The 72089-nt window shown below is 35.7% G+C and overlaps 2 protein-coding genes and 1 pseudogene across 2 annotated transcripts; all 3 read left to right on the forward strand.

Annotated features, from left to right (window-relative positions):
• Nucleotides 1–21356: 21356 nt before the first annotated feature.
• Nucleotides 21357–22282, forward strand: LOC113272557 (annotated as a pseudogene).
• A 26573-nt stretch (nucleotides 22283–48855) lies between these two features.
• On the forward strand, nucleotides 48856–50111 carry LOC113273896 (protein PLANT CADMIUM RESISTANCE 2-like). The gene is made up of 4 exons (XM_026523474.1): nucleotides 48856–49093; nucleotides 49222–49293; nucleotides 49436–49648; nucleotides 49756–50111. The coding sequence occupies exons 1-4, from the start codon at nucleotides 48985–48987 to the stop codon at nucleotides 49833–49835; spliced, it is 474 nt and encodes a 157-aa protein (XP_026379259.1). The 5' UTR covers nucleotides 48856–48984; the 3' UTR covers nucleotides 49836–50111.
• Nucleotides 50112–50629: 518 nt separating this feature from the next.
• LOC113272558 (protein PLANT CADMIUM RESISTANCE 2-like) lies at nucleotides 50630–51808 on the forward strand. The gene is made up of 4 exons (XM_026522376.1): nucleotides 50630–50840; nucleotides 51054–51125; nucleotides 51245–51457; nucleotides 51722–51808. The coding sequence occupies exons 1-4, from the start codon at nucleotides 50630–50632 to the stop codon at nucleotides 51799–51801; spliced, it is 576 nt and encodes a 191-aa protein (XP_026378161.1). The 3' UTR covers nucleotides 51802–51808.
• Nucleotides 51809–72089: the final 20281 nt, after the last annotated feature.

Consider the following 72089-nt stretch of genomic DNA (forward strand, 5'->3'; position numbering starts at 1 on the left):
TCTTCCTCTTCTTCCTCATCTTCATCCTCTTCGTATTCGTCGATGACTTCACTTGTATCATCTTCCTCATAGTCTTCATCATCATCGGAATTATCTTCATCATCCACTAGTGCTTGAGAATAATCCTCCTCTTCTGGATTAACAGTCCCCATGAGAAAGTCATGCCAATTATCTTCTTCTATTTCTTCCTCCAAATCAGCCTGCGCGAGATGCTCTACCTCCTCATCTGGTGAGTATGGTTCAGGTACATGCTGAAAAGGTTCCCAATCTGGTTCATCCTATGATTCACCATCAGAGGCCAGAAAATCTACTCGTGGAGGATATTGCGGCATACATGCTGCAAGTAATGCATGTGCACGACGAAACTGTTCGTCTCGTCATACTCCTCCTGCAAAGAAGCTTCTTCAGTAGCCTTCCTCCGGCTTGACGCTTCTTCCTCTTTAATTTTGAGACCTATATCATTACATGTGACGAAGTCGTTCACACGCTTTTGTAGTTGTTTCAACTGTTCATGGGTCATGAGCTCAATCAGTTTATAATTCTCAGCAAGAAGATCCTTGGAGCCGTCTGTCTCTGATTCATCATCTGAACAACAAACCTTAGGATTTTTTCCTTTCCTGTCTCTCTCCCTCTCATGTGACGAATCAAGAACACGAATCCTCCTTGACGCCATACAAAAGTGTATAAAAAGTATTGCTGAAAAACAATTACTTTGGTGTTAAACATAACCAAATACATTGCAAGGGAGACAACAATTTGCATTTTCATTCAAAAACATATCGAATCCTTGAAACAACAACAGAAAAAATCTGCAACTTCACTGAAAAATAGATCAAACCCTAGAAATAAGAAAAAGTTAACAAAAACCACAAAACTTAAATCAAACACATCTTCATAGTAGAATAATGTAATTCAAACAAAACCCATATCATGATTACACTTAATTCTTAAATCAACCACACACCACCAACATAAGCAAAGTGTTCACACTAGATAGTGTACCACAAAACAGAGCAATTTTTCTTTTAAATAGTACATTAAGTGCTATTACACTTCTATGCATTCTCTTTGCAACAAAGAAAAAAGATCATTAAAAAAAGAATCCAATTTTATGCAATCATGCAAAAGAAGATGAAGAAAAATAGCACTTAAAAGAATGCAAACCCATACCTGTGTAGATGAAGATTGAAGAGTATGGTTTACTCAAAGATTCAGAAGCAACTAAAATTAAAGATGATTTTGTTGTTGTTTTCCAGCTTCTGAGCTATTGAAGAACAACTAATAACTGCTGGTTTTTTGTATCTGAGTAGAAAACATAAACTACTTTCCCAAAGATGATGATTTTGTTGGGAAAGGGAGTGTTTGTTTGGTAGTGATAAAAGGAGATGTTGGGTGGAAACAACATCTTCTAATTTATGGGCGGCTAAAAAGTGGGGCGGAAACAATAAAGTAACTTACAGAGTGATCTGTAAGCAAATATGTGTAAAAATAGAGTTGTAAGCAAATATGTGTAAAAATAAATTGTAGAGTCAAACATGAAGCAAATTTTATGAAACAAATGAAAAAAATAGAGCTCTCGCAGGTCCAAAGACAACTCCATATCTTGCAATTGAAATCTGCATATATATATATATATATATATATATATTCAAGACCAATATTCTGATCAAATACAAAGTATCTTGCAATTGGAATCTGCATACATTCAAGACCAGATCTTGCAATTGGAATCTGTATATGACAAGCAAAAAATATTTCACAATATGACAAGCAAAATATAGTTGTCAAGGAAACTTACTGATCGCACATATATTTTAGATTTTTCATTTCTTTGTTTTAGGGAGATGCTTCTGCTTCAGCAATTTACGTAGATGTGGTTCCTTTGCTAAAATATCTTGAAAACTGTCGCGACCTTGTATCTCTGCTTTGTTCCTCTCAGCGTATGAATAACAACCTACCAATCTGGATGTTTCACGTCTATTGAGTAGAAAACTTGGGAAGCCTCTTCAGCGAAATCACAAGCTCGTCTGAAATATTGGTACGGATTTTCAATCTTGAAAGATTTACCAAAGGAAAATCTGAATCCTGACAGATCTTTATTCCATTCTGTTCGAGCATTGATCGGTCGAACTCATATGCGTTGCTATCTCAAGCATGTTTGTCAATGTTAGTGATCAAAACTGTAAGTCTTGATTTCTAGTCTACTATAGCTAAGGTCTCGGACTAGGATAAAAAGTGTAGTTGAGCTCAAGAACTCCATGGAAATCATCATACAAGACGAAGGACTACTCAAGGAACTGGTGGATCTTCATCGACTAAAAGGTATGTGGATACTTGAACTTATCTATCACTCAAAAGTATATTTATCTCCTATCTTGAGACAAAAGTCGTTTTGCTATATAGACTTAGATTATGCACATTTGGAATTTCGAGCCGAGTTTACCTCGCCTATCTATTTCTCGAAATATGTGTTGGTAAAGCTTTCGCTTTAGCCAAGTTCATTTTTACCTAGTGACGAAAGTGTTTGTTATGTTTCAATCACTTTGAAAATTGCTCTGACGAAAAATGGTTTGTGAATAACAACTATATAACGTCCTCTGAGAATGTTTCAATGATTGAAATGAGAGTTTAGACTATATAACCATTTGGAGGATATAACCATTATTGTGGAAACACATATATGTATAAGTCCTTATTGCTTGAACCGAAGTTTGCGAAATTTATTGATCAAGTGAACCGGAGAAATGCATGAGCTAAGTCCGCGAACTGGCGAAGTTCTCAAACCCGAGAATTTCTGCTGGAGTTTGTGAACTCCATCCAGGAACTTAAGTCCGCGAACCCAGTCCGCGAACTTGAGTAGATTATGTCTAAAAACGATATTTATTGAACTTATCTTTATAAACTAAGGAATGCAATTGCAAACCGTGTATATAGAGTTCATGAACCGATTCATGTGAATCAAATCATTTTTGCTTCAATTGTGTCTTGTGTAGTACATAAGATTTCCTTGCAATTGAACAACTCTCTAACTAGTTCATTTGAGTCATTTGAACTAGTTATGGTGGAGAAGAATATGGTTGATATGAAAGTGATCATATGGCTAACAATTTGGTAACTCTTGTTGAACCAACTAATGTACAAGTTTGGGTATGGTTACACAAGCCCAGGAACGTTCATTTCATTTGTGTATAACAAGCTATGTTTTCGATCTAACGGTTGATAAATATTAGCTTGAATCTAATGAGGTTTTCATCTAAAGGTGAATCTTGAATGCTCTGTTACTAAGCTAACATTGATTGCAAACCCTGATTTGAAAGACTATATAAGGGAGAACTCTAGCAATTGGGAAACCTAATCCCCACACATTCTGTGTGATACTAGTTGTTCTAAGCTAGAGTCGATTCTCCTTTAACCTTTGGTTTCTTCTTCTAAACCAGGTTAACGACTTAAAGACTTTATTGGATTGTGAAGCCAGACCGATACTACTTTTCTTGTAGTTATGTGATCTGATCTTGCTATTTCTATCGTACGACTACAATTATAATAATTGGCTTGAGATTTGTATCTCCGATAGGAAAGATAAAAAGTAATCACAAATATCTTCGTCTCATCATTTGTGATTCCACAATATCTTTTTTCGCTGCGTCGATTAATACTATTGTGAGGTGATTGATAATACTAGGCTGTTCTTCGGGAATATAAGTCCGGATTATCAATTTGTTCATGTTCACCTTGATTTATCAAAAGACGGAACAAAACTCGTAGGTATATTCATGGGAGACGGATTTATCTATTATCATAGACTTTTCTTTGTGATACAGATTTGTTTATTAAAATCTTCGACTTAGGGTCGTAGAAACTCTTAGTTGTGGGTGAGATCAGCTAAGGGAATCAAGTACGTAGCATCCTGATGCGATCAGAGACGTAGGAGCATAACTGTACCTTGGATCAGTGTGAGATTGGTTGGGGTTCAACTACAGTCCAAACCGAAGTTAGTTTGGAGTAGGCTAGTGTCTGTAACGGCTTAATACAGTGTGTATTCAATCTGGACTAGGTCCCGTGGTTTTTATGCATTTGCGGTTTCCTCGTTAACAAAATTCTTGTGTCTGTGTTATTTCTTTTCCGCATTATATTTTGTTATATAATTGAAATATCACAGGTTGTGCGTTGTTCAATCAATTAGAATATCCGACCTTTTGGTTGTTTATTTGAATTGATTGACACTTGGATATTGGTCTTTGGTACCATCCAAGTTTATCTCTCTTGTATTTAAATTGAGACTCGCAGCTTGCTTGATTAAGATTTAAATCGAGAGATAGAGATAAAAACTCTTTGATATACTTTTTTATCTAGATTGATTATGACTGTCTAGTTGATTCTCTAGAAAGTATATTAGACTTTGTCCATACAGATTGCTAAGATAAATATTGGGTGTGGTTGTTAGACCCCCGCTTTTTCACATTCTCTACCTTCACCCAATCACAGTAGAAGATAGTTTCTTTAAATGTACCATAGTTCAACTCTAGGATTTGTCTGATCACTCCATACCACCGGGTTAGGTTAGTAACAGGTCTTTTGTCCCTAGCGAGCTCCTAAAAGTGGTCGATGCAACCACGGTGACACCACTTTCCTGGGTCTTAGCCTTTTCCTGGTTTGATTGGGAACAAAAACTAAATACATTCACACGGTATCTTTTATACTCTTTCAGAGACACCGGACCTCTAACGTAACGCCACAAATTTGTATCCATTTTGTCTTCTAATCTAAGCTATGAAAGCAAAAAGAAAATCAACACATCAGCGTACTGCATCATTATTACGCTAACAAAGAGGAGCGCCAATGCAAACCTTTTCATACAGCCAATTAAGGAACTTGGTTTGCATATCGACTTCTTCCATTGCAACCCCATCAGCTTCACAGTTCTCGCAATAATCCCTACATTGAGCATACATAGTATTAAAATATAAATAGAATAACCCATTGTCCACATACAAACAAAACATGGCCAACCAATACCTATAATAAACATCAATACCTTTTGGATTTTGCTGAAAAATTACCCACCGACTTATCTGCATCCACTGAATAGGGATCACTTGAACCGGATTTTTATCAAGTAAGAGAACCCACATCCCTGAATTCATGTTCATCCTAAGAAAGGCTCTAAATTTTCTTTGTGACCTCCTTGATCAGCATTTTTTATGTGCTCCATGGCAAATCTAACACATTCATCCATTTCAGTCGACTTCGTAATTGACCCTTCAATGTATCTGCTGTTATTTGGGATGTTTTTGACTCCTTCATAGCCCTGATTCAGTATGTACGTGTAAATTTCAGTACAAAAACAACAAAAATAAATAAAAATAAAGGACAAAATGGTAAAATATCAAGTCACCTTTCGAATGGGTACATCCATCGATACCTAACAAGTCAACAAACTAAGGCCTCATCATCCAAATGAACCGTGTTGTGCACTCTTATATCAAAAAATGCAGCCGGGAAATACTTTTTGAGCACACACATGGCCTCTGCAATCATCCACTTAGCCTGGTTCAGATACTCTATGCTAACCACCTTTGAGAACAAAATTCTAAAATACAAACTGACTTGTTGAAGCGCAGTACGAAAGTCTTTCTCTCCTGGAAAGGCATGTTGAAACAGAACAGGTAATAAGTACGCCATAATCACATGGTAGTCATGTGACTCCAAGATGCTCAAATTCAATTGTTTCATATTTAAATTGTTACTTATATTCGACGAAAACCCTGTGGAAACTTTCAGATCTTTAAGAATCTGAAAAAAATCAGTTTTCTCTTGTTTGCTCAAAACAAACAGCGGAACCATCTCTACTCTTTTCTTTGGTTTCTTCTCTTTCCACTCTCTACAGTTTAATTTATTCTCCTTCAATTTGTCACGATGATTCCATAAAACAATAACCTTATTATCCTTATTAAAGATAGTGTAGATAATGTGTTCCATGACGTTCTTTTTTGTGTGCATCACGTCGACACAATGCCGTATAGTCAAGGCACGATACGACTCAAGCTCCCAAAGAATACACTTCTTGAAGAAAGCACCTGTGATAAGCTCAGTATTACTTTCCTCTTTATCAGACTGATATCTCTTTTATTTACTTGTCTTGTGGACCACTAACTTACCAGGTTCGTAATGAACATCGGCCAACTTCTCAAGCGACTGCGTTCCTGTTAGTCTCAGCGGTGCATTCTTATGCTCCTGTGTCTCTAATCCCAAAAGAGTCCCATACCTAAATGGGTGCCTTGACTTAAGTAATATACGATAATTAATGTACACAATCTTGTTGTCGTAACCTAGATGAGTACTTCGGGTTTCGTCTGCGCAACAAACACAAACACAGTAGCCATGAGTGGTACATCCACTTAAAACACCTTGAGCAGGAAAGTCATGAATCCCAAACATCAGAGTTGCTTTCAGAGTAAAATACTCCATTTTCAAAGAATCAAAAGCTTGTACCCCTGGATGCCAAAGTTTTTTTAGCGTGTTGACCAGCGGCGGCAAAAAAACATCAATGTCTTGACCCGGTGACTTACGCCCAGGTATCAACAAAGTCATCATTTGAAATTCATACTTCATACACATAGAAGGCGGAAGATTATAAACCACAAGGATCACAGGCCAACAACTCCACTGGATAGAAAGGAACTCTCCCCGCCAGAAAGCATTATATTTAGGGGTCGCCACCGATTTTCTCCCTGAAAGCAGAAAAGGAAGGCTCTTATGCTCTGCCAGGGCACTGCTATCAAAAACGACTGGCAACAGTTTTTCTGGAGGCGTTGATGGACGACAGAATGGAACCCCCTGATCAAAGCCCATATGACGAGCGTCCCTGTCAATATTATATGGGACCGCTTCCAAATATTCCTTGAAAAAGGATGGTACGTATCCATTTGTGCAGCTTCGCATGAACATGACTTCTCCAACTGTTATATCCACTCCATCAGAATGCAATGTTATTTCTGGGGCGGAAGCAAAAGTGTTTGTCTGAACTATGGATGTGTGGACCGGAGCCCAGGGACGGAAGTTTATTGCATTCACGTTGTCGAGAAAATCGACGAGTTTTGAGTTAGGTCTTGGACACTTCTTCGACCAACGAAGTATCCTAGAGCCGTCATATGTGTCAGGAAATGAAGTTATTGGGTTAGCAGCGTAGTGCTTAAAATGCTCCCACAACCATGCTTGTAGAAAGGCGACATGGACATACGAGTCCACTTTCATGTACCCATTAGAAGCATACATGTCTGCTTATAAGCAATCCATATGGGTGTACAAGGAGCCAAGGAACAAGATGTCTGTGGGAAGGGCCACGCCTTTCGCCAATTTGATAGTAAAGTTGATGAGATTCTTTCTTATTTATTTCCTGCCATAACCATCATCAAAAATATCTCTGGATAACCACAAGTCTAAAAATGCAGCGACATGGAGCGTATCGTCCAGCACCAAAGCCGGCTCTGGCTCCTAGGGGAATCATTCAGACACCCACCAAGTATAAAAGCACTTTTCCTCATTGTCCTTCCGAACATATTCTTCCGACTTCCTAAACAGAGTAGCGTGCATTTTCTCTTCCTATTCGGACAAGACGACATCACGATTCCCAATTATTGGAAGATTCAATAGGACGGCTACGCTCTCCAAAGTAATAGTCATCTCGCCCCACCTACATATGGCAGTATGAGTCTTCGTACACCACCTAAAGATGAAAATGATCAGACCTGCAATGTCTTTCCTAATCTGAAGTGCCGCAAATGCCAAAACATCATTCATGATTTGCGCCTTAACCAGATTAGCCTTGACGTGGTCACGAATTATCAAGAATCTCATCCATCCTTCGTAAGAGCGCAATGGGCTTTGAAAGATTTTAAAGTCGATAGAAGAAGATGGATACTCTTTCCTCTGGAGACAAAACCGTATCACACGCAATGGTGAAATCGACTGAACTTCTCCTTCCTTCTCTGAGCTAGTCAGGAAAGTTGCCACATGACTGGGATGCGTCCTTACAGCTATGCAAGATTCTGTGAAGAATTCATCCTCCATATTCGGCTTGTCCTTGGAATTGTTAGCAATTCTCGGCACGACGATAGAACTGATTCCAGGTGACATCTTAACAAGATTTTCTTACGCTACTTTTCACTTTTGGAATAACTACAATGGAGCAGAAAACAGGAAAAGGGTTACTTATTTGAAGAAAAACCAAGTGTGAGGATGGGGACTGACGCTTACTCAGCACAAGGACATGTCTTGCCGCGGGGAAACATGTCTTTGGCCAAGATTGTGCCTTGCCGCTGGAATGATGCTCACGGCCAAAATAAAAAAACAACCCTAAAGGTAGGTTTTATGGAGGAAGGAGCCAATGGCGGCGACTCTCCCATGCGTGCTCGTTTTGCATAATATTTAGCTTCGTTGTTACTAATGTTGTGGCTGACGCTATTGCATGCCACAATACTACTAGCAAAGAGGAATCACTCATATTGAAGTATTTTTACAAGTTCATGGAAGTCATGCCTATGGTTAGGGTTTACACCAACACAGAAGAATAAACAAAAAAGGAGAAGAAACATTGGAACTTACACCTGAAGTTTGCTCGCCTGCTTTTTCTGCTGCTCCTTCCCCTGAACGGCTCACAATCGATGCACCTTTCTGCCAATGCGAAGACGCACAAACAAAGCCAACGACATAAAAGAAATTGAGCAACACCTCTTATACACATAGTACTTTTTGGAATTCGAGTGAAGGAATGTTTCTTGTTTGGGTTATACACGGAAAGATGTAACTGGGCCCACGCTGACAACGCTCAATAGCGCCAACAGGGCGCGGCCAAACCAGCGCCAACAGTCCGCGCCCAAGCCGGGACCAATGGTTCACGTCCCAGCCAGTGCCACGCCAGGCGCCAACAAGCCATTCCCAGTGCCAATAATCCACGTCCAAGTCCAGCGCCATCTTCTCTACTTCACATCCAGCCAAAGTCCAGCGCCATCTTCTCCACTTCACAGCCATCCAAAGTCCATCGCCATCTTCTCCGCTCCGCAGCCAACCAAACCAGCGCCATCCTTGCCATTCGAAACAGCGTCATGGCTCCAACACTCCTTAGATAAAGCAACACCATCCACCTTTTCGTATCCAGTCAACGCCCGTTCCGCGGACCAAGTTGCAGTGCCACCTCTGCCGATCAGTAGCCAAAAGTTGCAGCATTGACGCCAACACCTATGGCCAAGCTGAATTCATGCAAATCCGCCAATGAAAGGATCACACGTTCTTCATGCCTCTTGACAAAGGTTAGCCAAACTTTCCCGACGATCTCTTCATGACTTTCCGTTTCGATTTTATCCTTATCTATCACCATCTTATGCTTACCCCGCAACAATGCCACTGTTACGAGCTAGGCAGGGGACTTAATGTTGATGGTGGTTTTTAGCTTAGGGTTAGAATTATAAAACTTTACATCTGATGTGACGTCACTCTGTAAGTAAATGGAGCCATAAGTGTCAACCTCTTCACTGGCACATTTATTGAGAAACTCAATACTTTCTTATGAAATTTACCCAGAATGATGCATGTAGCAACAATCCCAGGCATTCTGTAAATTTTGGCACCTTGCCTACACTCAATTAATATAAGTCTCTTTGAATGCTTTATGTGCTATGTTCCCCGGCTGAACCCTTAATGTTGGTATGGCATGAAAATTTATGTTCACTCGCAGCAGAGCAGAAGGCATTTCCAAATATCAAGGATAAAGTCTTTGCACAAGGTATTCAATTCAGAAAGCATGCTGCTCTCTGGAAACGAACTTGAAAGATCTCTGTGTCAACACACAGAATTCAATCAGTTATCCTGACTAATTTGTAAAAGTTAGGGTTTTGCGCCTTGCGCGGTAAATCAGACCTTGTTTATCGAAATTAAGCCTAGGAAAACTAGGTAATTAATCCGCCATGGATTAGTAGATGCAAAATCTTGCCCAGAATCAGAAAACAAGGAGCCGCAGGATAGGAGCAGCAACAAATAGAGGCGTGACCATTCCTTAGGCCAATCGGCGCCATGCACCATTGGCCACGCCCCATCCTAAACCGGCCCTATTTCCCTCGACCAATCATATCCCCTTAAACTCAGCACACACACATAAGTTGTGGTTGAGACCATACTTGCCGACCCTATTTCCCATCGACCAATCAGGTCACACTAAACTTGCCACGCGCACCAAAAGGATGGCCACGCCCATGCTTAGTCGTCTCCCTGTTTTCATTGACCAATCAGGTTCCTCTAAACATGCCACAACTTTAAAAGGGGTGGAAATTGTGTCAGAAGGTTACCCTACCAAGTTGGCTTCCCAAAACCATGCCAACATGCTAACGGCATGTCAAACATGCCAAAAACAAAAATTCCAGGCGCACATGCCAAACGGCATGCCAAACGGCATGCCAAACATGCCAAACGGCATGCCAAACATGCCAAACGCGCATGCCAGGAGCACATGCCAAACGGCATGCCAACAGCATGCCAATCGCACACGCCAAACTATGCCATCTATATCGCAACGCCACTAGCATGCACTAAAGGCGCCATTGTGCCATTGTCGAGATCCAATGGAAGGTAGCCATAATCAACGACTACGCTTCCCCATGAGATGCAATGTCATCCATCCAAGCTTTCCACCAAACTAACAGACCAGTGGCAACTTTTAGGCCACCAGCCGCCTAAATCATGTGGCCATGGCTACGCCAGGAGCAACTTACACCATCATGCCGCTGGCATGCACAAGCCATGCCACATTGCCACTGGCGTACACCAAAACACCACTGCGCTATTATCAGGCGCCAACACAAGGTATCCATAATCAACGGCTACCCTTCCCCATGAGATGCAATCTCAGCCATCCAAGCTTGCCACCAAACTAACAGACCCGTGGCAACTTTTAGGAAACCAGCCGCCTAAATCCTGTGGCCATGTCTACGCCAGGTGCCACTTACATCATCATGCCGCTGGCATGCACAAGACATGCCACATTGCCACTGACGTACATCAAAACGCTACTGCACCTTATCAGGCACCAACACAAGGTAGCCATAATCAATGATCACCCTTCCTCATGAGATGCGATCTCAGCCATCAAACTGACAGACTTGTGGAAAGTTTTGGGTGACCAGCTAAGACGAGCCTAATAGCATCACATGCTATATTTCCGCGGCAAGCCTCTTGATTTTAACTTGTCGCATATAACAACCTGCTACACGTTTTCCACGAAAACACTCGAGACATCAAACCTGTCACAAACTGGGGGATACTCATCAGGGTATTGGTCTGGCGGTTTACAGTGTGCGACGTGCAATACGCCCGTATAAGAAAGTGTCATGAAGCGGGACAATTAGTGGCGGCAAGAAGTAACGGGTGTAAACGGATCCACTTCCTTCATCATCGAAGCATGGGTTTCTGACGGTTATATGTTACTCTATTCTTCCACCACTCAATCGTTTACACTTCCTACGAGACCGGGGTACGTTTCAATATGACTTGTATAAATAGGCTTCACCTATTTCCACCGAAAAACAAGTTTTTTGGTCGTCAACAACATGGTATCCAGAAATCACCAAGAACTGATAGCTTTTCACTCTGCAAGCCAGTTCCACTTTCTGATACAAGTCATAAAACAAGCCACATCTTCAGAATTAACCATTCTGGTCTCAACACTCTCTTCGCTTCCCTCCCTAAGACCAACCCTTCTCCTTCACTTTGTGACCGAAGCAAGCCTGGAACGGCCATTTCTTGGTTTAGGCCAGGATTATACAGATTGATATCTATAATCAAAAGTACTCTCGTGCAGTGCATTGTTTAGGGTTTAGATTCGTTTATCATCCACACACCCAAAATTACCAAAACTAGCCGTTTTCACCCTCAAACAAGATTGTATTGAGAAATTGAGATATAACTCTTGGATGTTTTTCCTTGATTGAGTCTGACTGTCTAGTTGATTCTCTTGAAATTATATTAGAGTTAGTCCATACAGATTGCTAAACGAAATATTGGGTGTGGTTGTTAGACCCCCGCTTTTTCAATAAGAACCATCTGATTCCTCAAAAGCTGCATCAACATAAAAAACATTGTCGGAATTCAAGTAACTCAGAATAAGATGATTTTTTGTTTGTGTCCAGCTATTGTTGTAACCATCGGCTTCCTAGTCGTATTTAGGTACCAACCTTGTATACAAAAATCTACTCTCTATATATCGAAGTTCTGGCTTCCTCCACTTAAAAAAAAAAAAAAGCACATTTCCAATCTTTGGAAAATTAAGTGATAAAGACAGTGAACTCACATTGCAAATGATTTGAATGTAATTAAGTTTGTGTATATATTTTTTTTTTATCGGGGCAAAAAAACATAATTGGTTTCGGGAGTAAAAATTTATCAAGAACAACTCTGACCTTAGCTATGGTAAAGTTATGTACAAAGTCTTTAGCAGGCTATGCTTTTAAGAATCATGTCACTGAGTGGTTGGTGGTGGTTAACCTCTCTATCCATAGCATATTCCACTTGACCTAATATTGCATGTTACTTCGACTCAAATCATTCACAATATGGTGGCTACGGTTGTTTCTCGTTGACCTAGCTAATCGCACATAATCTTTTGCCAGCTTTCCGAGATCCAAAACCAGCTTTCAGGAATTCGAGCGCAAATACTTAAATAGTTAAATGCATAACTTTCATATTTTTTGGCCCACTCCAATTTATATAACAAAAAACTTGTGGAAGTTACTTGGGCGGTGACCTAGTGGGAGACACACCACCAGGCTGGTGGCACCATGACTTCGCAGGAAAAATAAGTCATAATCGACTTGAACTATGATTTTAGGCATACCAAAAACTTTTAAGGCATACAAAATAGTTTTTCCATCCTAGGTGATCTTATAAGGGATGTCTATTGGGTAGTTCAATTACCTATATATCCTTGAACCTAAAATCAAAAAATAAACTATCCTAAACATCTCTTCTTCTTCCTCCGGCTAAACCACCTTCCTTTTCTCTCAGATTTTTTTTTCATCACTGTAATTAATTATCGATTCGTGAAAATTCGATCATCGGTTAAATTGAACTATATAATGGATCGTATAAAGAAAAAAGAAAACGTCAGGTGTTCTAAATCCTCTTCCAATCCATGAATTAAAGAAGAAGAACCAATTGGAGATGAAGGTGTAAAAACTATAATTGAACCGGAAATTGAATCGGAAATTCAACCATTTGAAGCTCCAAATACTGAAATGAGGATAAGAAGGTATTCCCTACAAATCCAATCTTATATTTGTTGTTTTTCATGGATTGAATTGGTTAAATTGCTAAAAACTTAGGGTTTTTGACGGTTACAGTAGCGGGTTCGGCTGATAATTGAGTTGAGTTTTGAGCCGAACTGTTCTTGAAATTTCACCCTGAAAGTGTCTATGAACAGTTCGGCTAAAACGTAAATGTCAATTTTTAGCCGAATCCCAAAATGTATATTGAATACGTCCCAGAACAGTGTCAGGTTCGGCTAATACCTTGAAAACCTTCCCGGCCGAACCTGAGAAGTGAAAATTACCCCAGGTGGTTGTCAGGTTCGGCTGACTCGACTAGATCACTTTCAAACCGAACCTTTCTCTGTAAACACTTCGAAAATATTGATTTGCAGGCTCTAGTTTCGGCTAGCTCGTGTTGTTGAGTTATCAGCCGAATCTTCTCTTTGCACACTTAAGTTTTTCGATCTTGTTTTGGCCATAACGTTTTCGTCCGATGTCGGAATGACCTCATTCTTTTTGCGTTGTGTTTGTCTTTTCATTCTCTTGAATTTGAAGATAAGATATAATTGATTTTAATGAGTTTAATATGTACCTTGGTATTCTCCATCATTAGACTTCACTTTCTTAACACTTTTAGTAATTTTCACTTTTTTTGTTTGGTTCATCCTGTGAAAAGGCTGCACAATAAAAAACATATGTAATAAAAAGCCTAACCCCTAAATGTGTATGAATTTAAGTATTTCATGGAAAATCAGTATCATGTTCGGCTGATGTGATTTTTTGAATATGAGCCGAACATGGAAAAATATATAGTTCGGCTGATACGATATTTAGAGTGAGAACCGAACCTAACTCTCAGGAATAAGTTCGGCTTGTTATTAGACTTTAATATAAGCCGAACTAGGATCAACAAATAGGTTGGAAGTTGGAAAATGAAGGTTCGGCATATAACGTTAACAAATTCAGCTAGCCGAACTGTTCATCAATTTAGTGAGTTCGGCTTATATTTTTAAGCCGAACATAGTCCTGGTTCGCCGAACCATGATGAAAAATACAATTTTTTGATGATTTCAAGCTACAAAAGTGAGATTAAACATAAAATAGAAGTGTACATGTGTGTTAGAAGCATTGGGTTCCTCATCTATGTATTCATCATATGGATTTGGCTCATAAAAATCATCATCTTGAGTTTGAGTTTGTGTAAAATCATTCTCACAATCTAAGAAATCAGCCATTTCTGGATCATTGTTGTAGTTGATATGTATTTTCCTAGGTTTTTTAGATGAAGAATTACCCTCCTCATCCTCCATTGAATCAAGAAGAAAAATTTTCTCACTTTCTCCTTCTCTCCTTCTCAATAAAAACTTTGATTTTTTTTCTCCCCAAATTTTTTCATCTAAACAAACATTTAAAATTCTGAAAATTATCTTAATCACTAAACAAAAGTTTTAATCACCAATCCAGATTACTAACATTAATACGTAAAGGGTAGATTTGCCATTAAAAAAATTTAGTTAAGGGGATTTCTGATTTTGTTATTTCATATCCTTTTTTGTCTTTATTCAGTATGCCTAATAAGATTTCAGTATGCCCAAAATCATAGTTCATCGATTTTACGAGCACAATCAAATAGATTGGACTAGAAATGAGCACAATTCAGTAGATGGCTGTCCATTAAAACTATGGTCTTTTATTTAAGCTTTATTTTAGTGTCACGAGTGAATAAGCGAACAAAATAACAAAAATAGATAACCCTTCATCCATCACCGCAATTTTGAGGCTTGAGTTTCGTATATAACTTCGTTTATCCTATTATAATAGTCGAGGAAGGAAACTGCCAAACATCATAGAATTCCATATCAGCTTAGATATACAAAACGGACAATTGGTCATTTGTCCAAATATTTTTAAAACATGGTTCTAATGGACGAGTAAAAATTAGTATGGTGAAATGGACTGAAAAAAAATAACAAGAATGAAACTGGATTCATCCTGTCTTAAACTTAAAAAAGAGCGAGAATGAAACTGGATGCATCCGCATGTAAATTAAAAATAAGAAAAATTATTTGAAAATGGGTAGGTTGAAACTGTTTACATCCTTGCTATTTTTACATTCTCGTCCGTTTAAACAGTATCAAATTCTACATGTTTTTTCACCCAGGAATTATTGATTTTGGTCTTTTTAACGACGTTCAAAGTTTCCTAACACAGAATCTAATTCAAATTTCCATTATAGGCGTGTCACAAATTATAACTTACAAGTCCTACTGCTAATTTAAACCATTTAGGTAGTTAAATGGAAATTAAGTACCAGTCATTCTCGCAGTTGCAGAACGTCCACCAAGGAAATATCCCGGCAATACCAGTCGGTTGTCTAATTTAAACCGTTTAGGTAGTTAAATGGAAATTAAGTACCAGTCATTCAATGCAAAATGATTGCAAACAAGCAGCCCTCTTATGGGACATGCATGTTTAGAGCAGCCTGCCAGCATTCCACCAAAAACAAAAATGGGGGTTTTATTTTATGGGAATGCTAGCCTTACTGATTTCTGGTCCTAACAAAAATCCGGCCTCTCACACACATGGGCTCCATTTTTCCCCACTAATAATCCCAATATAGAAAGTGACCAGGAACCGTCGGATCTCCTATTGGGATATCTTGCGGGAGGGTGGTGTGGTAGGTATAGTACTCCCCTTTATTTGACATATACAAACTCTATATTAAAGACACTTGGGCCAATCGGGTATTTTGTTTTATTTGTTGGTCAACAAGTTCTTATTTAAACATGAATTATTGGTAGTGTTTTAACAGGTGGACGAAATTGAAAGTCAAGTCCATTTAGGCATTTACCGAACAGTTCATCATCAAAATTTTATACTAATCCCATTTTATTATATTATATACACCTTGATTATTAGATGTTACCAATTTGCTACTCTGTCTTCGACTAATCAAGTGCATTTGAACTTTGAAGGAATCAACAATTCATTTCATATAATCATTTTTTAAGCTTCTTTGATTAGTGGACTTGAAGTTCTTCGTTTTATTTCCCTATATAAGCCCAAACAGAAACCAAAAACCTGAAAACATATTACCTCTTCAAGCAATTTATATCAAAAATCACAAAGTGTGTACAACAGAATGTCGTCGTAGAAACGAGAACAGAATGTCGACATATGTCGTCATAGTAATCTGATTATTCTAATACCCCCCTCAAGTTGGAGCGGTAGAGCCCGAATGAACGCCTAACTTGGTAACCAATCGTCCAAACTGTGGAGCACCTAAAGGCTTTGTAAAAATATCTGCAAGTTGATCGGAGGACGAAAGATACTTCGGCAAAATCAATCCACTAATCAACTTCTCACGAACGAAATAACAATCAATTTCAATATGTTTAGTACGTTCGTGAAATACAGGATTCTGAGCAATATGAATTGCTGTTTGACTATCACAGGAGATGGTGATAGGAAGAGGACATGAAATGCGCATGTCATTAAAAAGATATCGCAACCATTGTAGCTCAGCTGTTAAGCTGGCCAATGCACGATATTCAGCTTCAGCCGAAGAGCGAGAAACCGTTGGTTGCTTCTTTGATTTCAAGGAAATAGGACTGAAACCTATTGTAACTAAATATCCTGTGGTAGAACGCCTAGTTATAGGACATCCTTCCCACTCTGAATGAGAGTATCCATGTAAAGAAAGATTACCGGACGAAGAAAGAAAAATACCATGTCCAATGGTACCTTTAAGATATTGTAAGACACGATGGCAGCATCAAGATGAGCGGTATGCGGATGCTGCATGAATTGACTCAAATAATTTAAGACATACGTAATATCTGGACGAGTGACAGTAAGATACAAAAGTCTTCCAATAAGACGACGATAAGAGCTGGAATCAGGTAAAGCCTTACCATCAGTAGGTAATAACTTAAGATGTGTATCCATCGGAAATGATGAAACACGAGCTCCTGTAAGTCCAGAATCCTTAAGAATGTCAAGAATATACTTTCATTGACATAGAAAAATACCTTTAGAGGATCGTGAAACTTCAATGCCTAAGAAATATTGAAGACGAACAAGATCTTTAATTGAAAAATGAGAGGCAAGACGTGATTTAAGTGAAATAATGAAATTATTATCTGTGCCAGTAATGATGATATCATCTACATAGACAAGGACAAAAATAGATGTTGTGCCTTGATGATATGTGAAAAGAGAATTATCACATAAAGATTTCTTAAATCCTTCCTGTAATAAAACGGAGGAAAGTTTGGCAAACCATTGACGAGAGGCTTGTTTAAGACCATAAATGGATTTCTTAAGTTTAAAAATTTTGGACTCACCTTTTCTAGCTAGTCCGGGAGGGATTTTCATGTATATTTCTTCATCTAGATCTCCCTGAAGAAACGTATTATTGACATCGAGTTGATGAAGATACCAATTTTTAATTTCCGCAATAGACAGTAGGACGCGAACAGTCACCAGTTTGGCAACAGGTGCAAAGGTGTCATAGTAGTCGATTCCTTCTTGCTGAGTGTATCCCTTTGCCACGAGACGAGCCTTGTATCGTTCCACGATACCATCAGATTTAAATTTGATTTTAAACACCCATTTTCATCCAATGGCTATTTTCCCTGGTGGCAAATCAACAATAATCCAAGTGTCATTTGCTTCGAGATCCATTATCTCTTTTGTCATTGCTGCACGTCATTTAGGGCATGGAGTGGCTTGAGAAAAGGATTTGGGTTCTACGGACAAAATAACCTTAGTAAGGAAAGCTTTATTAGAATATGTAAACTTGTCGAATGACAAATAATTAGTCATAGGATGAACTGAAGTTGAAGTACATTCAGTAGAAAAGCAGTGATAGTCTTTTAAATAGGCTGGTGGATTCCTAGCACGAGAAAATCAAGAATCTGTAGGAGCTGCAGGTATTTGATGCAGATTTGAGGAGTCCACAGAAGGGACTGCAGGGGCCGATGAAGGAGCATGTGTAGGTCCTGGATCATCTGCAGGGATAGAGGTAGAAGGAACTGCAGTTACAGGCGGAAAATCTGTGCGTGTAACAACAGATGCGTCTGGCAAAGAGAGAACTGGCGTGTTCGGCGAACTAGAACCGGGAGATTTGCTGCTTGGCAAGGATTGTGAGCGAACAGGAAGAGCAGGAGGTGCACTGGGAAAAGGATCAGTGGCTGCAGAATCCAAGTTACTCGGCAGAGAATCAGTAACAATGGAGTTTCCTGTATGGCTGTCAGGAACGTGCATGGAAGGATCATGCAGTGAAGACTGTGACAAATGCACAGGAGTAGAAGATTGTGAATTAAAAATAGAATCGTAATGAATATATTCTGAAGATTGCACAGGTGGGGATGCCTGTAAGTGAGTATTGATATCATGAAATGGGAAACAATCCTCATGAAAAACGACATCCGGAGAAACATATATATGTTTTGATTCGAGATCAAAAAATTTGTACCCTTTCTGACCATGGGGGTAACCAATGAAAATGCCTGGTTTAGCACGCTGACCAAACTTATGAGAGATTCTCGTGTTTCTGCCAAAACACAAACAACCAAAGACACGCAAAGACATATAGTCCGGAGATTTATGTAACAACAGTTCATGCGGAGTTTTGTGAGCCAGAACTGGTGTGGGCGTTAAGTTTATTAAGTACGCAGCGGTGAGAATACACTCGCCCCAAAAACGAAGAGGCAAGTTGGATTGAAACCGTAATGAACGTGCAACATTGAGAAGATGTCGACGTTTTCTTTCGACAACACCATTCTGTTGTGGTGTATAAACACAACTGGTTTGGTGTAAAACACCGTTTTGATGGAACCACTTTTGTAATTCAGTGGATTTGAACTCAGACCCATTATCAGAACGAAAAGTCTGTAATTGAGGAATGAGAAATTTATTGATACCAGAGGAGATGATGGTAATAGAATGACCAAACTGAGTGATCACAAAAGCAAAAAAATATTTGAGAAACTTTAAAGTTTCGGATTTAGTTTTCATGAGATAAACCCAAGTACACCTAGTATAATCATCCACAATGGTAAGGAAATATTTCGCACCAGTGAATGATTCAGTAGCAAAGGGACCCCATATATCAGCATGAATTAATTGAAAAGGTCGTGAAGACAAAGAATGACTTTTATTAAACTTCAATCGTGTTTGTTTTGCCATAGGGCATACATCACATGAATGATTAAACCGAGAGCTAACATGCTTATTTGCAGAAAATGATAAAGCAAATGGACGAAACATGAAATGATAAAGACCAGCGATGCGTTTACTCCATCCAATCTCCGTGTTCATGGACAGGTCCTGAAAGATACAATAATCTTTTGAGAATTTGAGACAACAATTCGTTGAAATAGCCAATTGACTAACCGAGATTAAATTGAATTTGAAACTAGGAATATAAAAAACTTCCAATAGTTTGAGAGTCGGAGACAAATCAATATTGCCAATATGTGTCACGGAGGTAAGAGATCCATCCGGAAGTTGCACACTAATTGGTTTGGTAACCAAAGTATAAGTAGTAAAGAAAGAAAGAGATGAACATATGTGATGAGTAGCACCACTATCTACTATCCAAACATGATTCGAACAAGATAAAATAGTACCTGCAAAGTTTGCAGAGGGGCTAATATTGATACCTTCATTGGCTGGATCCAACAACGAGAGAAGCCTGGCATATTGTGCTGCGGAGATTGTCGGTGCAGCAACGGTCGGCATAAGCACAGACGCTGGTATGTTGGCAGCAGCGACAGGATGATAATCAGAGTCTCTAGGCTTTGGTAAGTCCTTTGGATATCCATTCAGTTTCCAGCAGGTGGCCCTGGTATGACCGTGCTTGTTGCAATGGTCACAAAAGGGGAGTTGCCGTTTGTTATTGCCCGAGCTATGGTTGTTGTTTCCTCCAGGTTGTGCAGAGAACCTTTGGGTTCGATAATCACCACGAGAAGCATATAAAGTTGCTGATTCAATCGTAGGAAAAGAGGAATAATTGATACCTTGTTGCTCTTCCTCCTGCCTAACATGGTTGTAGATCTTAGCAGAAGATGGCATAGGTTCCATTAAAAGAATGTGGCTTCGCAGAGAGGAAAATCTTTCATGTAAACCCTGCAAAAATTCCATTGATCTATCTTGATTATGATGATCCACATAATTTTTACCTGCTCTGCAGATGCATGGTTCGATCGGCCTGAAGGTATCTAGCTGATCCCAAAGAGTTTTGAGTTGAGTATAATACATCGCCACATTCAGATTCTCTTGCTTTAATGTTGCAATCGACTGCTTGATTGCATAAAGCTTGGATGCATTGTGATGTGAGAATCGGGACTTTATCTCCAGCCATTGTTCACGCGCGGAATGAAAGTTCTGTGTGCTGGATCGAATCCCTGGATCGACCGAGTTGGAAATCCAACTTCCAACGAGATCATCGCAACGCGTCCAGTGAGAGATGTCTGTCGGGTTTGTAGGTTTCACAATAGTTCCATCTATGTATCCTGTTTTTCCTTTCGCACTAAGTGCTTTCATCATTCCTCTTCCCAAGTGCAGTAGTTTTCACTATTAAGAAGAGGAGTATAGATGACTGATGTAGGATTATCAGAAGGATGTACATAATATGGACTTGATGGAGTTAAAACAGTATCTGTTTCAGGATTAACTTTAGGAGGGTTTAGGTTTGATTGATCTTCTGCTAGAGTCATGATGATTAGGATTCTAAAAAAAAAAAAAATTAAGCTAGCTCTTTTATACCATAAAGAAATGGTTGACAAGGTTGTTTGATTTCACAACAATGTGAAGTTTCAATTCATTGATCAGTGTATTTTATATACACGGTTACAATTGTGTTTACAAAAATAAGGAAAGGAAAATAACTAAAGATCCGGAAGACTTAAAACAAGAATAACAACAAAATAGGAAAACAAAGTGTGTACAACAGAATGTCGTCATAGGAACGACAACAGAATGTCGACATACATCGTCATAGTGGTCTGATTATTCTAATAAAATCCCCTCTCTTCTCAATATTTCATCCATTTGGAAATGGCTTCATATGCTCAAGAAAAACCAGTAGCTACGGGTGTTCCCGTAGAGGTTCCCATGGTCCCTTGGTCTACCGGTCTTTGCGGTTGTTTTGATGACTGTAGCAACTGTAATTTCTTAAATCCCTTGCAATTTATACTATTCTCGTTTCGATTTGTTTCAGTTTCACCATCACTAACTGATCCATGTGTATTTATGAATTCTGTTTACAGGTTGCATGACATGTTGATGCCCATGCATTACATTTGGTCAGACATCCGAGATCATTGATAGAGGGTCCTCGTGTTAGTGCCATATTTTACCCCGAGATGCTTTTATCGTTCATTTTCTTACAATACATGCTCCCATTTGTAAAGATCAGAGACACCTCTTTTTCTTTTTATCAGAATTCTTCTGGGCACTTCACACTCATTGTCGTGGTTTTGAAAGCTATATATGTTTTGTTGCAGCTTGTGGAACGAACGGGGCACTTTACGCCCTAATAGGAGTTTTGACAGGTTGTTCTTGGATATACTCATGCACGTATCGTACAAAATTCAGACAACTATACAACCTTGAAGGCAATGGTTGTACTGATTGCCTAACTCATTTTTGCTGCACATCTTGTGCCTTATGCCAAGAATACAGAGAACTCAAGAACAAAGGTTTTGACGTGCCATTAGGTACGTACATATATTAATTCTTTTTTCCATATTATCTAACATTTACTTCATTCACAATCTTATTCGTCAAGAGTTATAACCATAAAGGATGAACAAATTTTCGCGTTCTTAATGATTTATGATGTGTATAGGATGGCAAGGTAACGTGGCAAGAGGCACAGTGGATGTGGTTACTGCTCCACCTCCTGCATATGGAGCTATGAACAGATAAATACGAGGACGGATAAGAAACATAAAAGCTATTTTGAATTAAGCCAAATTGTGAACGAAATAATAAAAAAATCCATGATGGATGGGATTTTTTAGTGTGCGGCGTACTAGTGAGACCAACTGCTTGTTTTAGGTTTTTTGTTGTATGATTAACAGGAAGTACCCAACAAGTTTTTATTTTAGTTTGAATGTAAGCTAGCCTTTCTATTGGAATGGTTGTAATGTTTGGTTCTTTATTTCCTTGGTTGTCTGCTATCAATATCTGGTTCTTTAAGTTTGGTAATTGGTGTGAATTTACAGAAAATAAAAAATGGTTGTATTTTGTTAAGATGTACTCATTTTTGGATTCAGTTAGGCAATACATTTATTTATTACTAAATTCAAATTTTAGTACATTTATTGGAAACTATTTAGATTACTTCCGTTATTCTTTCTTTGCATTTCTAATGTCCCCTAAAACCTAAGATCTTTTCATAAATGCGGCTTAATATAGCCTGATATTATAGATTATCTGATCATGCATTTTCAAATTAGGTGTTAAATAGAATTTCCCATCAAACCTCCCTGTGAGTAAAGAATTAACGTTTTTGCAGCGAGAATGAACTGTCTGTCTAAGATATTTATCCTCAAAGCAAAATGCCTGCAAACAAGAAGCTCTCTGATGGGACATGTCTGGAGCAACCCGCCGTCACCACAATTTCCACCGGAAAAATGAGTTTTATTCTTTATAATTATAAGCACTACACGTAGACACTCATTTAATTGAGTTTTTTTGTTTTATATCTTAATCAACAGGTTCTTATTTAAACTGAATTGCTTGTAGGGTTTTACTTTTATCAGGTGGCGAAAATTGAAAGTGAAGCCCGTTTGTTAATCAGTTCTTAATTAAAATTTTATAACTGGTCCATTTTATTATCAACGTGCAGTTAGGGGATACTTTTATTAATTGGGGATACAAGAAAAAGACAAAAACGGAATTTAAATAATAAATCAAGGTCACCCCCTATCCGGATAATTTATATAATTCCTAATATACCCCTTACTAATTATATTTAGTGGTTAAATATAATTAGTTAAGTTAATAGATTAGTTTGATAATCATTAGAATAAATCATTATCATTGAATTTGTTGATGCAACAAAATCAAATCAAGATATTTATGACCATGAAGGTTTAGGTGAAGAACCAACCCAGGAAAGTAAACAAACATATAAGTGCTCCAACTACTCATATATAGGTTGCGCCTGAAAAACTCAGTGCTGGCATGGTAAAAGTATGAATAATATGCCGGCAGGGACCAAATCGGCATGGTATTCATACTTTCACCATGCTGATACACAATATCCTCCAATTATGAAATTGTAAATACACTGCCGGCATAAAAAAATCATTATCGAGCATGCCGGCACATGATGCAAGATTTTCTTTATGTTTTTTTCCTAAAATCGGTGCGGTACACTTGGAAATCGACCATGCCGGCACAAACAAATTTTGGGACAGACTTTCTGAGCTATCAAGATATCGGCATGATATTCATCTTAAAAAACATGCCGGCACAAGATATCGGCGTTGTATTCATCCTAAAAACCATGCCGGCACAAGATATTGGCATGGTATTCATCCTAAAAGCCATGCCAACACTAGATATCGGCATGGTATTCATCCTAAAAGCCATGCCGGCACTAAATATCGGCATGATATTGATGATGAATATAATGCCGGTATTAACTGAAACTGAAAATTTACAGTTATAATTTTTGATTCTTAACATAAAAGAATTCTTTTAAAACAAATCGATGATTAGGTTTCTTTCAAGGAGGTATATTTATATAACACAGAATTTTTGATACAATGATGAAATCGTGTTGAAATCGATAATGAAGAAAATGAGAATTGAAGAGAGGAGCCGGCAGAGAAGGAGAAGAGAAGAGAAGGAAAAAAGAACGAGAAAAGAAGTTAAAATATTAAAGGATATTTTGGTATTTCCATATCTAAAAATCACCCCTTAGCATGAACTATTGGATGGGAATATTAATTCATATCTCCCAATTAATAAAAATATCTCTCAATTGGGCGTTCTTTATTATTCCTATATTAAGCTACCTTGCCTTGATTAATGGTTAAGAATTCTTCGAAAAAAAAAAAAAATTTCTATACAAAAGAAGGAAAAACTAAAAAACTGTTATAAATAAAAATACATAGTCATTTTGGGTTTCCACCCCACTAACCGCTACACCACGAAACCACCTTTTATCTTGTAACCCCCTATTAGTATATGTTTAATTTTCCACTCAATGCTAGTAATGGTTGCATGCAATTATTTCCACTCCATGCTACCTTAATTTTCCCCTCTTATAGCTAGGTGTCTATCCTTTGCTATCTTTGGGATTTAGAAGAAAGTGAGGATCTCTCTCCTTATCACGATTCCACGATTAAAATTAGGGTTTTGTAGGGCTATAAATAGACCGACGATTGGTCATTCAAAAAAAAAGAACACAGACTAGCTAGAACAACAACAAGTTCTTTGTAATTCTCTCTCTCTTAGAGTCTACACCTCTCTGCAACTGGGAAACTCTAATCTCATCTCTTTTGGCTTCCCTCCCTAGACCAACCCTAATTCCATCTGTAACTGAAGCAGTCTTTGGACGACCATTATCTTGGTTTAGGCAAGGATTGTGTGTCATCAACCTCCCTTTCTCACAATCGAACAAGTCATATTACCCAACTAACCCTCGTATATTTTTTGACATATACAGCCATATCAAAGGTTTTTCTAACTATTAGATGACACTTTTAGCATCTTTTTTCTCAAGATGTGCTAATGGAATAACATGTACACTTAGTTCGTACAGTAGTGAAGAAAAAATCATAGTATCATCTCGTTCATCTACTGAAATCATCAATTACAATGGTAAGATAAGCTAAGCAACACGTAGTAACACTTCATATATCCGGCAGTAGTTGCATGAATGAATTATAGTAATGATATACCTTAAACTAACACCAAGGCCGTTATGGGTTCACTTGTTTGAGTTACGAGATAGAAAAAAGCTTCTTAGTTGAGCGTGCTCTGTACAAAGTAGTCACAAGATGGATGACCTCTAGGAAGCTAGCTACTGCAATATAACCACAGCGGACAAGTGAGAACAATATCGGTGATGGTTCGTATCATCACAACTAGGAAAAGGGTCGTGTGTGCTCGGGCGAGAGAGTAAGATGAGAAGTTGGGCTAGATACTGGTCTCACTAGCGTAGTGAATTCTTATATTATATCTAGGCCTTTTCGGTATGATTGATTTCGTAGATGAAAATAACCTTGATATGAAGCATGATTGGTAGTAATTTAAAGATGAGTGACCTTCTTGGTATTTGCTACTAGATAGGTGCAACGCTATAAAAAAAATCGCGTTGCTGGATGCAGTGGCTAAGTAGGAACAATATCATTGGAGAACCTGCTCATTGAACACCTAGTGAACATTTGACTAAATTTCAACATAATTCAGGTTTATATTGGTTAGGATCGACATTACAATTTGTAAGATATTGTTATCCTTTTTCCTGTAAAATCAAGTCTTATAGTGGAAGAATTCCATCTTCCTAGTTCATGCCACCTCATCAGTTGGAATAGATCATGGAAATGCAAGTCTAATTGTGGAAACTTCCAATGCATTAACATAAATAACGGTGAACATCATTTGAAATGATGTTCCTCGAGTTTGGTGTTGGTTGTTAATCGGAATGACTTTGATTATCGACTAGATTGTCGTTTTATCTCAAGACGTTGGATTTATAACACATCGACGACTTTGTGGTAGGCTTCAATCAGATTGACGTTGAGTATCAATTGGTAGCTTTTCTAACAAATCTTAGTTATTTCAATTGATGTTGACATGAATTGGATTACCTTTCACTTGGATTTCAAGCTCTCTTTACAGGAACCTTTGAACATGGGGTTGGAAAAATTGTAGAATATCCCTAAAAAATTTTATCTCAGAAAAATCTTCAAACGATATATTGATTTGATTGAATCTTATAACTGCGAGAATCATTTGGTGTTACAAGATTGATGTAATTCTTAATATATATGTAGTGCAAAATGGATTATAATCCTTCATTTGTTCAGATATTTTGGATAGCATTCCTATTATAAAAAGTGGTTGTGTTTGCTGCCTTAATAATATTGAATCCATAGGTTAAAATGGAAGCAAAAACTTTCAAGTTAGTACAAATTTATGGTTCTTTTTCAAAGTCTTCACTAATACTATATTTATTTTCCCTTGCTTTTACATATCTTCCCATCAGCAGCTGGAGAGTATTGCTTGAATCACTTTGAAAGATTACATTATGACTACTCCATTCAAGTGACCATTAGAAGGATGCTTCAACACCTTTTTCTTCTAATTTTTCTCTTGTGGCACAATCTGCATGAAACCTCCTTGCTTCAACAGTTCTACCTAAATAATCAATCATAGTTATCCCTGTTAGAGCACTGCTTGGTCGAACTCGCAAGTTTTTTGCTATCTCAAGCTTGTTGTCAAATTTAGTTTTACAAAATTATATCATGATTTCTACTCTACTAAAGTCAAGTTTCGGACTAGGATTAAAAGTGTGTAGTTGAGTATCAGACACCATTGAATACCCTCTAAGATTGTATATCAAAAGAAGACATCAACAAGGACCTCATCAAAAAAGGTATGTGGTGACTGATTTCATTTGGAACGCTTGTTCAATTCTGCCTTTCTAATATCTATTGAAACAAGTGCTCACACTATGAAATAAATTCGATGATGGTAAATATACGTTTATCCATGACTCGAGGATATTTGAGCCCATGAATTTAGTGATAATGTCCTTTGTTCATGGAAATGTATTCATGTTGTAGTGAATGAGCATATCATTTTAACGAGTCAAGAATCACTCAATTCCGAGTAATAACAAAGAAACTATGAGTGATTTAGTGAAGCGACACTTATAAGTGTTCTATTTGGCGTTGCAATTCGTGAATAGGAAACTGTCCATGAAATGTTTGTCACGGTTCACACACCAAACTGAAAAAATATGACTAGTTGTCTTTTTTATTCAAGTTTTTGATGTTTCATCTTCTAGGAAAGATGGTTATTTTTCCACACACAATTAATTGTCATATTTAAGTATGTGCGATGTTTTAAACTCCTTCCTAGGTTAAATTGTAATACATTTAATGCTAAAGTAGTTTTTTTATGCAAGAGTTATAACTTAGAAAAGAATCTCAAAATAATGAAAATCTTGAAAAAAGAAAAAAGCTCACGAACTTGCTTAGGATTTAAGCTATCTTGTTCGCTACAAATAAAGGGTTCATGTAAGCTGCACAACTTATCCCTTGAAAAAATAATGTAAGCTTCATAAGGTTGTTTTCCACTACTTATGTTCTTCGTGAACAAGAGTGACAAACAAGTCTTTTCTTTGGGGATCACATAGCCGAGTTGGTAATAATTCTTTGATAGTTACGCAACTTGTAATCTAGGTTAATCAATAAAAAAAAATTTATTTCAAGGTCCTTTTCTTCTGATATAAGGTCATTTTAGGATTGTTGATCATAATCCCTAGGTTTGATACATTTCAATATGTCATCGTATACCGACAATAGTTGGTCGAAATCTGGGTTAGAAAGAAAACTTCAATTAATGTGTCTCATAAATTCGTTAAGAAGTTTTAACAAGATATCTCTAAATTTATTCTAGTTGTTCTTGTTGTGAATAATTAAGTAACTCTAAAAGTTGAAGAGTATAAACCCTAATCTACAATTTTGTTTTGATGTCTACTTTTATTTGGTAGTTGTTCGAAACAAACACAAGATTTCCAAAAACTTGGGTAACACCTAAAGGGAAATCAAAACCGATGTTTTGTGAAAGCGAAATATCATAAAGTCTTCATGCATTGACGTTGAAGCAACTCGTAGGCTGTAAAGGGCGTCAGCTAAGGGAATAATGTGCGTAGAATTTTGTGATTTTCAAGAGACGTAGGGAGCATTGATATAACTTAATTTCTTAGAGGGTTAATTCGTTCTTAACTACATTCTAGACCGAAGTTTGGTAGAAGGCCAGTGTTTGTAGTGGCTTAATACAGCTCGGTGTTCAAATCTGGACGAGGTCAAGGGGATTTCTGCAGGTGCAGTTTTCCTCATTAATAAAATTTCTATGTGTCTTGCTTTACTTTTTACTTTTATATTATTTTTTTGTTTGATATAATCAAAGTAAAATCTAGTCCTTCGTGAATTAACGTAGATAGTTTTTAACTAAAACTTTGTAGAACGTACAAAAATTGTTCTTGAGAATTCATATCTTGAAATATAGATTACAAGACTTGTTCTTGTTGGAATTCGATTCATGTACTGCACGGTACTTATTAGGTTGTTCTTGGATATTGATTTTTGAGATCGTTCAAGAATTCTTGTATGCAATCGGGTTCACAAATATTTGATCTGAACTACTGATTGTACAAGAAAGATAAACCGTATATACATATTTTTCAAGGATCATTAAGTTGGTATACTTTCAACTGTATTAGGTTTTGTCTTAAAGGTTTCAACGAATAAGTTGGTGGTGTACCTGGTTCCCCCTCGTTTCAATCGGTATCACCTTTAGACCTAATAAGAGTTTGTGTTTGTAGCGATCTGACCTATAGACATAGTATCAAATATGGAATGCACAAAAGATAATTTTGTTCAAAGTTTTGAATCAACACCTGATGAGACTCTCTCATCAAGATCATTATCTAAAAATATTCCTAAAATCACCTCGGGTGAATCTAATAAACAAGTTCATCTTGTTAATGATGTAGAAACTGGTTATGACTGGGAAACACACCTAGTACAATTCAATGAACTTTCTGATGAAAGTGACTCATATATTAATAGAGATGTAGATGAGGAAATTTTAGGGTATATAGATATCTTTAAACCTTTGGCAAAGAAAAAGTTGATGACTTCTTGTCTCATACCTTTTATAACTCCTTTATGTCGAGAAAACAAGAAATTGAGAAGAATTTACGAAGGTCTTTATATCTAGAATTCCAGTAATAATTCTATCATTAAATATCGTGAGAATTACATAAGTAAAAAGTCACTTGAATGTGATAAGCTTTGTCGAGATTTCTATTAGTTGGAAGAGAAACTTGCATCAACTAAAGCAAGGATTAACTCCCAACAAATAAGTTTTGATGACAGAGAAAGTTCTTGTCTCGCTCGAGAAAACGGCTTGATCTAGCTGCTGCTCTGGATAAAATATAGATATTGGAAGAGGACTTGAAAAAAAATTCAATACCAGCTCGAATAAATTAACCTCAATGCTAGCAGCAACTAAAAATCATCGGGATACACAAGGATTGGGTTATAAGGGAATAAATGCTCCAAGTAAGAGCACATAGGTAAAAAAAAGAATTCAATGCCAGTGATTTTTTCAACCAAAGCATTCCACTGAGGTCAAAAGCAAAATTCCTTCACCGAAAATTAATGATCGAAAGTGAAAAGTTTAACAACCTCCAAAAAGAGCACACACGTATCCAGGTATAAACATTCTTTATGTATGATATTATTGTGGAAATAAAGGTCATCTGCAAAGGGTATGTCGTTTTCGAATAAGGAATGAAAAACTTCATGATGTTAGTTTGGGCATCACAATAAGTAATAAAACCTAAATCTTATGTTAATGCTAATCCCATTGACATTACAGGTTGTAAATGTTCAATCTTTAGGAAAAGATACCAATGATGTGATAAACCTTGCTTTTCCTATAAATGTCATACGAATCCTTTTCACAATCGTAATGACTATCAAAAGGATAACTTTGTAAAGACGAAGATGCTCCTAATCGGAGAAAGACTAAATTTGCAAAATAATAGTCAATCTGATTCTCTTCCGAGAAATGTTGAAGAGAATAACGGGAAGAAGATTTCGGTTGTTCCTAAATGAACTCAGAAGTAGGTACCAAAGAACGTCAATGGTGCATTGAGTGTCAAAAGAAAGGATTACCCAGAAAATTCCATGACTATGGAAAAGGCAGAATCCATGATTTTGAAAGTTCAAAATTTCCTGGGAGTGATGGATACAAATCAAGTCGTGGAGCGATGCACGACCTATTTAATAGCCATCCAAGTCATGGAGCGATGCACGACCTATTTAATATTCATCCAAGTCGTGGCGTCGTGGCGCGAGGCACGTCCGGGCTAGTATCCATTCAAGTTGTGGCGCGAGGCATGGCCTAGCTAGCCAACTGGGTCACGGTCGAGTTGGATAAGTTGTAGGATGCTAGTTGGTTCGTGGCTGTGGCCACGAACTTTGGTGAGACGCAACTGGTGGCTATGTACACTGCCATTAGCTTAGCGAAGAAATTGGTGGCCATGTCTACATCCATTGGCCTAGCGAGAGATTCGTGGCCATGGCCACGACCATTGACTTTGCGGAGAGATTAGTGGCCACAGTCATTGGCTTAGACGAGTGATTAGTGGCTATGGCCACGGACATTGGCATAGCCGAAGAGATTAGTGGTTATTGGCCTAGATATGGATTGCGTCCAGGTTATCCTGGATATGTGGCGCGACTATGTTGGCCTGGCTAAGGAGTGCGGCCATATGTTGGTGCTGACACTCTGTTTGTAGCGTACAAAACATATTCTACGACTCGAAGTGTTGTTCAATGTAATTTTTTACTAATTAGTATGATTCTAATAGTAGCTCATATTTAAGATAATGATAGTTCACCCAAGTGAAGCTCTAAAATGTTGCAGGCATATTTAATGGCCAATAGCCGGATACGTATTCTCAATTTTCTTACGGAATACGATGCAGAAGTACGAATATATAATTATGATACCAGGTCAGAAATTAACACATATTTATAAACACATATAGAATACTGAGAGTACAATTGGGTGAAGCCCTAGTACATATATAATTATAGACATGTCTCTGATAAAGGTTCAGAGGCGATTTTACAAGTTTTTTGCTTGTCAACAAACCACCATCAACAATCTTAAATCTCCTAGATGTTTTTATTTACTATATGATATAATATAAATAAAATTTGATATGTAATATTTTGAAGTCTTGAAGTATCTTTTGGTTGAATTCATTACATCCCATGATTTTTGTACCTTTGATAATGTTTATTGACAAAAATGGGGAGAATTAATTAGTAGTTTCGGTTTACGGATCATAATGTAAGTATTGATTAAGGTTTCACCTATTATGCAAAATATGTAAGTATTGATTAAGGGGGAGAAACATATATGTCATCGTAGTATCACTTCGAAGTGGTGATACAATTGAACTTTGAAGAAGATAATAATATTGTGTTTCTTATAACTACGATTTAGAATATATTTTTTTCAAAGTTATTATTGAAAAAGCGGGGGTCTAACAACCACATCCAATATTTCATTTAGGCAATCTGTATGGACTAACTCCAATATAATTCTGAGAGCACCAACTAATAAAGCGAGCTCAATCAAGAAATATATCCAAGAGTTATATCTTTGTTTATTAATGTAATCATCAAATCAAATAGATAGAAATCCGTGAGCCTCATTAATATAAGAAACAACTTGGACGGTATCAAAAACCAATATCCAAGTGTCAATCAATTCAATCAACAACCAAAGATCGGATTCACAATTGATTGAACTTATGCAAAACCTGTGATATTTCAATTATATAAACAAATACAATGCAGAAAAGAAATATCACATACATCGGAAGTTTTGTTAACGAGGAAACCGCAAATGCAGAAAAACTCCGGGACCTAGTCCAGATTTGAACACCATATTGTATTAAGCCGCTACAGACACTAGCCTACTGTAAGTTAACTTCGGACTAGAATGTAGTTGAGTCCTAACCAATCTCACACTGATCAAGATACAGTCGCATTCCTTACGTCTCTGAATCCCAACAGGACTAGCACTTGATTCCCTTAGCTGAACTCACCCACAACTAAGAGTTGCTACGACCCAAAGTCGAAGACTTGATAAACAAATATGTATCACACATAAAAGTATATTGAATAGATAAATACATCTCCTACAAAAATACCTATGAGTTTTGTTCCTTCTTTTGATAAATCAAGGTGCACAGGAACCAATTGATACACCAGACTTATGTTCCCAAATAACAGCCTAGTAATATCAACCACCTCACAATAATCTTAATAGTATGGTAGCGAAACAAGATATTGTGGAATCACAAACGATGAGACGAAGATGTTTGTGACTACTTTTTATCTTGCATATCAGAGATTAAATATCGAGCAAATATTAGAGAAGATAGTACTCAATACGATATAATAAAGCAAGATCAGAACACGCAACTACAGAGAAAATAGTTGGTTTTGGCTTCACAATCCCAATGAAGTCTTTAAGTCGTTAACATATAATGGTTTTAGTTAAAACCTAGGTTAAAAGAGAATCGACTCTTGTCGCAACTAGTATCACAGAAGAGGTGCGGAGATTAGGTTTCCCAGTTTCTAGAGTTCTCCTTTATATAATCTTCAAATCAGTGTTTTCAATCAATGCTACCTTGGTAACAAAGCATTCAATATTCATCGTTGAATGAAAACCTGATTAGACTCAAGCTAATATCTTTAACCTTTAGATCGAGCTTAGCTTGTTACACACGAATGGAAAGTGACTTCATTTAGATGTGAGTAACCGTACCTAAACGTGTGCACATAATTGGCGCAACAATAGTTAACCGAAGTTAGTCATATGAGTACTTTCATATCAACCTTGTTCATCTTAATCACAATTATTTCAAATGAATGAAATGAAACTATTTTTAGAGTTTTTCAGTTGTTATATTCTCATAGAAGTATACAAGACAGAATTGAAGAAAAATCGATTTTGATTCACTCGAATCAATTCATGAACATTATATCCACGGTTTGCAAAATATTGCATTCTCACGAACAAACCGATTTTAAAACTTAACCCACTCAAGTATGCATACGGGTACACATACCTAAGTAGCCGGACTTGGTCTGGGTTCGCCAGTATGCGAACGGGTACGTATACTATCGTACATGACCAAACTTAGTTGAATTCCCAGAATTGAACTTTTAAGCCGGTACGCATACGGGTATGCATACTAAGTTCCCGGACTTCAACTAACCAACCAGTACGCATACGGGTATGCATACTATGGTTCCCGGACTTGGAATAACTTGCAACAGTTAGCATACAAGTACACATACTGTGCTATATCCAATTAATGATTAATTGTTCTAAACTCCCATTTCAATCACTGAAACATTCTTTGAAAACGGGAATAGCTGTCTCACATAACTATTAGCTTCAAAACAATTTTAAAGTGATCGAATGATCAATACGAAACATTCCGAGTCTACACCAAATGAATGTCTCACACAAATCATATAAGATGTTACCAAGTGATTTTCACATAATCATCTTTTGACTTTCATCAAGAATATAAGATGAACTTGGTTAAAGCGAAAGCTTACCAACACATATTTCGAGAAATATATAAGTGAGATAAACTCAGCTCGAAATATCAAATGTGTATAATTGAAGTCTATATAGCTATATGACTTTTGTCTCAAATAAGAGATAGAGTAGATAGAATTTTGAGTGATAGACGAGTTGAAGTCTCCACATACCTTTTGTTGATGAAGTTCCACAAGCTCCCCTTAGTAGTTCTTCGTTTTCAATCGATGAACGCTGTGAAGTCTAAATCTCAACTACACTTTGTATCCTAATCCAAGACTTAGCTATAAGTAGACTAAAAATCAGGACTTATAGTTTTGGCAACTAAACTTGACAAACAAGCTTGAGATAGCAACGCTTGCGAGTTCGGCCGAGCAGTGCTGCGGATCTTCAACAACAACGATGCTGAGTTGAACACGTTCAGAATCATTGCAATTTGAAGCAACAAAGAATTTAAAGAGTTGAAGAAACCAACTAAATCAAGCATGATGGATTCGAGGAGTTTTTGAAGTTATATTTTTTAATCCATATGTACTGATAGTTTTGTCACTAAAATTTACAAAGGGAGGGATTGTTAGAGCATTGCTCGGTCGAACTCACAAGTGTTGCTATCTCAAGCTTGTTGTCAAATTTAGTTGTCAAAACTATATCTTGATTTCTAGATTATATTTAGTCAGGTCTCGGATTAGGATAGAAGTGTGACTCAAGCTTATAGTTTTAAGTGTTATATGAAAATAATTAAGCTTATGGTTCAATCGGCTAGTCTTGGCTAACCGTCTATGAACAATGTCTTTATATACGGTTCGGTTACGGTTCATCCTAAACAGAGTATATAAATTAGTATGTTAATCTCATTTCAAAAATTCATGTAATAATGGATATTGTTTACTTGGTTCCAAAGCTATCTTAGCTTAAACCTAGACCAACATATACTTTGAAAGTCTATATAAGGGAGAACCTCAAGCAATTGGAATTTTTGAATCGCCGACACTATTCTATGTGTGTCCTAGTTGTAAACTAGAGTTGTCCTCTCCCTCAAACCCTTCCGGGGTTTAGCGACTAAAACAACTTCACCTGGGGATTCGTGAATCCAGGTCTAGTTATCTTTATCTTTATAGTTCAAGTATCCCGATCTTGTTTTGGTCGTTGAGTTGCTCACTCAAACAAGATAGATAGAAATCGCAAAGTTCTCTTTGTCTCAGACTTTGTGATTCCAAAAGTTTAATACTTGTGAGGTGAATAAAAATATAGGCTGCTCTTCGGGAGTCATAAGACCGGATATCGAGGTTAGCTAGACTTTGTCTATTTCTATCAGTTTCCAGTCTCACCTTGATCTACGATCACAAAGGAAATCTCATATAGGCTTATCCGTGGGAGACAGATTGGTTTAAAGTCTTTAATTGAGTTTAAGCAACTCTTAGGCTGTAAAGGATGTCAGCTAAGGGAGCCTTTTGCGCGGAGTCTTTCCGGGATTCAAGAGGCGTAAGGATTGTGACTGTAACTGAATTTTTGTGAGGGTTTAATTCGGTCTAGACTATATTCCAGTTCGAAGTTATTTGTAGTAGGCTAGAGTCTGTAGCGGTTTAATATAGTTTGGTGTTCAAGTCTGGACTAGGTCCCGGGTTTTTTCTGCATTTGCGGTTTCCTCGCTAACAAAATTAATGGTGCATGTGTTGTTTCTTTTTCGTATTATATTGTCTATCTTTATAATTTAAGTATCACAGGTTGTACATAAATCAATTAAAGTAGATATATCCATCTTTGTTTTTAGGATACAACTTGATTGATTCGTGGATATAACTCTGAATATTGTTCCTTGATTGAGATTCATTAAGTTGAACTACCAGAATTGTAATTAGGTTTTTTCAATACAGGTTGCCTAAGAAAGAGTTATGGTATATTTTGGTACCCCCGCATTTTTACTTACAAGTATTGCTCTGAAGACCTGGAGAATGTGAAGAAGTAACGACTGCAACGAAGGCATCATCCTTCCACTTGAGGTTAGTAATACTGACTTGAATTATTTCCATTCCTAACGTATATTCCAAGTCGTTTTTTATTGAAAACATAACATGCGAAGTTATATTTATAACAGTCTAATGATTAGACTTGGTCATAGCATTATGATCAAAGTGTCAAGAAATTATACTGACTTAAGAAGTATAACGCTTATCTTTTGAACTTCCAAAAGAAAAATCGAGTTTCTTATATTCACATATTTCTTTATGTTGCGTGTGAATTTGGAATTAAGGTTTGCTAAGATAGGAAACTTCTAGATGTCGACATTATTTGAACATGTGCATAACTCTTATCATTAATTTTTCAAAGATATTCCTTGATGCTCAAGGTGATCCCAAACAGAAATATTGAAAAACAGTTAATTATGATTTTCAATTTTATATGTTTTAATTACAAGCAACTATAGCATAACCTATGGAAAAGGATTATTACTTGATGTGCTAGACTAATAATAGAAATTTTCTAAGAGAGATTTCGGAATTATTGTATGACATTTATATTGGAAATAGGAAAACATATATTTTCGGTTTTGGAATTTCCTTGTTGTCCAAACAACCTTGGTCTATAAATACTTGAGTTTGCATTTCTTGCAAACTATCCTAAGAGTCATCTTACGACCGCTCGTTTAAAGACTTCCGTGGGATCAAGAATCTCTACGAGTACCGTTGGTAGGAAACTAGATATTGCATTGTTATTCTAGTTTTCGATTATTGATTTGATTGACTAACGGTTGTTGAAACTTTGATTTTACCTAGTTTGATTATTCTTGAGGGCATTCTCTTCCAAAGTAAGGGTCACTCAAACAATATCAAAGTACCGACGGGATCTTTAGAACTATTTATATATCTAAAGACATCTTGTGATAATCCATTGTTAACAAACTCTGTTCTGTGTGTAATTGATCACAAGAGGATTCAAGTTTGTGTTGTGCAGGTTATTAAGAAGGTGATTGAAGATTTGAAGACGAAGAAGATTTTCTTATTAGTTTTTGTATCTTGTGAATTTGTGCACATATGTTGATCGACTGGGATACGACTTTATCTAATCAAAAAGTTGTATAGATTGAAAACTATCATTTGATAGTATTCTTTAATATCCGAATCTGATAGTTGTGAATGTGAATCTAAGTTACTGATTCAGATTGATCAACCCGACAAAGGAGTTTATTAGATTAAACGTAGGAGCATTTTTCGACTACTCAACATATCTTTTATACTAAAGATAATTGAAGTGGTTACAAAACATATTTGTTCCTTTACTGTTTAGAATACGATATAAAGGAGTTGAGTACATAAAGACTTTACTTGGTAAAGCAACTTGAGATAGTGATTTCTGTCTTGAGATTCACGTGCGTGACCAAAAGGTCAAAGATGCAATGATACTGAGGAAACTAAGTAACTAGGGGTAGTTTACTTGATCTCAACTATAGGAAGTTGTATTTGTTCTTTTTATAGCGGCTTAATTCTGAGAGTATTCAAAACTGGACTAGGTCCTGGGGCTTTTTTGCATTTTTGATTTTCTCGTTAACAAAATCTTATGTTGTGTAATTTAATTTACCTCCGCATTATAATTTTTTATTATAATAAAGTAAATTACACTTGTACGTTAATCTGAATTACTTGACATTGATCATATAGTCAATCGGTTTTATTACCATAACTATTGTCAAGTAAATATCTTGTTGTCGTATTGTCTCGTCTTCGTCCATAGACAATCACACAACATATAGGACTTATAGGTTGAAATTAAAATATTATGTTGTATTTGGGTACCCTCGTCTTTTCATCAACACTTTTTATTCTCTTAGCAGAGTTTTCCCTGCCTATTCGACTCCTAAGCAAGAGACGAGAACAAGATCCATGGGAATTTTTGTACAACAAGCTAAGAAGTATATACGCTGGATCATCTATCTAATCATAACGTTGATGTTTAATCTTAGGTTCTGGGTAGAACTCTCAATACATGATAATTATACAGATATAGGTACATCATTCACCATTATCTAAGAGATAATGGATCGAAGGTGAAGTTCTCATGATAGACAAACCAACGCTGATAATGATCCATATACCTTGTGTATCATTCATATTTAGCTAAGTTGATTTGTGTTTAAGATTCTTAAGTGTACATGTTTGAAAAAACAAACAATATCGATGATTTGATGTTTTTGGTGAATTGTGAAGAACAAATTTCGAGTTCAAGATTGTCTTGTTTAAGCTCTCGAAATATGACTCAAGGAATATACTTGACAAACTTAGTTAAGAACAATTCCTTGTCCATGAACTAGTTATTGAGCCAAGTTAATCATTTGAAAATAGTCCGAGAAATAATGTTCATTTTGTATGATATTTTTAAATGTTTCAAATCGATTAAAGAGAGTTTATAGAACTACTAAAATACTGGAACATATATGGACCATACACGTACGCAGTACATATATTGGTGCAACTTCATAATGCCGGATTCAGTGGTACACGTACCCAGTACTAGTACCAGAGTAAGTTCCAGCTCGGAAACGGCTTATGGTACAGTATCCGGTATGCATACAAAAATAGCCTGAGTTTGTAAATTGTCTTAGGGTACATGTATATTGGCAGTCTGTTAGGTCTGGTACACGTACCCTGTCACATACTGACCAAGTCAAACATTTTCATATGCATTCAAACCATTTTCTTAAATAGATTTGGCATTAAAAAAACTCACACAAACACTTCTTGGACAACTTTGACCACTAAATCACGTGTGTTTATGATTCATGGTTTAAGTCTTGAGTGTTATTGAACACGATTATTGCTTTAATGTTTACAACCTTGTTTGTCCATTTGTGTACATATGATGCACGATTGTTAATGACATATATAATTATATATATGTGCATCTTCTTCTTTGAAATATTTTTTATAGGCATTTGGTAGCCATTATTGGTGTAAATCCTTTCGGAAAAGATTTATTCTTCCTTCTAAGAGTAAATCAAATCTTGTATATATGTTCTTTACAAGGTTGTATCTTAGATAAGATGATCGCATACTTGATCCTCGTGATGATTCTTTCATTTTTCTTGACTCCTTTGAGATATAGTTCTTGGTTATCAATTTATATGATTAGAACACCATCTCATGATGATTTTTCCTCAAAAATTACGCTTTTAATCTTACGTTGTAAATAGACTAGGAAAAGTAAACTTTTGATGATGATGGATACAAATTTACTTGTAAACTTGTTAATGTCCATAATATCCTATTTGTAAAGGTCGTTGTGTTGTTCTCCATGGGAATAACATTAAATGGGAAGAGTTCTTTTCAACTTGTGCTTAATTGTCATATCTTTGTGGGGAGAGAGAGGATGTGGAATTTGTAGGAGATACATGTACCTATACATCTCCTTGATGAAGACGTTAAGTCCTTGTTTGGTAAAATTTATGATTACCTATTTATGATTATTATAACATAAATTGATAAATGATTTTGATATAATCATTTTTAACGTAAATTTTTTCAAATGCTTTTTTCAAATAATTGATTATCTTAGGATGATGATCTCAAAAAGGAGAGGAAAGAACAACGATCTAGGATTTTTTTTTATTTTAGTCATATGTTTTTTTTTTGTCTATCTCTTGATAGTTTAGAGAAAATAAGAAGAAAAAATTCAATTTGAGTTTGTTAGAAAAAATAACTGATTATGTGAAATTTTTAAAACAACTTTTTTCAGTTTATGGAAATAATGGATTTTTTCAATTATGATTAAAATAATAAATTATTATAATGGTTACCAAACACATAAAGAATCCAGTATAATCTACATAATGGATTATGGGCTGATAATCCATTAAAATAATGAAACATCCCATAAGTTTACTTAGTGATTTCGTCTGAAGTAAGAGTGGTTATGTGTTTTTTAGTCTTGAATACTCTTTTGTAAAGATTCGTTATGATCCTGATTTTTCACCTTTGCCAATTTTTTGACAAAAAGTTGGCGCATTATTTAAGTAGTATCTTACTACATACATATGGTTTACAGATTATTATGTAGAGGGGAGTGAATTTATATTCATAGGTTTTATCTATTATGCAAAAGATTAAGTATTGACTAAAGGATAAAAAAAATCTCCGTGCTATTACTTCGAAGTTGTGGTATAATTGAACTTTAATAAAGGTAATAATATTATGTTTCTGCATAACATGAATTGTGTTGAGTGATTTTATCATTCAATGAAGGATCGCAAGAGTATCCTCATAAGTTGTTATCACTACGGATCTTCAACAACAACGGTGTTGAGTCAATTACGCACAGAACCATTAGAGAAATTGAAGTAACGAAGTATTCAAGACGATGTTGAAGAACTAAGAAAATCAAGCATGATGGATTTTGAGGTGAAATGTTATTTATTTTTAATCCAGATGTATTGATAGTTTTATCAAATTGACAAAGGGGGAGATTGTTAGAGAATTGGTCGGTCGAACTCGTAAGTTTTGCTATCTCAAGCTTGTTGCCAAATTTAGTTGTACAAAACTATATCTTGATTTCTAGTCTACTAAAGTCAAATCTCGGACTATGATCAAAAGTGTGTAGTTAAATATCAGACGTCGCTGAATAACCCTCCAATATTCAAGATTGAAGATCAAACAAAGACATCAACAAGGACTTCATCAACAAAGGTATGAGGTGACTGCCTTTCTAATATCTATAGAGATAAGTGCTCACTCTATAAATATACATTTATGCATGAATCGAGGATATTTGATCCCATGACTTTAGTGATAGTGACCTTTGTTCCTGGAAAGGTCCTCATGTTTTGGTGAATGAGCATATGAATTTAACAAGTCAAGAATCACTCAATTCCGAGTTAAAACGAAGAAATTATGAGTGATTTAGTGAAGAGAAACTTATAAGTGTTGTCGTTGGTGTTGCAATTCGTGAATAGGAAACTGTCTACGAAATTTTTGTCATGGTTCACGGACTAAACCTCAAAAATGTGACTAGTTTCCATTTTTCTATCAAGTTTTTGATGTTTTATCTTCTAGGCAACACAAATATTTTTCCGCACACAATTGATTGCCGTATTAAAGTCTCTGTGATGTTTTAAAATCCTTCCTAAGCTACTTTGTAATATAATTTATGCTAAAGTAATTATTTATGCAAGAGTAGTAACTTAAGAAAGACTCTCAAAATAAGGAGAGTCTTGAAAAAGAAAAATATCTCACGAACTTTGTTAGGATTCAAGCTATCTTGTTCATTATAAATAAAGAGTTCATGTAAGATGCTACACAATTTATCTCTTGGAGAATTTGTGTAAGCTTTATAAGGTTGTTTTCCACTATTTATGTTCTTCATGAAAAAGAGTGAGACAAAAAGTTTTTTTCCTTGGGGATAGCAAAGCCGAGTCGGTAATAATCTCTTTGATAGTTACGCAACTTGTGCTCTAGGTTAATTAATAATTCTTGTCTATCCTGGGGTTTTTATCTTCTGATATAAGTCCATTCAAGAATTTTTGCTCATAAACCCTAGGTTTGAGATTTCAATCCACAATCGTATACCGACACTAGTTGGTCGAAATCTGGGTTAGAAATAAAACTTCAATTAAGGTGTCTCATAAATTCCTTGAGAAGTTTTAGCAAGATATCTCTAAATTTATTCTAGTTGTTTTTGTTGTAAATAATTAGGTACCTCTACAAGTTTTGAAGAGTATAAACTCTAATATACAAGTTAGTTTTGACATCTATTTTTACCTGGTAGTTGTTTGAAATAAACACAAGATTTCCAAAACATTGGTTAACACCTAAAGGGAAATTAAAATCGGTATTTTTTGAAATTGAAATATCGAAAAGTTTTCACTAGGGGTGAAGCAACTCTTAGGATGTAAAGGAAGTTAACTAATTAAGGGATTCAAGTGCGTAAAATCTTGCATAGTTCAAGAAACATAGGGAACGGGATGTAACCGAATTGCTTGGAGGGTGGATTCGGTCTCTATTACATTCCATCCCGAAATCTGATAGTAAGCTTAGTGTCTGTAGCGCTTAAAACAACTCGGTGTTCAAATTTGAACGAGGTCCCATGGTTTTTGTGCAGGTGCAGTTTTCATCGTTAAAAAAAATTCTCTGTGTCCTGCTTTGCTTTTCACTTCAACATTAAAGTAAAAGCTAGTGATCCGATAATGAATTATGCAGTTTTTAACTGAAACTGTATAGAACCTACAATACTTTCTCTTGAGAATTCGTATATTGAAATATAGATTACAAGACTTGTTATTGTTGGAATTCGGTTCGTGTATTGTAAAGGTACTTACTAGGATGTTCTTGGATATTGATTTTTGAGATCGTCCAAGAATTCTTGAATGCAATCATGTTCACATATTTTTGATCTAAACTACTGATTGTACAAGAAAGATAAACCGCATACACATATTGTTCAAGGATCATTAAGTTGTTCTACTTTCAATTGTATTAAGTTTTGTCTAATAGGTCCAAACGAAAAAGCTGGTGGTGTACTTGGAAGTACCCCTCGTTCTCAAGCCAAATTCCTGAACTATTCAAAGGGAAATTTATTGACTTAGCAATAGAGATTTTCAAGCTCATATAACTTATTTCCCTGTTTGGTTCCCTTTCAAGACTTTTAAGAGCATCATCTTTCATTGGGCTATAATACATGGTTTCCAATAAATTGTAATCTGTTTGGTTAATACTCATATAACTATTTATAAATCTAACAATAGTTTTTGCCGTATTGACATTATTCTGCCTTTTTTTTTGGAAAGTAGATTCACATCTAGCTTTCCATATGTGCCAAATGATTGTGCTACAAAATTCAGGCCACTGAATTTACCCCTGTTTTTATCATTGATCCATTTATTTAACCTTTCATGAAATAGTGCAGTTATCAATCACATAATCCATATCAAAATTTAAGTGAACCCATCCTACTTGGAAGATATTAGACTTGGCATTCCACATTTTTTTTCCAAGTTTGTAATAGGCTGAACTCTGATTGAATAAGATATTTTCATTAATCTTAAAAAAGGACAACATAAGCAATTGATCCAGTCAATTGTCTTAATATTCACACAATGCACATGACTACACAGAGATGTACATACTTATACAAAGACACTCACAGAACAGCTAAGCATGAATCAGTCATGTGCTGACACGATATAAACAGACAAATATTGATTACAGTGACAGTTACAGTTATAGTGTAAGAGGAGTGTAAATAGAAAACTATAACTGTTATTAGCCCCCCTCAAGGTGAAGTTGTCGTGAAGAGAAAACTTTCAGCTTATCACATAGAAAACCGAATCTCGGACCAGCCAATCCTTTAGTGAAGATGTATGCCACCTGATCAACTGTGGATATGTAGTTAACATCAAGAGATTTGGACTGCACAAGTTCTCTGATAAAGTGATTATAAACTGCTAAATGCTTCACACGACTGTGAAAAACAGGATTAGATGAGAGGGATATTGCACTGACATTATCACATTGTATGACATGAGGTATTGGTAAGAAGATATGCAGATCTTTAAGCAACTGACTTAGCCAAACTACTTCTGCTAATGTTTGAGATAGACTTCTGTATTCAGCTTTTGTGGAGCTTCTTGATACAGTGCTCTACTTCTTACTTGACCATGAAATTGGATTAGATCAAAAGAAAATACAATAACCCATGTACTTCTTCTTGTATCTGGATCTCCAGCCCAATCAGCATCACTAAATCCAGGTATTGCCATAAGGCCTTTAATAAATAAAATACCATTATCAATTAATTTTTCATTTTATGTACCTGAGTATTCTTTTGGCAGCAAGAAAATGCACATTTGTTTAAGTTTGCATGTGCTGACATACTTGATTAACTGCATAAATGATTTCTGGTCTTGTCCAAGTCAGATATTGAAGTGCTCCTACTAGTGATCTGTACTTAGTTGAATTGACAAGAGGTGTACCATCAGAAGCACTGAGTTTGTAGTTGGCTGCAACTGGTGAAGAACATGGTTTTGCACCTATCATTTCTGTTTTATACAGTAAGTCCAGAGCTTACTTTGTCTGAGACAAAAATAAGCCTGAAGAATTTCTTTTAACCTCTAATACAAGAAAAAATGGAGAGCACCTAAATCCTTGACTGGAAAATGTGTACCCCAAATCTTTTATTACCTCATTGCAGTACTTGGAATCATTTCCTTCAATGAGTATATCATCCATATATACTAGAATTATTGTAATTCTACTTCCTACTTTCTGGACAAACAGAGATGTGTCATCTTTAGAAGATACAAACCCATAGGATAGCTAAATAGTGTGTAGCTTTTCATACCAGACTCTGGGTGCCTGTTTGAGCCCATAAATTGCTTTGTGAAGCTTGCAGACATGATGTGGCTTTTATGGATCAACAAATCCTGGTGGTTGAACCATGTACATTTCCTCATGAAGTTCACCATGCAAAAATGCATTACTTACATCAAGTTGAGAGATATTCCAACCAAAATGAACATCCAAAGAAAGAATTACTCTGATTGTTGTTGGATTTGCTACTGGACTAAAGGTATCTGAATAATCCAGCCCCTCTTTTTGATGATATCCTTTGGCAACCATCCTAGACTTAAATCTCTCAATTGTTCCATCAGGATTATATTTTATTCTAAGCACCCATTTACAGCCAATAGGATTTTGGGAATCATTTGGATCCACTAAACTCCATGTATCTGGATCTCTAAGAGTTGTAACTTCATCCATCATAGAAACTCTCCACTGTGGAATTTTATTGGCTTGAGTAAGGAAAGTTGGAGTTGTAGAAGAAGCTTTTGCAAGAAGAATAGAAGATAAAGCAGGTTTTGTTGAAAAAATCTTCTTCTTAGATATTCTATTCTTACCTCTGTTAACCATATGATGATTATTGGAAACTGGAGGAGGCACATTGGAGTCATATGAAGTAGTTGAAGTACTTGTAAACATAGAAATATCATTACAGGTTTCTGAGTGAGGCACATGTGTAACTGTTAAAGGAATAGAGGACACTGCATCTGCACTATTGATTGCATGCTTTGTACAAGTAGACAATTCCAGGTTGAATGTGCTTGGAGGATGAGCTGGTAATATGGGTGATACAGTAGGAAACAAATATGGACATCAGAGGAAAGACAGTTTCATAAAATATAACATGTATGGATATATAAACTCTTTTGGATGAAGGATTGTAACAACTATATCCTTTGTGTTTTGTGCTATATCCACGAAAAAGGCATTGTTCACTTTTATGAGCTAACATATGAGATGTATATGGCCTCAACCATGGATACCAAAGACAACCAAAAGCTCTTAAAGAAGTGTATTCAGGTACCTGATGAAATAACATCTCATATGGTGATTTGAATTGAATTGCTCTTGTAGGAAGTCTGTTAAAAGTATAGTTGGAAGTTTGAAATGCTTCCACCCAAAAAGAATCATCAAGACCTGATTGAATAAGTAGTGTTCTTCCAACATCTACTAAATGCCTATGCTTGGATTAAGCTAAACCATTTTTTTCATGATGATGTGGACAAGAAATCTCATGAACTATACCATGTTGAGATAAAAAAACCAGCTAATTCATTATTAAGAAACTCACTACCCCCATCAGTTCTGATAACTGCAATATTAAGCTGAAGCAAATTTTCAATTTGAGCTTTGGATTGTAAGAACACAGTTTTAAAATCTGACTTTTCATATAAAGGATAATCTAACAATATTTGGAGTAGTTATCAACGATGTTTACATAGTATCTAAAACCAGAATTGGAAGTAACATGACTTGGACCCCAAAGATCAAGATGTAAAAGTTCTAGTGGTCTAGTTCTTGTATGAGTAGCTACAGTAAAAGGTAGTTTATGACCTCTACCAAGTTGACATTCATGACAAAACAGTGGTTTCTTGCATACTGAACGAAGATCCAAAAGCTTGCATACATGTTGAAAAGTTTGAAATGAAGAATGTCCAAGCCTCAGATGACATACTTCAGCTGAAACTTGACTCTTAGCTTGATAAGCTTTATTTATGGTAGTTGACGGTGTAGTATTCTCTGGAGAGGATGACTGAAGAAAATGTAATGGATAAAGTCCATTACATTGTTGGCCTTATAAAGTTATTTTCCCAGATGAAAGATCCTTAACAGCAAAACCACATCCATCAAAAGTGATTGAGCAATTATTATCCTTAGTAAACTTTTGCACATATAAAAGATTGGCATAACTCTTTGGTACTAGAAGAACATTTTTTAAAGCAAAAGAAGAAGTTGAAGATTGTTTAATTGAATTACCAGTATGTGTTATTTCTGTACCTTCTCTATTTGCAGCATGAATTTCCTCAGAGCCATCATAAGAAGCAGTAAATTGTAACTCAGATGCATCAACAGTAATATGATTGTTTGTTGCAGTGTCAGCACACCATGGATTTTCTCCCAAAATATTTGCAGTAGCAAGCATTGCACTCAGGTTATGAGGAGTATTAGTATTTTGATAAGAGAAATTTAGTCTATGCCTACAAGCTAAAGCTTTATGACCAATTTTGTTACAGATCTGACATGGTTCTTCAGTAGAAATGGTAGCTGATGTAGGAATAGGATTTGGTGGAGGAATAGAAATAGGTCTATAGAAAGTATTTTGTGTTGATGCTCTGGCAGGAAAATGAAAATTACTTTTATAGGACAGTGAATTACCTCTATAAGATGGATTGAAATTATAAGATCCTCTAGGTCTAGGCCTGGATGATGAAGTAGAAGGAAAAGAATAACCTCCTGTGGCTGATGATGAAGGTCTCTGTGCTGCAAGATAGGCTTGTTGAGATTGAAAAGCAGCAAAAGCTTTGTTGTTTGCTTCAGATAACAGAGAGCTGGATCTTTCAGCAACCACAATTTCTTCACTTAGTAGTAGGTTATGTAGTTCATCAAATGAAACAGACGGCTTTTTAATACGAATATAAGTACTGAAAGAATTATAATCTTGACCAATTCCATTAAGAACTAAAACTACAAGTTCTTCATCTGAGATCTCAGAACCTGAAGCAGAGAGTTGATTTTTCAAATTCTTGATTTCTCCTAAATAAGTAGCTATAGAACCAGATCCAAGCTTTAATGATTGTAACTTGGTACGAATTTGAATAGCATGAGTTGTTGATGTTCTTGCAAATCTTGACATAATATCATTCCATAATTCCCTAGCAGAATCAGCACCAACAACATGAGATATTATTGCATCTGAAATGGTTGATTGTATTCATAAAATAAGTGTATTATTATCACACACCAATTTGTGTATGAAGGATTAATGATTCCTTGATCTAAATCTTCTTGAGTTAGAAACTTTGAGGACATGGAATTGATCCATCTAAGAAACCAGATACTTAGTATCTTTTCAATAATGGAAGGATTAAGCTTTTCTAGGTGATGAAATTATCATCTCTGAGTTTGTATTGAATGATATTAGAGATCTGATTTAATGGAAGAGTAGAGATTCTTAAATTATGGGGAATGTCAGCCATTAAAGAAGAAATTGACGTACAGAAAGAAAGAAAAAAAGTAAGGTTTGATTTTAAGAAAAGCTTAGTAAAACACCATTAATGGTGATGTACAGCGGAAGAAAATGATCGAAGAATTTTAATCTGATACCATGATAGAAGAAGATATTTTCATTAATCTTGAAAAAGGACAACATAAGCAATTGATCCAGTTAATTGTCTTACTCTTCACACAATGCATATGACTACACAGAGATGTACATACTTGTACATAGACACTCACAGAACAGCTAAGCATGAACCAGTCATGTGCTGACACGACATAGACAGACAGATATTAATTACAGTGACAGTTATAATGTAAGAGGAGTGTAAATAGAATATTATAACTTTTATTAAACTCTACCGGATGGCTTCCTCTAAGGCTGGAACTAGTAAAACACATATTCATCATGCACATATCTGCATTTTCATATTATTTTAATGATACAAATACGGAAAGCGTTTTGCATAATAATGAAGTGCCTGTGAACATCTCAAAATCTTTTGTAATATTAAATTTTATAAAAATCAAGTATATGTAATTTATTAAATTAGATATATAAAGAGGAGGATCCATAAACAATATTATATGCACTATATCCAATTCAAATGACAATAAATTTGAACCCAACATTTTAATGATATGTTTTTTTTGTTAAACTCTTATTCAGCTAGATAAATGTATGGTTTGAGTTAATTTGTGTTTTGTAGTTGCCGATTTTTTTCCTGTAATTTGTAATAACCAAATATGATTGTTCCGTACAAAAAAAACAAGGAAGTTGTTCTAATAGAAATTTGTGCGTTTGTTTAAGCTTCGAGTCCAGTGTCATGAGTTGAAAAAGTTACTTTACCCTTGTTCAACCATCACAAGTTTGAGAGTTGAGTCTGATTCCTATTTATTCATTAAGATTATCAGTAATAGTCGAGGAAATTGCAAAAACATCCTAAAATTCTCTATCAGCTTACGCAACACAAAATTGACTAAACCTGCGACATTTTGACAAGTTCCCTAACACGGAACCTATCCAATTCAAAGTTCTTCAAATGCGACATCTGATATAGGCGCGTCATGTTTACTGATCCTAGATCAGAAGTACCGACACTATGATAGAGCCATAGACCGATACTTGAATAAATTTTATTCTTGGATATTATAACTACAGGGGACTGAGCAACTATTCATTTCGGCATTGCAATTGCCGAGAAATTCCCAACGCAAAATGCAAGCAGCTCTCTAACGGGACATGTCCAGTGCAACTGCAACCTCCCATCATTCAAATTTCCACCAAAAAGAAGGGTTTTTTTTTTTATAAACATTATTATATGAAAGATACTTATCCTTGTTTTATGTTTTTGTCAAGCAATCCATTTTATATTTGTCAAACATGAATTGTTGGTAGAGATTTAACAGGGATTTTAACTGCTAGCAGAATCTGCAAGTCAAGTCCAATTACTGAATAGTTCATAATCAACTTTTATACTAAGCCATCATATATATATTATAATACACAACTTGATTTTATTCTAATAATCTGTGTTTTGAGTGTTCAGTGCAATTTGAAGGAATCAACGATCCCATTTCCTATGAACGATTAATTGTTTTAGTTTCTTTGAACAGTGGACTGAAAGTTCTTCAGTACACTTTTTCTATATAAACCCAAACCAGCAGAAAAACTAAAACATAATAAACATAACACCCTCTTCAAACAATTCATTGCATTAGATTCTCTCTTTCTCTTCTCAAATTTTGAAATGACTTCATATGATCAAGAGAAACCAATAGCCACCGGTTTTCCGATGGAGGCTCCCATGGTCCCTTGGTCTACTGGTCTTTGCGATTGTTTTGATGATTGTAGTAATTGTAATTCCTCAAATCCCTTGCCTTTTGGAAACATTATAAGGGTCTTAATTTTCTGAACTCTGTTTTAGATTGTTCAAGTTTTGTCACCATTATTGATGTATGCGCATATTAATGAATTCTTTTTACAGGTTGCTTGACATGCTGGTGCCCATGCATTACATTTGGTCAGACATCCGAGATTGTCGATAGAGGATTGTCATGTTAGTATTTTTTATGCTTAAGATATTTTTACGGTTCAATTTCCCGGTTATAATGATTCAAGGCACCTCTTTTTTAGTATCGAAATTATTCGTGGCACTTCAATCAGCATCGTGGTCTAATAGTTGTATTGTTTCTTTGCAGCTTGTGGAGTGAACGGAGCACTTTACGCGCTAATAGGAGTTTTCACTGGTTGTTCTTGGATATATTCGTGCACGTACCGTACCAAATTCAGAAGAACATACAACTTAGAGGGGAGCGACTGTAAAGATTGCCTAATCCATTTTTGGTGCGAATCTTGTGCCCTCTGCCAACAATATAGGGAACTCAAGAACAGGGGTTACGATGTGTCATTAGGTAAGAGCATTCACCAATTCATGCCTCTATTATCCGTTAGAAGTTAAAACCATGAAGGATGAACAAAAATCTCGCGTTCTTAATGGATATTGATTTCCGATGTACAGGATGGCACGGTAACGTGGAAAGGGGAATGGGGGATGTGGCTACTGCTCCGCCTCCAGTATATGGAAGTATGAACAGATAAAGACGACCATGGACAAAGAACACAAAAGTTTGTTTGGATTAAATCAATATTTTGGTGTGTGCGCTACTATTAAGTGCACCTGTTTGTTTCAGATTGTTTATATATTTTAGCTCAAACGTAAGCTAGCCTTTCTGTTGGAATGTTTGTAATTTGGACCTGTGAGATTGTGTTTTAGTTTGGTGTGTGCTTTAAAAAGAAATAGTTGTATTTTGAGGAGTATTACGAGCTTATGATGATTTGTTAATACATGAATTGTTCATTACCAATTTGTTCTAATTATTTAGCATACCATTTGGCAACCATTTTAAATTTCTAGTTAAATTGCCTTCCTTTGTTCTTCAATATATATAAAATTTTAATTAGTTGCTGCCAGCCTTCAACTATCTTAGCTCATGATGCTGCAAGAAATATTTTGAGTCAGTTGATGCACACATTGAATCAGATTCAGATGTGAATTTTGTGAGTCAGTTGAGTCATCAAATTCCAAACCTTCATTTACAAGGGCACATATGCACCAGTAGTCAACACGTTCTTATTTATGCGTGGCTAGCGACTCCTTTTCTATGTCTGCTAAGTGCTAACCACATTGATTAGAATGAAGAACCAGGACTGTTTCCCTACCTAATAACAATTTTTAATTGTGCCTTGTTTTTTCATCTGTCTGCTATACAACAAACGGAAATACAAATCCAACCGAATTTAATTTTAAATCTTCAATTCCTTCAATTATCATCCTCTGTGCCCCGGTTCTAGTATTGATCACATTTTGAGTCAGATCCCTCAGATCAATCAAAATGAGTACTTTTAACCCACAACCTCAATCTTCATTCACTGCTACTGTTCCACAACAACCTATAGCTATCGGCATTCCCGTCGGAACTCCATCAAATCAGTTCTACTCTACAGATAACAACCCCCAAACCTCATTTCCAGTTCACACTCAATCTCAACCGATGGTCCCCTGGTCTAGTGGCCTTTGCGACTGTTTTACCGACTTTAGCAATTGTACGTCTTATCAAATCTAATTTCTGTGTAAAAATTTCAGCGGTGTTAGAGTTTTGAATATGGCCGTGTCAGGCATATACAAACCTTATTAGGGTGCCGTGTGATTGAATGTACTGGGGCAGTTAATTTTAGTATATCCCTCCATCCATTTCGCATATGTTAGAGCTTCAACATAATCACTAATTTATGTGCATGGTTCATACCCTTTTGCAGGCTGCATGACATGTTGGTGCCCGTGCTTTACATTCGGTCAGACATCTGAGATCGTCGATAGAGGAACCTCCTGTACAGTAAATATAATTCATCTTTCTTGGAGTATTATTTTTGAAATAATCCGAATTTTTAGTTCATACTAAAGCAAGTTTTCAGCAGTACTGAAAAGCGTTATGGGACATGTGATGCAGCTTGTGGACAGAATGGGGCACTCTACGTGGCTGTAGCAGTTGTGTTCGGTTGTCCTTGTATATATTCGTGTGCTTATCGTACTAAGCTTAGGCAAATTTACAACATAGATGGGAGCCCTTGCTCTGATTTCATGACACATTGGTACTGTAATGGTTGCGCTCTATGCCAAGAATATAGAGAACTTCGGAATCAAGGCTTCAATGTCGACTTAGGTAAGTAAACTATACATACCCGAAAATATCAGTTCTTCGCTAGCTATATATTACCCAAAATCAAGGATCGTGTGTTGCTTCCAAGAATCATTTCTTTGTGCTGTTAGCTAACTGAAATAAAAATTCTAGATTTTTTTAACGAGTTTTTCGGTCAACGTAAGTCAATAGTCGGTCCATGACAAACTATTCATTTTGAAGACCATGTCAAAGGGGTCCAAAAAAAAAGATAACCCAAAATTAAATTCTTATTCTTATTCCGTGTAGGATGGCATGGTAACATGGAAAGGCACAACGGTGTTGCAGCAACTTCTCCGCCTACTCTACATGGAGGCATGAATCGGTAAAGATGATCCATAAATGAAATAAATCGGTATGAAATATCGTAATGAAATTGTCTTCTTTTTTCATCCCTAATTAATCCATATGGACATCGGTTTACTTTGGACTTTGGAGCACACCAAAAATCCATACAAAATCGGAAAAATTCTTTGCAGTTTATAAAATTCTTTTACCCTTTTTATAAATTGGTACCCATTAGCAACCTTGTAAGGCATGGTTCTTGTTTGTTACTTATTAACTATTTTAATCACTATAGTATTCTTGTCAGACATTTATTCATCCTACTTGTCCACGAAGATAGACAGAGTAACTGGAATAACAAAAGGCACACTTCCGTTGATTGAAATAGATGCGACCGTGGTACCATTTTTTTATTTTTTTGAAAATAAGAAAGATATATAAAAACAAATAAGGGTCTGCTAATCGTCTGATTCAGTCTCAGTTGAGATATTCACCATGTAGGTGTTACTCGTGATGACTGAATTTGGAAGATTAACTTCTCCTACGGGTTACAACATTGTGATGTTTATTTATAGTGGAAGTTTTGACGGAATCAAAAGTTTTTCTAAGAATTAAAAACAGTGGAGCCGAGTCCTCCCAAAAGGTCTGGATACTGGATTTTCTTCCTTCTTTAGCTAGTAAGTTTGCTGCTCCATTTGCTCTTCTATCTGCAAATTGGAAGCCCAAAAAAGAGACTAGTTGGTTTGCCAAAAAACGTGCTTCATCTAATATCGGTTTACACTGCCACTTGATTGGGGATTTTGTGCCTTGTAGATAGTTTAGAACGATTTTTTAGGGACCGTGATTTTTTTTTTGGGGATCATGATCTTATTAGGCCAACCTCCCTATACTTATAAGGGGTGTCCTAAAGTTAGGTAAATACACATTTACCTTTTATTTTAATTTAAATTAAAACTAACCTAATAACTATATAAATCTAATCATATACATCTAATCTAAATGAATCCATTAACCAAAATCAAAATCAAAAAACAAAATTTGGAAGGGAATCAAAAAATTTTAGTTCTGAAAAAAAAATTCTCTTCTTCATCTCTCTTTCCTTGACGTTCCTCGTTCGACTTAAAAACCCATCAATCGTTTTTAATTCATTTTTTGATAGGGTAAATTGAGTAGAAATCATCAAATGATTGGGTAAATTGAGTAGAAATCATCAAAATATGGTTTAAATGGAAGTTAAAGTGCCATGTTCGGTCAAGAATAATTTTAAAAAAAACTAGTTTTGTAACCGAACATTCTGAAACCAAGAACACGAAGAACACTTCGGTTATCACGAATTTATTTTTTTGTATTGCAAAAAATAGTTTTAACCGAACTCCTCATTGAAAACCAATATATTGTGTTCGGTTGGTTCGCAAAAAATAGTTTTAACCGAACTCCTCATTTAAAACCAATATATTGTGTTCGGTTGGTTCGCAAAAAATTCTAAAACTAGTTAGTAACCGTACTCTACCCATAATACAAAAAAAAAACAATATAACCGAACTGTGTTATTTTTCCACTATGTTGAGTTATGATTTAACCGAACTTTGCCTACTCTATTCGGTTTGTTCGCAAAAAATCTTGACAAACCGAACTCTTCACTAATTGCATACATGTGGAGTTCGGTTAGATATATTGTTGGGTTAAAGTTTGCGAACCAACCGAACATTACTCTGTAAATCCTATAAACAAAGTTCGGTAACATGTCTGTTTACCGAACGACTAAAACCTCCATTAAAGAGCGAGTTCGGTAACCTGCGTGTTTGGAAGAAGTAACCGAACTACACTTTCAGATGAGTTCGGTAACCTGTTCTTCACATAAGGTAACCGAACAAGCCCAAATCTACTCTAAAAATTTACAGTTTTTTGAAAATTTGGAGCAATTCAACCAACATTATCTAAGTTTGAAGCATACCTGGGTACCCAAATACCCTTCCTCCGGTTGTGGTTGGTAAAATCCATGGTTTTCATGTTTTCCTTCTTCATCTTCTCTAACTTTACTCTCTCAATAATTTTACTTCTTTTAAAAAAAAACATATGATTTTTTAATCTCACTAATTATCTTTAACTTAATCATCTCACTAATCGTTACACTAACTATTATCAACACTAACTGATCATTACCCAAAATTAATCAGGAGGGTAATTTAGGTATTTATATAAATATTTAGATAAGGGGTGACCTAGATTTACTTTTAATGTCTTTACCCAAAATAAAACCATGGCCCCCCAAAAAAACCATGATCCCCAAAAAATGACTGGCAGACAATAACCTTCAATAGTCATGTTCTGTATGTTTCTTGGTGGCCCATATCACTGCATGTAAGATAGCTACAACTTTTGCTTCTTTTGTTGATGTATTTTTGCAGCTGCCACAGCTACCTCCTCCGAAAGTTCCTGTAAAATTGCGTAAAAAAAAACAAAACCCACATTAGTTATTTCAGAAATCCATGAAGCATTACAATTGATTTTGAAGTTATTTCTGTCAGGGTTTATCTAATATATTCCTGGTTGCAGTGACTGACTCAATACTTCATTAATGTTCTGGTCTAAGTTGATATGCCAACATTGAAAATGTCTCATAATCTGATTAGAAACTTGTTCAAGATATGCAAAATTATTTTCAAAAACTCTTTGGCATCTTTTTTTCCAAATGTGCCAGCATTTAGTAGAATCTAAATTTCATAGAGATACTATTATAATTTCCATTTCTCCATTCATTATAGTGAGCTAGAAAAGAGTTATCAATATATGAGGTGGAAGAAGAGATAGAAGATACTCCATGTACTGGTATTGGTGATGAATTCCAGATAGGCTTTGCAAAAGCACAATCAAAGAAAAGGTGATGTGTAGTTTCTACTGAGCTTTCACAGAAAACACATTGTGTTTCGACTTTGAGAATTGATTCCAATTTTTGTCTGGTAGGTAAAACATCTTGCAGGCATTTCCAAACAAAAAGTTTAATCCTTTGAGATGTATATGGATTTTGAAGTTTAGAGTACAGAGATTTCATAGTAAACTCTCCATTGGTTAGAGTCCATCTTAATCTATCTTGTTTTAGTAATCCTCTAGGTGCTTTGTACAGTTTGACATTTATGAAGTGGGTCCCCTTGTCGTATACCCTTTGAAGGATTGAATTCCTCATAAGGATTCCCATTTAGGAAAACAACAATAGATGAAGTTGAAATACACTAATTGATCAGTTCACACCATTCATTACCATAGCTAAAATATTTAAAGGTGTGTATTTAAAATTTCCAATTGACTCTATCAAATGCTTTTGACATGCGATTTTAACTCCAATATTTCCTTTTTATTTTTATATATATGCAGGAGTTTTTTTTTGGGGGATGGTAAACAGGAATGTTTTATTGAGATCTTTGTTTAAAGTTCTAAATCTAAAGAAATCCGACACTACATTCACTGAGGTCCCACAATTTCCCAGTTATGTTTGAAGAAGTTCACTGGGAAACCATCCGATCCCGGAGACTTATTTGGTTTAAGATTTTTCACTACTTCCCAGATTTCATCAGCATCTGAGATTACAGTTAAGCTAGAATTTTCTGCTGCAGTAATACTTGGAGATATTGTAGAAAAATTCCATCATGCAAAACTGAAGAGGTCTCAGTGAATAATTCAGAGAACTAGGAAGTGATGACTTCTTATACTTCATTTCTCTTGCTAACTGTTTGATCATTCTTGTCATGTATGCACTCTATATGATTTTCTTTCTTTCTTTTTAGAGTGGCAACATGAAAATATTTAGTATTTTTATCGTCCAAAGCAACTGTGTTGTTTCTAGATTCCTGCTTGGCAATAGCTTCTTGAGTATCGTATGAGACTTCTAATTCTAATAGTTTATTATTTATCAATTTCTTGTTGTTACCTTGATTAGTTGATAAGTGTTCTATAGTTCTTAAAAGATTTTTTACCTGTTTTGCTGGTTTCACAAAGACATTTTTATTCCATTTATTTGGATTTATTCCTAAAAAAGATATATTTGTAATTTGAATATCTGCGGGATTTACATTATTCATTTGTGACTTAGTTTTTCTAGCTAATAGCATAGCTCTGGCTCCAGTAATGGCAACAGAATGAGTTTCCTTTAGGTTGTTGAAAACTAGATTGTTTCTACTATCCCAAATGGACCATAAAATTGTAATAAAAAAATATTAACAATCATCAGGGAGTCTAGTAGCAGGATCCGCAAGCCAGAAAATAAGCGCAACCAATCAGAGATTTATCCAAAAAAAACAGAAATATTGACATACACAGAAGATAGGAACCACACGTGAATAGAAAAGGGGAAAAGCATGCATAACAAATTCATGAGGATCAAAGTATCTAAAACAATCAACAAAATTCATAGGCATTCTAGTATGAAGGACAGTTCTAGCAGGAATAACATTCTTAACAGATTTTCAGAGAAAAACATGGACACGATATGTAGGACTCTAATTTTCCAAATGCACTTCCAAAGTTTACTACAAAGGGACGGCGTAGGACCTGTTAGTCCAAAGTAAGATGATTTAGAAGAAAACGTGCAATTCTTTGAAAGCTCCCACACACTCATATCTGAAGTACACAACCAATTTAAGGGAATAGTAACAATCTTTTAAGGGAATAGTAACAATCTTCTGAACAAAACTGTCAAAGCGGTACTTAATCTACTAATATTCTAAGTTCTATTCTCATGATAAATGAAGTAAGAGACTTTAACATTAGGGTTCTGAGGTACCAAAGGATTGGGAGAATCAGATCCCAAATTTGGTATCCACTTATCATACCAAGGATCAACAAATTGTGCATCTCCAACAATCCAACAAATAAAAGGTTTTATAAGTTCTTTGATGGTATATAAGCATCTCCAAGTCCAAGTGCGTCTACTAGGGAACTTAGCGTTTAAAAAATCAGTTTTAAGAAAGTATTTAGCTTTAAGGACAATACCCAGCCGACAATAAGGGTTCTAAATGATTTTGCACGCATTTCTGGCCGACATAACCAGATTATTCATGTTAGAGCACTGCTCGGTCGAACTCGCAAGTGTTTTATCTCAAGCTTGTTTGTCAAGTTTAGTTGTCAAAACTATAACTTTGATTTATAGTCTACTTATAGCTAAGTCTCGGATTAGGATAGAAAGTGTAATTGAGCATTAGACTTCACGGCTTCATCGATTGAAGACGAAGAAATACTAAGGGGATCTTGTGGAACTTCGTCAACAAAAGGTATGTGGAGACTTGAACTCATCTATCACTCAGAATCTATCTACTCTATCTCCCATTTGAGACAAAAGTCGTATAGCTATATAGACTTCGATTATACATATTTGATATTTCGAGCTGAGTTTAACTCGTTTGCATATTTCTCGAAATATGTGTTGGTAAGCTTTCGCTTTAACCAAGTTCATCTTATATTCTTGAGGAAAGTCAAAAGATGATCATGTGAAAATCTCCTTGTAACATCTTACATGATTTGTGTGAGACAGTCATTTGATGTAGACTCGGAATGTTTCGTATTGATCATTCGATCACTTGAAAATTGCTTTGAAGCTAATATTTTGTGTGAGACATCCATTGTCATCTTCTAAGAATGTTTCAATGATTGAAATATGAGTTTAGAAAAAATAACCATGATTGGATATAGCACAGTATGCGTACTTGTATGCTAACTGTTGCATGTTATTCCAAGTCCGGGAACCATAGTATGCATACATGTATGTGTACTGGTTGGTTAATGAAATTCCGGGAACTTAGTATTCATACCGGCATGCGTACTGGGGTGAGGTTCAAGTTCCGGAAATTCAACTGAGTTTGAAAGGTATGGTACCCTTTCGCTTACTGGTGAACCCAAACTAAGTCCGACCACTTAGGTATGCATACCTGTTTGCATACTTGAATAGGTTATGTTCTAAAATCGGTTTGTTCATGATATAATACATTTATATATTAAGGAATGCAATCTTTTGCAAACCGTGGATATAATGTTCATGAATTGATTCGAGTAAATCAAAATCGATTTTGCTTCAATTGTATCTTGTATACTTCTATGAGAATATAAACAATTGAACAACTCTAGAACTAGTTTCATTTGAGTTATTTGAACTAGTTATGGTTAAGATGAATATGGTTGATATGAAAGTGTTCGGTTAACTATTATTGAGCCAACAAGGTGTACATGTTTAGGTACGGTTACTCATATCTAAACAAAGTCACTTTTCATTTGTGTGTAACAAGCTATGTTCGATCTAACGGTTGAAAGATATTAGCTTGAGTCTAATCAGGTTTTCATCTAACGGTGAATATTGAATGCTTTGTTACCAAGGTAACATTGATCGCAAACCCTGATTTGAAGAATATATAAGGGAAAACTCTAGCAACTGGGAAACCTAATCCCCACACCTCCTGTGTGATACTAGTTGCGACTAGAGTAGATTCCCCTTTAACCTTAGGTTTTTCTAAAACCCTGTAGGTTAACGACTTGAAAACTTCATTGGGATTGTGAAGCCAGACCTAACTATTTCCCTGTAGTTGCGTGTTTTGATCTTGCTATTTTATATCGTGATTGAGTATTATCTTCTCTAAGATTTTCTCGAGATTTAATCTCCGATAGGAAAGATAAAAAGTAGTCACAAATATCTTCGTCTCACCGTTTGTGATTACACAATATCTTGTTTCGCTACCATACAATTAAGATTATTGTGAGGTGATTGATATTAATAGGATGTTCTTCTGGAATATAAATCCGGTGTATCAATTGGTTCCTTTTCACCTTGATTTATCAAAATACGTAATAAAACTCATAGGTATATCTGTGGGAGACAGATTTATCAATTCAATAGAATTTTCTATGTGAGACAGATTGGTTTATCAAGTCTCCGACTTTGGGTCGTAGCAACTCTTAGTTGTAAGTGAGATCATCTAAGGGAATCAAGTGCGCATAATCCGGCGTGGTTCTAGAGGCGTAAGGAACGCGACTGTACCTTGATCAGTTTGAGATTGGTTAGGGCTCAACTACATTCCAGTACGAAGTTAACTTGGAGTAGGCTAGTGTCTGTAGCAGCTTAATACAGTGTGGTGTTCAAATCTGTACTAGGTCCCAGGGGTTTTATACATTTGCGGTTTCCTCGTTAACAAATTTCTAGTGTATGTGTTATTTCTTTTCCGCATTATATTTGTTTATACAATTGAAATACCACAGGTTGTGTGTAAGTTCAACCAATTGTGAATCCAACCTTTGGTTGTTGATTAAATTGATTGACACTTGGATATTGGTTTTTGATACCGTCCAAGTTATTTCTTATACTCAATCGGGATCGCAAATTCCTATTTGTTTGATTGCAAATTGAATTGAGAAATAGAGATATAACTCTTGGTTATACTTTTCTTAAGATTGAGTCTGGCTGTCTAGTTGATTCTCTTGAAAGTATATTGAAGTTAGTCCATACAGATTCTAAGCGAAATATTGGGTGTGGTTGTTAGACCCCCGCTTTTTCAATTGGTATCAGAGCAGGCAAACATGTTCAAGACCTTATAAGTCTGTATTTGTAGCGATCTAACTCTACGGACAGAAGTGCCATCTCTATAAACGTACACCAGTCTTCGGTGGCTCGAATTACTTATGGTGGAAAATTGCTATGCGTGCATTTTTTTAAGCGCGTGATTTTCAATCATTGGTTTATGTTGTTAATGGATACAATCCTCCAATGGTTACAGTAGACGGTGTCTCTATTGCAAAGGATATTGGTAGATATGAACCTAACGAGATCCTCGCTCTAAATCTTCAGCACCATGTGACTACTTGCACTCGGTCTAAAGATGCGTGGGATATCTTAGAAACTATATTCGAAGGGAATACCTCTGAAATGGAAGCTAGACTTCAAAACCTAAATTCTGATTGGGAAAACCTTTGTATGGCTGATGAAGATTCATTTGATGAGTTTAATCATAAAGTGTCTGAAATTGTTAATGCATCTTTTGCATTGGGTAAGACTATTCCTGAAAAGGACATTGTGATTAAAATTCACAGATCATTGCCAGCCAAATACGATTCTAAGAAACATGCCATTGTTTAAGGAAATAACCTTGATACTCTGTCCAGAAATTGTCTGGTAGGAAAGTTAAAGATTTTTTATCTTGAACTTAGTAAAACAGAAAAACTTAGAATAAGTTGCAATTCCGTTGCTACTTCTGATGTAAGTTCTCTGTGTCCAAATTGATCGATTTAAAGGATGAGAATTGTTTTAACTCTACTCTTTCACTGTGTGTACAATAGTTAAAGAAAACTCTTAGGAGAAGAAAAATAAGGTCTCGTAAAAAATCTTCCTCAATCAATGGAATGAATAAGAAATTTCACAAAAACTATGATACTGGAACTTTTTCCATGTTCTACAAATGTGATCATCATACTTCTGGTGTTCCTGATAAGGAAGTGAGTGAGATAACCAAAGCATGGATGTCAACTCTTGACTACTGTCCGGAGGAAGAAGTCTGTGAAAGCTCTCTCACTTATTTTGCTGATAATCACTCTTTTTCTTCCGATAGCTCTGGTTATTCTATGATAAACAGTCAAGCTTCTCTAGAAGAAAAATTTGATCGCTTGACCAAACATATTTGCTTTGTTAAGAGAAAGTTTCAACTGGAAAAGGAAGTCTGAAGTAAAAATATTTAAAATCTGGAATGTCAACTGAAAACATTAAGACATGAAAATGCGACTTCTCTGCGTTGTGATGTTAAAAAGAAAGATCGATACTCTTAGATAAGTTCTAGCAAACCAAATCAGCATATTACTCCTGTGAGTTTGCCGTGTTCTAATCTCTCTTATGATGAGAAAGACATGGTTAACTTCACAACATATCGTGAGTATACCTTGAATAAAAACCAGGATTACACAGAAACGGATTGCACAAAGGTTCTTAAAAAACCTTCTTCTAAATCACGATTTCAGAAGAAGAAAAAAAATCTCATAAAAAATCTATGTCACTTTCTAAAGAGATTTTCAGAACCATTAATAGTACGCAAAAATCGATGAACAGTCTGTTCAGAATAATAAAGGGAAGAAAAATATCCTCTTCGGATTCTCACTCCACAAATAGGAATCTTAAACAAGTTTTAACAAAATCATTCTCTTCTCTTGTGAAACCTCCCGATCCTTCTTTAGGTGGGAGAAATTACTCTTTGTAAGTTTTGAAATTGTTCTTGTCTATTTTCCCTTGGACAAGAACAATAATCTCAAAGAGGGATGTGAAAATATTTTTGCTGACTTGTTCGTATATCTCTCTATTTTTCTCTAGCTTGGTTATTTATCCAAGAACCGTTTTTGAACACTTGGATGTTTTTCTTATCTCTTTTAAGTTTCTGCTATGGTTTTTGTCAAAGGTCTTTTGGGGAATTTATCTCATCTCTTCTTCTTTCTTAAAGAGATTTATTTCCCTTAAGCAACATTTCATTTACCTTCTCTATCATGTCCTCTTCAAGTCTTTCCAGTAAAGAGGGTGATGTATGGACTGTTATCTTTCCCTCTAAGAAAGTTCGTTTTGGTTCTTCTGATAATGAGATGTGTCAAGATAAACGTGATGCATCCTCTGATGTAAATCCTACTGGTTCTGATTTTGATAAACTCTCATTAACCATGAATCTTGTCTTGGAGCAAGTACAGGCGTTGAAGAGTGAACTAGAATCCTCCATCAAAATACTTGAAGACAAGATGGATAATCTTGAATCCAGGATTGATTTAATCCAAGATGAACTTAATGACTATAAGGAATATGAGAAGAGTCTTCAAAGTAAGTGAAATGATTTTTGGTTATTGCTTAAATTTATTTTGTCTAGGAAACTTCTTATGAGAATTTATTCTTGTGTTTTAAGAAGGATATCTAGGGTTTGGAATAGCAATTATTGTGAGTACACATAGCTATTGCCAACATTGTTCATCTTGCAATGTTTTTAGATTTATTTATTTAAATTCTAAAGTTTATTTGGAAGATTATTTTGCAGTATTAATCTTTTTTGGTTTCATATATTGCAAAAATTGTTACGGGATATGTGTGTTTACGTCCGTGAACTATGATTGTCCCATATACGTCAAAAGTTAAGCCTATTATGTCATTATGCAAATATTGATGGAAGATAGGATGGACTTTTGATTGGAAAGATTAAGTGTATTATATTTCTTTATGCAAATATTGATGAAAAACATAATGAATATGTGTGGCTCCGTAAGTTTTCTTATGTTGAGCATTTCCGATTAAATTAATCATAGGTTCTCTTGTGGTTAATTTAATTGAGTTTTCTGGATACAAATTCGTGTTTCATATGATTTATTAATGTCCAAAGAAATCCTTATTTTCTTGTAAAAGTAAGGTCGCTCTTGTTGTTATTTCGGGAATGAAATTTTATGGGGGAGAGTTCTAATTTGAACTTGTGCTTAATTGCCAAATCTTTGTGGGGAGCGCGGCTGTGAAATATTGTAGGAGTTTTCTTGTATCTCTATTAACTCCTTGATGAATGCATTTAGTTTCGACGACATGATTTCATCTAAACAAAGTTGATATCTTTTCTTTTAGTCATGAAGAATCTCTATGAGAATTTCATTATGATCCCACTAGTTTTCGTACCTTTGCCAATTCATATTGACAAAAAGAGGAACAATTAATGTGTAGTTCACACTACAAATACATATGGTTTGCGGATCATTATGTAAGGGGGAGTGGTTTTCATGTGAGATGAAGTATTGACTAAGAGGGGGTGATACATATCACCATAGTATTGTTGTCAAAGTTGTGATATTATTAGACTTTGATGCTGTGCTAATAATACTATGACACTGTATAACAATACGAAAACATCTTGTTTTTATATATTGTTATAAATACGGATCTTCAACAACTATGATGCTGAGTTGAACATGTTCAGAATCACTGGAGTACTTGGAAGTGACGAAGATTTCGAGTAATGTTGAAGAACCAAGGAAATCAAGCATTTGGATGAGAAACTACAAAGTTTATTTATTTTGTAATCCATATGTATTGATAGTTTTGTCACTGAAACTGAAGAGGGAGATTGTTAGAGCACTGCTCGGTCGAACTCGCAAGCGTTGTTATCTCAAGCTTGTTGTCAAGTTTAGTTTCCAAAACTATAAGTCTTGATTTCTTGTCTACTTATAGCTATGTCTCGGATTAGGATAGTAAGTGTAGTTGAGCTTTAGACTTCACGACGTTCATCGATTGAAGACGAAGAACTACTAAGGGGAGCTTGTGGAAATTCATCAACAAAAGGTATGTGGAGACTTGAACTCATCTATCACTCAAAGTCTATCTACTCTATCTCCTATTTGAGACAAAAGTCGTATAGATATATAGACTTCGATTATACACGTTTGATATTTCGAGCTGAGTTTAACTCGCTTACATATTTGGTAAGCTTTCGCTTTAACCAGGTTTATCTTATATTCTTGACGAAATTCAAAATATGATCATGTGAAAATCTCCTTATAACATCTTACATGATTTGTGTGAGATAGTCATTTGATGTAGACTCGGAATGTTTCGTATTGATCATTCGATCACTTGAAAATTTCTTTGAAGATAATAATTTGTGTGAGACAACTATTGTCATCTTCTAAGAATGTTTCAATGATTCAAATGGGAGTTTAGAACAAATAATCATGATTGGATATAACACAGTATGCGTACTTGTATGTCAATTGTTGCATGTTATTCCAAGTTCGGGAACCATAGTATGCATACCCGTATGCGTACTGGTTGGTTAATGAAAGTCCGGGAACTTAGTATGCATACCGGTACGCGTACTGGCGTGAGGTTCAAGTTCCAGAAATTTAACTCAGTTTGGAAGGTATGCGTACCCGTTCGCATACTGGCGAACCCAAACTAAGTCCGGACACTAAGGTATGCATACCCGTTTGCATACTAAATCGGTTTGTTCATGATATAATACATTTATATATTAAGGAATGCAATCTTTTGCAAACCGTGGCTATAATGTTCATGAATTGATTCGAGTGAATCAAAATCAATTTTGCTTCAATTGTATCTTGTATACTTCTATGAGAATATAAAAAATTGAACAACTCTAGAACTAGTTTCATTTGAGTCATTTGAACTAGGATATAATATTCATGAATTGATTCGAGTGAATCAAAATCGATTTTGCTTCAATTGTATCCTGTATACTTCTATGAGAATATAAACAATTGAACAACTCTAGAATATAAATAGTTATGGTTAAGATGAATATGGTTGATATGAAAGTGTTCATATGGATAACTTCCGTTAACTATTGTTGAGCCAACAAGTTGTACACATTTAGGTAAGGTTAATCGTATGTAAATAAAGTCACTTTTCATTTGTGTGTAACAAGCTAAGTTCGATCTAACCGTTGAAAGATATTAGCTTGAGTCTAATCAGGTTTTCATCTAACGGTGAATATTGAATGCTTTGTTACCAAGATAACATTGATTGCAAACCCTGATTTGAAGACTATATAAGGGAGAAATCTAGCAACTGGGAAACCTAATTGTTAGAGCATAGCTCGGTTGAACCCACCAAGCGTTGGTATGTCAAGTTTGATTGTCATGTTTTAGTGAATCAAAACTCATGTTAAGAGTCGCTTAATTATGTACTAGAGTCAACTTCGTATAGGTTAGCTTGAAAGTATTAGGATATGAGACTTTACAAGTATTACGAAGACTTGAAGATGTGAAGAAGCAAGGAGCTACAACGACAACATCATCCTTCCACTTGAGGTTAGTGATATTTGACTTGAACTGTTTAATTCCCTAACGTATCTTTCAAGTCATGCATATTGAAAACAAAACTGCGAAGCATGATTGAACTCTAGATAGACATGGTATTAAGGAATACAATACGAGGTTTATTGTTTAACCATTAAACTTTGTAGATAATACATCGCCATAATTATTTGAATGCTATTGTGATTATGTATGGGTATGAGGTGAGGATTTCATCCTAGGGAACAATGTTTACATGTGCTATAAGGAAGTAAATTCATGAACTTGGTTTGTGAATTGAAAAGGAAATCTCCAGGTGTTATTGGTATTGTTATTCATTGCATATCTTTTGAACAACCAATATGTGTGATTACTATAACCGTTCATGACTTGTTTGTGTTCTTGGTAAAACTATTCACAAAGGCCTGACTTATGTATTGGTATGACTTTTATTAGTGAAACCGATCTTAAGTAATCACCTGAGATGGTATGATCGAGTTTGTGATTTTATGTCTGACCAAATTTGGGTAAAGGGGAAACGATCCTAGTAAGAAGTGCAGTACATCACAAAGGGGAATCGATCCTTGTATGAGGTGAATAAGGTTTATAGCAGAAAGGGGAACCGATCCTATGGACATGTGCAACACGTTTTTAGGCAAAGGGGAACCGATCCTATGGACATGTGCAACACATATAAGTTAGATACCATATATATGTGGGGAACCGATCCTAGTACCTAGTCAACCGAATTTTGGAAATCTAGTGTGACTATGCATAGTACTCACATGGAAGGTAGAACCGAAACTTATTTTGGTAAACCGTTACATCTATGATTTGTGATTGAATGTTATTTGATCAATCACATAGTTTTTGAAAGTCAGATGAACCAATTCTAAACTTGTTTGGAAGTGTGGCAAATCGGTTTCAAGGTTGTAAGTATGAACGAGGACTTACAAAGTAAGGATGTCGACATACTTTGAACACGTGATTTGAATGTTTATTTTTTAATTGTTCAAAGTTAATCCTTAATAGCTAAGGGAAGAGAATCCCGGGATCGAAACATAAATAAGTTAAGAATCTTTTAATTAAGGTTAGTAATTTCATTTTTAGGAAAATAAGAATTAGTAATGTGCATTTACTAATTAGAGATTTCTGAGAGATTTCAATCATTATTTTTGGACAGAGCATTTTTAGGAATTATGGAAACCGAATTTGTGCTTTAATGAATATCTTGAGAATATTTTAGGTTTTGAAAATTCCTTGGTGTCCAACCTTCCTAGTCTATAAATACTTGAAGTTTGCATTCTAGCAAACTAATCCTTCGTAACTGTTAGAGCATTGCTCGGTCGAACTCGCATGCGTTGCTATCTCAAGCATGTTTTTCAATGTTAGTGATCAAAACTATAAGTCTTGATTTCTAGTCTACTATATCTAAGTCTCGGACTAGGATAGAAAGTATAGTTGAGCTCAAGAACTCCATGGCGGATCATCATACAAGACGAAGAACTACTCAAGGAACTGGTAGAACTTCGTCGTCAAAAAGGTATATGGAGACTTGAACTTATCTATCACTCAAAAGTCTATCTACTCTATCTCCTATCTTGAGACAAAAGTCGTTTTACTATATAGACTTTGATTATATACATTTTCTATTTCGAGCCGAATTTAACTCGCCTATCTATTTATCGAAATATGTGTTGGTAAGCTTTCGCTTTGGCCAAGTTCATCTTTACCTAGTGACGAAAGTCATGTTATGTTTCAATCAGTTTGAAAATTGCTTTGACGAAAAATGGTTTGTGAATAACAACTATATAACGTCCTCTAAGAATGTTTCAATGATTGAAATGAGAGTTTAGATTATATAATCAATGATGGATATAAGCATTTTTGTGGAAACACATATATGTATAAGTCCTTATTCCTTGAACCGAAGTTTGCGAACTTTGTTGATCAAGAGAACCGGAACAAGAGCCGTGAACTTAGTCCGCGAACTGGCGGAAGTTCTCGACCCGAGAAAATCTGCTGGAGTTTGAGAGCTCCTTTCGGGAACTTAAGTCCGCGAACCCAGTCCGCGAACTTGAGTAGGTTATATCTAAATACGATTTTTTGTGAACTCATGTTTATATAAACGAAGGAATGCTAATTGCAAACCGTATCTATAAAGTTCATGAACTGATTCGAGTGAACCAAATCGTTTTTGCTTCGATTGTGTCTTGTGTAGTTACATAAGATTTCCTTGCAATTGAACAACTCGCTAACTAGTTCATTTGAGTCACTTGAACTAGTTATGGTGAAGAAGAATATGGTTGATATCAAAGTTCTCATATGGTTAACTATGAACCGACGAATGTACATGTTTGGGTATGGTTACACAAACCTAGATACGTTCATTTCATTTGTGTGTAACAAGCTAAGTTTTCGATCTAACGGTTGAAAGATATTAGATTGAATCTAATCAGGTTTTCATCTAACGGTGAATATTGAATGCTTTGTTACCAAGCTAACATTGATTGCAAACCCTGATTTGAAAGACTATATAAGGGAGAACTCTAGCAACTGGGAAACCTAATCCCCACACCTTACGAGTGATACTAGTTGTGTAAGCTAGAGTCGATTCTCCTTTAACCTTTGGTTTCTTCTCTAAAACCAGGTTAACGACTTAAAGACTTCGTCGGGACTGTAAACCCAACCGTTTCTACTTTCTCGTAGTTGTGTGATCTGATCTTGCTATTTATATCGTACGAGTACAATCGCAAAGATTGGCTTGAGATTGATATCTCCGATAGGAAAGATATAAAAGTAGTCACAAACATCTTCGTCTCATCGTTTGTGATTCCACAATATCTTCTTTCGCCGCGTCGATTAAGATTATTGTGAGGTGATTGATAATACTAGGATGTTTTTCAGGAATATAAGTCTGGGTTATCAATTGGTTCCCGTTCACCTTGATTTATCAAAATACGGAACAAAACTCATAGGTATTTCTTTGGGAGACAGATTTATATATTACTGTAGACTTTTCTGTGTGATATAGATTTGTTTATTAAAGTCTTCGACTTTGGGTCGTAGCAACTCTTAGTTGTGGGTGAGATCATCTAAGGGAATCAAGTGCATAGTATCCTACTGGGATTAGAGACGTAAGGAGCGCAACTGTACCTTGGATCAGTGTGAGATTGATTGAGGTTCAACTACAGTCCAGACCGAAGTTAGTTTGTAGTAGGCTAGTGTCTGTAGCGGCTTAATACAGTGTGGTGTTCAATCTGGACTAGGTCCCGGGGTTTTTCTGCATTTGCGGTTTCCTCGTTAACAAAATTCTGGTGTCTGTGTTATTTCTATTTCCGCATTATATTATTTATCTTTATAATTGAAATATCACAGGTTGTGCGCTAGAATCAATCAATTGTAAATACGACCTTTGGTTGTTGATTGAAATTGATTGATACTTGAACATTGGTCTTTGGTACCGTTCAAGTTATCTCTCTAGTATTTGATAAAGACTCGCAGATTTCTATTTGCTTGAGTATAGATCAAATCGAGAGATTGAGATATTAACTCTTTGATATACGTTTTAAAGATTGAGTCTTATTGATTCTCTTAAAAGTATATTGGAGTTTTTCCATACAGATTGCTAAGCGAAATATTGGGTGTGGTTGTTTTACCCCCACTTTTTCAGTAACAACAAACTACCTCTTGTTGTGCTGCTACTGGTGAAGCCGCCTATTCGGAGAGGAGAGTAACCTAATTAGGCGAAATATCTTAAGGCCGCTCGGTTTAAATTCTTCTTTGGGATTGAGAAGCTCTATTAGTACCGTTAGTGGGAAACTAGATAATTGCGATTTATCTTTTGTTTTCGATTGATTTGATTGACTTACGGTGGTTGAACTTTGATTGCACCTAGTTTGTTTATGCTTGAGGATCTTCTCTTTTGATATAAGATTCATTCAAACTAGTTCAGAGTTTCGACAAGGATCTTTAGACTGTTTTTAGTTCTAAAGACGATCTTGTGATAATCCATTGTTAACAGACTCTGTTCTGTGCGTGATTGATCAAAAGATATTCAAGTGATTGTGTACAGGTGTTTATTGAAGATTTAAGATTATTTGAAGACAAATAATAGTTTGAAGATTTCTGATTTGTGGTTCATAATCTTTGGTGTGCACAATACTTGTTTCGGTAAAAAGAGGATCCAATTAATAATCGGTTTTATCCTTGTGATATAATTGGATTGATTAATTGAGTAGATCGGCATCAACACAATTCTTTGGATTAAGAGTGTTGATCGCAAAATCTTAACGATTACATTGGTAAATAAACATAAAATTGATCTATGGACCTGACGAAGGATTTTATGTTAAGATAAACAGAAGAGCCTTTGTCCAACTCATATCACTTGGTTGAAGAGAGTTGATACCAAACAGATTTGTTGTTCCTGTACTGTTTGGAATACGAACCAAAGGAATTGATCCAAGTACGTGACTTATTTATAAGTTGGAGGCGTGGAAATACAGACGGAACTAGGTGAACTATAGGTTTAGTTGCTTGGTCTCAACCATACGAAGTTAGGTGTAATTTTGTGTAGCGGCTTAATCCTGATAGTATTCAATTCTAGACAAGGTCCCGAGGTTTTTCTGCATTTGCAGTTTCCTCGTTAACAAAATCATTCCGTGTCATTTACTTTTATTTTCCGCATTATAATTGTTTTATTATAATTAAAGTAAATTACACAAACGTTAATTCCTATTTACTTGATAAGTGAATCCTATTGTGTTTGGTTAAGTCCGAACCTTTTTATCAAGTAAACATACTTCGTTATTGTATTGTCTCAATCTCGTATCCATAGATGATCACACGAAGTGTGAACCGATTAATTGCATTGTCTCGACTCAGTCCATAGACAATCACTTTCGGAGATAGGACTTATAGGTAGGAAAAGCTTTAGATTGAGGTATATTTGGGTACCCTTGTTTTTTTAATTGGTATTAGAGCAGGCAAACACGAAAAGATCTAACAATCTGTGTTTGATGCGATCCAACCTATAAGACATGAGTCAAAGTAAAGTTAAGCGAGAGTGAAAATTAAAGAAAGACTCAGTTAACGTATTGCAAGACGTTAAAAGTTTTGATTTTAAGAAATGCTTAAAAGGAGCTTCTTCATCAAGTTCTACCTGCTCTTCTGAGAATAAGTCTGAATGTTCTTTAGACGAGACTAAGTTAATCCCTGTATTCGAAATCAATGATTCAGACTCTGAAAAATGTCTTTTTGATAACGAGAATTTTTTGAGTTCTATGTTTGAGATTTCCGATGAAAGATCAAGTGTAAAAACATCCGAACTAAAGGAATTGAGCAAACAATTTCTTATTTGTTCTAATGATATTCTTTCAGCACTTGAAAGAGAACGAGATTTAACTTTAAAGTTTGAAAATCTCGATGAAGAGCATAACTTGCTGAAAGAAAAAGACTCACAACAATTGCAGACTCTTAAAGTAAGTGTTGGTCTCTCTCATTTTAAAGAGAAGGAAGGTGAATATCTCTCACGAGAAAAATGCCTTGAGGCTGATCTAGCTAGTGCTCTTGATAAAGTCAAGACGTTGGAAGAAAAAAATTTGGAAATGAAAAAATCCAATGAAATCTCAAGCAAGTTAACCCCAATGTTAGAAGCAAGTAGAAATCATCGTGATACACGAGGATTGGGCTATAAGGGAATGGATGCTTCAAATATTTGCAAAGAGGTAAAATTTGTTAAAGCTACAAATTCTTCTCAACCAGAGGCTTCCACTAATGACAAAGATGCTCATATTTCTTGCAAAGAAGAAAAGTCTGTCAAGCCTAAGAATAATGTTCAACCAGCAGCAGTCAAAGAGAGCATTTCTGCTAATGTCAAGAAAGCAACAACGTTGAACAAACACAAGAAGAAGAAGAAGAAGAAGAAAACTCGTCGATCTCCAATGCAAGAGGATCCACAAAAATGTAACATCAAAACTCATACTTCGTATATTTATACTAAGCACTGTTATTATTGTGGTAATAAAGGACACTTGCAATGGGGATGCAAAGTTCGTAAGATGCAAAATGCACTTTCTTTTGTATCAAACGAATTGGCTAAGTTTTATCCTCATAAGAACTCAGATCGTTATTGTCCTAAGTTTAGGCAAAAAAATTATTATAATGATAGTTCAAATTGGCATATCTCTCGACAAGGCCATCTTATAAAAGACCCGAATATAGAAAGAGAAATAACTTTGTAAACGCAAAGACAAGATCTGATGTTCCAAATTGGAGAGAGGGTGTTTCGAAAAATATTCAAAAGGACAATGATCCTAATGGTATGAAGGAGAAGGCTGAAACTGCAAAATCCAACTCTAAATGGGTCCCGAAGTCCTCTATAGCCAAGAAGGGACCAAAATTTAGTCACAAGAATGACTCTCAGCTGTTAATTGTTGGTGACCATAATTAAAAGAGTCTTCTTGAAAGGCTAAAGAAAGAAATTATGTCTGAAATATCTTGTACTAGTAAAGGTTGTGATAATGACACTCTTCATCACAACTCAAAGAAGAAAAACAAGAGATGGAACAAGAGAATCCAAACCAAGAAAGAGGTTAAGAATAATGATTCCGTCTTAGTCACTCATGACGAACAAGACAAGGATCAACTCAACCCAACCTAGTTGTGTTAGAATGTGCATACTCACCTTGGTGCTCAATTTTTTTTGAAAGGTGAGGAAGCACATGAAACTGAGCACATGATCTCTTGGTTATTATATGACTAATTAACATCTTTAGGAGATTTCTTTTATTCTATACTCATACTTTCTCTATCTATATTTGAGGTTTTGATAGAAACTGTAATTGTGAGTTTATGATGTTGATATCTATTGATCATATATGTGTATCTCTTGTTTTTACGGTTAAAACGAGCCAAAAATCACTGAATTCGGACATCGTATGCAAAAGTTATGTCAAAAACAGTTTAGTGTTTTGATCCGTCACAAGTAACACTTGGGGTACCGATCCTAGTGATAGGTGCAATATGGGGAACCGGTCCTAGTGAGAGGTCCCCATACGAAGAAGTGTAAAACTGCTTTGCCCATAACTTCTTCTTCCGAACTTGGAATGACCTCATTCTTTTTGCGTTTTTTTTGCAATTCAATTCCTTATAAGATAAAGGTAATTGAAATAATTGATTCTTTATTAAATATTTGTGGTGTATTGCATTTTTGTTTATGGGATGTTTGATTTCGGTTTTCTAACCTTGATATTCGATCTCATAATATTGTGAACCCTTGTGGTTTGGGTGACTTTTTGATTTAGCAAGATTAAGTTCTAGCCCATGTTGGTAGGCTTTATCAAAGAATCATGAGGGGTTCTGGTAGAAAAAATATGTGAAAAAGTCACAATATGTTGAATCAGTTTTAGTTTAGCATAAAAGCATATGTGTTTCGACGGTTTTCAACTTTTGCTTGCAATTGTTAAAACCGATTTTCAACCGTTCTCTGGTAAAGGTTGGTTGTTGTTATTCTTTTATTTTTACATAAGGATGACAACATGATGAT

The sequence above is a fragment of the Papaver somniferum genome, chromosome 4 (assembly GCF_003573695.1).
Source record: "Papaver somniferum cultivar HN1 chromosome 4, ASM357369v1, whole genome shotgun sequence".
In the NCBI taxonomy this organism is placed as follows: domain Eukaryota; kingdom Viridiplantae; phylum Streptophyta; class Magnoliopsida; order Ranunculales; family Papaveraceae; genus Papaver; species Papaver somniferum.

What these genes read in the sequence shown, in the direction of transcription:
- LOC113273896 (XM_026523474.1), top strand. Translation starts at nt 48,985, where the DNA reads ATGACTTCATATGATCAAGAGAAACCAATAGCCACCGGTTTTCCGATG. An exon ending in TTTTGATGATTGTAGTAATT is followed by an intron (nt 49,094 to 49,221) that starts GTAATTCCTCAA and finishes TTCTTTTTACAG; the next exon opens with GTTGCTTGACATGCTGGTGC. An exon ending in GGGTTACGATGTGTCATTAG is followed by an intron (nt 49,649 to 49,755) that starts GTAAGAGCATTC and finishes TCCGATGTACAG; the next exon opens with GATGGCACGGTAACGTGGAA.
- LOC113272558 (XM_026522376.1), top strand. Translation starts at nt 50,630, where the DNA reads ATGAGTACTTTTAACCCACAACCTCAATCTTCATTCACTGCTACTGTT. An exon ending in TTTTACCGACTTTAGCAATT is followed by an intron (nt 50,841 to 51,053) that starts GTACGTCTTATC and finishes ACCCTTTTGCAG; the next exon opens with GCTGCATGACATGTTGGTGC. An exon ending in CGTCGATAGAGGAACCTCCT is followed by an intron (nt 51,126 to 51,244) that starts GTACAGTAAATA and finishes CATGTGATGCAG; the next exon opens with CTTGTGGACAGAATGGGGCA.